Raw genomic sequence first — 71,746 nt, 5'->3', positions numbered from 1 at the left:
GACACTGAGACTCAGAGCAGTTGAGGGACTCACTCAGGTCACCCAGCCAGGGAGGGAGCTCGGGTCAGTGTGTGCTCTGGGGACAGCCAGCTTCAGAGCCACTCTGCCCACCCATGCCCCGTCAGAAGGAGGCCAGGTCTGCTGGGAGGACCAAAGGCAGGGGTGGTCACCGGATCCAGGCGGGCAGAGTCTGGAGGGGGTGCTAGATCGCAGGTGCACTGTCTCCTGATTGAGGCGGTTCCTCAAGGTCACCCCACATTAGCCCAGTTGAGTTGGGGTGTCTCAGGCCAGTGGCCATGGAAAAGACAAGAATCAAATTTACTTTGCATCGTTGTCCTTCCCACACCCTCAACACCATCTTTCCCCAGTACTAGGTGGTTTGGCTGGAGCTGAGCCCGAACCTGGTTTCAAGGGTGAGCACGTGACTCCTCATATGGTTAGCCAATCAGTAATTTCCTCCCCTTGGCTATTGTGATTGGCTAAGAATGGGCACATGATCCAAGTGGGTCCAATCAGAATTAGACCTTGGATTTTTTTTTTTTTTCTGAAAAATTTGGGAGTGCCTATGTTGGTCAGTATGAACCAGAGTTGCTGGAGAAGAGCCTCCCTAAGAATGAAGACAAATGCAGCTCTGAAAGATGGAGAGAGAGAAAAAAGACCTGGCTGGCGTGAGTGTGTGTGTGTGCACGTGTATATGCGTGTGCACCCAGATCACACTGACCATAAGCCCAAGGCAGGCGGACTATCTTCTGCTCTGCCCCCTGCCGTACTCCCAGCTCTGGAAGGCTGCGCAGCACAGAGAGGTTGCAATTATCTGAGGCCCGGGGTCAAGACAGGCCTGAAGCCAGAAGTCCCCCTGCCCCAGCCTTCCCTGAGCAAATACATTTTTTTTCTATTTAAGCCAGTTTGAGTTGAGTTGGATCATAGCTCTGTGAGTCCTAATCCTGCACTGTAGGTCTCCATTCCTGCACACCTGGAGAACACAGCGTCTGGCCCATGGTCCGAATGTGTATAGTGAACAAAGAAGTGAATGAACTGGGCCATTTCCCATTCCTTGCCCACCGCCCCCCACTCTCTACTTCCCTGAGAGCTACCCCCACCCTCTCAGGCAACAGAGGGCCTCACTGGGAGGCCATCACGGGTGTATAAAGGAGGCTTGATGAGCAAGCAGCTGCTTGCCCCCAGGGCAGCAGGAGGGGCTGCTCATCACGCCCTTGGAGGAGGGCGGCTGGCCTCAGGGAAGTGGTCAGTGTCACGGGCGGGAGCAGCACTCCCAGGACATACTGGAAATGGGCTCAGAGGTACCAGACTGGGGACGGGGACCCTGCCCTCCCGGCCAGTGGACACCAGAGTAGAAGGATGATGAAAGTAACTCCGCACATCCCTGGACAAGTCCACCTGGAGTAAATGAGCCTGTCGGAGGAGACTGAAATCCTGGCTCTGCACCAGCCATGTGACCTTGGGCAAACCCCAACTCTTCCCTGGGTCTGGGGTTTCTCACCTGCTAATGGCCTAGCTCACGGGGCTGTTGCCAGCAGGAAACGGGATGAGGTTTCAGTGAGTGGTGCTTAGTAAGTGCACAGTAATAGTCGCTGACTCATGGTCAGCCCCACTCTGCTCTGCCACCTGCATCCCGAGCTCCCAGGAGAAGGTAGACAGGAGGCTGCCTGAAGGAGTGTCAGGAGCAGCAGGGACCCAGAGTCTCCCAGGGCCACTCGGGAGCGGCTGCCTGAACATGTGTCCCTCGTGGGGCCCCTAGGAGGCCCAGAGGCACTGAGCATTCTGCAGAGCACACTGAGGGGGGACCTTCATTCATTCATGAAGGACGGCAGGAGAGATGGGCCCTGGCTCTGAGCTTTCGGAGGCGCTGACTCACCTCCTCTCCCAGGCTCCTCGCTCCTCACCTGGGCACTGAGGATTGATGCTACTCCCCCACACACAGGGGGAAACAGGCTCAGAGAGGTCAAGTGCATTGCCCAAGGGCACACAGCTAGCCCAGGAGAGACCATGGTCTTCCTATGACCGCAGGTTGCATTTCTGGCCCCAAAGGCACCTTCTTCAGCTCTTGGGGTCCTATCCCTGAGGGTCAAAAGGGCCTCCTTGGCCATTCCCCAGGAGCTGAGCTGCCAAGCTCATCTTCCTTTGGGCCCTGACCTAGCCCTGCTCCAGGATCCCCACCCTTCCCTCCACCTGTCTAGGGCCTCGGTCCCCTCCCCTGTAAAAGGGGACAATAACAGCCCCCTAGGTTTTTGGTGAGGATGGAGGGAAGTCATTCGCATAACGGTGGCCAGCATGGTGGGGGAGGGGCCGCACCTGCCTTAGTCTCTGCAGCAAGCTTCTCCAGGCCTGCTGCTCCCTCCTCAGCCACTGCCCGACCTCTCTCCCCAGGCTGCCCCCATGGCCTCTCAAGCCAGCATCTGTTTCTCATCATCCTATCTTCCTTCATTTTTTCCTAGCATTTTTCATACCATGTAAATTTTTCTTGGTTCATTTACAAGTTTTGCTTGGCTGTCTCCCCAGTGGCACCCAGGAGCTCCCTGAGGGCAGGGGCCTAGGGGCCTCATTCGCAGCTGTGTCCCAGTGCTCAGCACCCTGAGGGGGCACCCAGAGGAGCCTGACCAGTGCCCGCTGGATGAAGGGCCAGATGAGGAGTAGGCCTGGGTCGTATCGGTCAGGACAGGTGAGGTACTGTGACAAATAGGCCCACGTCCCAGTGGCTTCACCCAGGAAGAGATGGTTTCTCTCCATGTGCAGTCCGAGTGGATGTGGCGGGTCCAGGGAGCTCCTCCAGGCAGGCGCTTCCTCTGAGCAAGGATGCGGGGACCCAGGCTTCTTCATCTGTGATGACGTCATCTAGACACGGGGCTTCCGGGGCTCCCAGGGAAGAGCAGTGAGTGAGGGGCAGGTCACCACGTGATTCACCAGCTCAGCCCAGAGGGGACCACATCATCTCCAGCCACGTTCCATTGGCCACAGGTGCCAACTGGCCCCATCTGGATGCATGGGGGGAGGGGGCTGGGCAGCCACCGCCCAGCACCAGCCTTGCCCTATGAAAGGGGGTGTGAACTGGTGGGCAGCAGCTGTCTCTGCCCCTCTGGTGGCGATGGATGACTCCTGTCACTTTGATTCCCTTCCCAAGACCCCTGGGTTCCAAGCCCTCTGGGCCTCTGGCCAACGTGATGCTGGGTCAGAAGGGCAGGAAGAAAGGGGCAGTGAAGGGCTGCCCACGCTGCTCCCCACACTCGGCTGGGGAGGGAAGTCATTCTGGGCTGTTCCGAGCTGACTATGTTGGAACCTTCTGTGTCTGCTGAGCTGCTAATTCCGGAGCCATCTGCCTCTGTTCCCAGCCCCAAAGCCCCGGGATAAATACATTTTCTTCTGTAGTTCTTAAAGAAAGTTTCAGCGGAGGTGGGGAGAGAGAGGAGGGAGGTCTTGGAATCATCTGGTCTCTGAGGAGGACGCCCTGGCAAGGGATGGGACGGAAGTGTGCTTGGCACAGAGCCCTGAGCCTCATAAGAACCACCTGAGGTTGCTGCGATTAGCCCCATTTTACGGATGAGGAACCTGAGCCCCAAAGAAATTAAAGAGTTTCCTGAAGGTCAGACCTCGACAGAACTAAGTGCCATGTCTCTTCATGTGTCTGTCCTTTCGGCTGGAAGCACCTTGCCCCTCGCCTTTCTGATGGAAGGTCTCCCCTCACTTCAGAATTCTGGGCCAGAAAAGCTCAGAATTGAAAAGGAGGCTTGGAGGGGTAGTGCGCCTCGAGGGCAGGGTCACACAGCGAGGTGAAGCCGGGAGGGGTTACAGGGGTGCTGGAAGGGCAAAGGCCTTGGAGAGGTAGAACTGAGGATGAATCCAGCTCCACCAAGAGCTGGCTCCATGGCCCTGCCTGGCCTCAACGTCTCTGAAACCACAGTAGAACCTCTCCCTTCTCGTGGTGGAGAAGGAAGGTCTCGGTGACATATTTGTTCACCTTCCGTTCAGATGCACAAGGAGGGGCTTCGACCATGGCTTCTGGGAGCTCTGAGCCTCAACTCAGCCCCGCCAACAAAATTTTTCAGGACATCTCCTCACTTTCCAAGGTGCGGTGCAAACGTCACTGTGATTCGGGTGAATAATAGTCACCAGGATCCATATGGAGCCTGCAGCCCTGATCTCAGCTGCCTTGTTTCTGGAGAAAAACTGATGGGACAGGGGCCAGCTCTGTCCCTCCCACGGTGTGGCGTTACCTGTGCTTTAACTGGGCTTATTCATAAAATGGACTCCCATTTTACAATGGAATCTCCCTCATGTTTTATTTAGAAATAAAAAACAAAAAGTGTTAAAGTCCTTAGGACTCGGCCAGAGACAAAATATTACAATAGCTAAGATCTATTTTAACAAACTTATTGGGATGTGACTGGCATACAATAAACCGCACATATTTAAGTGTAGAATCGGATAAGTTTTGACATATGTGTACGTCGGTGAAACCATCGCCACAGTCAAAATGATAAAGGTATTCTTCACCCCCAGAAGCTTCCTCGTGCCCCTTTGTTAGCCTGACCTAACACATGCTCACCCCACTCAGTCCCCAGACGACCACCATCTGCTTTCTATCACTCCAGTTTGGTTTGCATTTTCTAGAAATTTATAGAAATGGAACCATGCCATATGTAATCTTTTCGTCTGGCTTCTTTCACTCAGCATAATTATTTTGAGATTTATTCCTATTGTCACATGTATCAATAATTTGTTCTTTTTTCTGTATGAGTAGTTGGATAGAATTTATTTATCCATTGATGACCTGGCTGATGAGCATTTAGCCTCCAGTTTGGAACTGTTGTAGACAAAACCACTCTAAACATTTGTGTACAATTTCCCTTTAATTTCTGTTTTAGCAGCCTCTCACGAATTTGTCTACGTTGTGTTTTCATTTTCATTCGCTTCAAGATACTTTATAATTTGCGTTTGGATTTCTTCTTTGTACTATGGACTATTTAGAAGTGTGTTACTTAGCTTCCAAATACTAGGGTATTTTCCAGACATCTGTCTCATATGGATTTCTAATTTCATTCCAATGTGGTCAGAGAACATAACATTGTATGACTTGTATCTTTTTAAAAAATTGTGAACTTGTTTTATACAACCCAGAATATCATCTGTCTTGGTGAATGTTCTGCGTGCCCTTGAAAAGAATGTGTATTGTACTGTTGCCCGGTAAAATGTTCTATAAATGCCAATTAGGTGAAGTTTGTTGCTGGCGTTGTGCAAGCCTTCTCTATCCTTGCTAATTTTCTGTCCATTTGTTCTCTCTGTCGCTGAGAGACGGGTATTGTGATCACCTTCCAGTGGTGATTTGTTTATTTATCTTTGCAGCTTCCTAACTTTTCCCTCATGCATTGTGCAGCTCTGTTATTATGTTCATAAATAGTCATGGTTGGTACAGCCTCTGGGTGAATTGACATCTGTATCATTATGAAATGCCCCTCTTTATCCCTGGTAACATTGCTTGCACCCAAGTCCCCTTCATCTGCTTTGTTCTCGCTCCAGCTTTCTTCTGATTTGTGTTACATGGTATATAATTTTCCACCCCTTACTTTTAACCTATTGCTGTCTTTCTACTTAAAATGGGTTTCCCAAAGGCTGCTTGTAGCTGGGTCTTGCTTTTGTATCCAATACGACAATCTCTGCCTTTTAATTGGATCTATGTAATGCCATTACTGATGTGGTGGGGTTTAAATTTGCCATCCTGCTTTTTATTTTGTTTCTTCCATCTGTTCTTTGGTCCTGTTTCCCTCCTTTTCTGCCTTCTTTGGGATTAAGGGGGTAATTTTTATGGTTCTAGTTTATCCCCTTTGCTGGCTTCTGAGTTATAACTCTTTGTTTTGTTGTTTTGTTAAACATCTTTTCTTTTTTAAATTTTTTTAAATTTATTTATTTGAGAGAGAGAGAGAAAGAGCGAGTATGAGCAGGGGGGAGGGACAGAGGGAGGGAGAGAGAGAAGCAGACTCCCCGCTGAGCAGGGAGCCCGATGCAGGACTCGATCCCAGAACCTTGGGATCATGACCTGAGCCGAAGGCAGACGCTTAACCAACTGAGCCACCCAGGCGCCCACATCTTCTCTTTTTTAAAGTAGGCTCCACGCCCAGCATGATGACCCTGAGACCAAGACCTGAGCTGAGATCAAGAGCACTACGCTTAACCGACTGAGCCACCCAGGTGCCCCAATGGATTGTATTTGTAATAAACAACTTCACATTCAGTGTAAGAATTGTACAACAGCCCCTCTCACTCTCTGTGCTAAAGTGGTCACACATTTACTTCTACATATAAATCATGAACAGCCAGTTATCTTTTAAAGAGATTTAAATAATGAGAAAAATGTCTTTTCTGTTTACCCCCATGGTCATCATTTTCAGAGCTTTCTCCCTAGATGTCCAGATTCCTGTTCCCATCTGTTGTCATCTTTCTTCTGCCTACCTTGAAGATCTCTTGTCATGCATACTGTTTCATGATGAATTCTTTCAGCCTCTATAGCTGATAACATCTTTTGCCTTTATTTGTGAAAAATATTTCCCCTAGCTATAGAATTCTAGGATGTTTCGGTTTTTTCCTTTTAGTGCTTTAAAGATATTGTTCTACTCTCCCTGGTCTACATCGTTTTTGATGAGAAGTCTGCTATCCTCCTTATTTTTGCTCCTTTATCAGTAACATGTCTTTTTCCTCTGGTTACTTTTAATATTTTCTCTTCATCACTGGTTTGGAGACATTTTATTATGATATGCCTTGGTAAAATTTTCTTCATGTTTCTTGTGCTTCAAGTTTGTTGCACTTCTTGGATCTAGAGATTCATAGTAGTCAACATATTGGGGAAAAAATTGACCATTATTTCTTCAAGTGTATTTCTCACCTGCTCAATTATGTGTATGATAGGCAGCTGGACGTCATCCCACAGTGCACTGATGATTTGTTCATTTCTTATATTATTCTTTTTCTGTGTGTTTCATTTTGGGTAATTTGCATTTCTATGTCAAGTTAGCCAATCTCTTTTTCTGCAATGTCTCATCTGCCATTACAACAATCTAGTGTAGTTTTCATCTCACACGTTGTGATTTTCAACTCCAGAAGTTCAGTTTAGGTCTTTTGTATATCTAGCATGGCTCTAATTACCATTTCTTATCTTTCTCCTGTATTTCTAAATGTATTCAATAATGTGTTAACAACTGGTTTTACTGTCCTCGTTGGCTAATTATATCATTTGTGTCAGTTTTAAGTCCATTTTGATCGATTGGTTTTTACATTCACTATACATCATATTTTCCTGCTTCTTTGCTTGCCTGGAAATTTTTTATCAAATGCTAGTCATTATGAATTTGTCTTTTGGGGTACTCGATATTTTATTCTTGTAAATAGTCTTATAGATTATATAAGAATAAATATCCTATTCTTATAAATACTCTTAAAGATTGTTCTGGGACACAGTTAAGTAACAGGGACACATGGCTTTTAAGTCTTGCTGGTAAACTTTGCTACACATGCACAAAGCAACATTCAGTCTGGGGCCATTCCCCACTTCTGACGCAAGACCCTTCTGAATACTTTAAGCAGTGCCCATGCCTGGCCTGGCTTTCCAGTCAGGTGGGAGGGGAACTCTTGAGTCTCAGGATTGTGCCTTAATTCCTGTTGGCTATTTTTCCTCAGGCCCAGGCAGTTTCCTCACATCCCAGCTTTAAGCAGGCACTCTGCAAATCAGCGATGTCTCTCCGTGCTCTCATCTCATCTCCAAATTCTCTCATCTCTGGTACTCTGCCTGTGACCCCAAGCTGCCCCCATTTTCCCCCACGTTCTACCTCGGTCTCCTTAGACAAGCCAGTTCTGCCTGACCACTGGCCTCTGATCTCTCTCTGCAGGCTGTAAACAGGGGAAACAAAGGAAATTATTCCCTTTCTCTTGGGGCTCACTCTCCTTTGTCGTTTGGTGGCTAATGTGACTTAGAGAGTGTTCTTTCATCTATTTTGTCTTGTTTTCAGTTGTTGCAGGCAGGGAGGTTAGTACGGCCCCTGCTGTTCCATCTTGGCTGGAAGCAGAACACTTAGTGACATTTACTGAGCACTCACATATGCCAGGCTCTTTCCATAGCACTTGTATGAACGCATTTTATCCTCACAGCAACCTATCATACAGGACCATTATGGGCCATTCTACAAATGAGGAAACTGAGGGGCAAGTGTTGGAATTACTTGCCCAAGGCCACACACCTGGTGAGTGGTCCAGCCAGGATTCCTACCTGGCGAGGCTGCCCCATAGCCTGCCCTCTCCACCCTCCCCAGCACTTCCTGCCCCTGGTGCCCCACATGCGTTCTGCAGGGGCTCCACGTACCCAGGGGTCAGACTCCTGGGGGGTGTCAGCATGCTGGGGAAATGATGCCATTTCTCCAGGTGGAAAGTACAGCTGTGCTCTGCAAGGTTCATCCTCTGCAAGCAAGCACTCAACACAGTAGCTGTCCCTGTTGCTGTTGCTGTTGTTATTGATATTATTTTTATCAGCAGAGCCAATTCAGCACGGCGCCTTGGGCTGTCTCCACACCCCAGCAATTCAGGAAAATGCCCATCATTTAAGAGCCCCCAGGTGGCAGCTGTAAATTCCCATGGGGGCTCCTGCTCTGGGGAACTGGACCAGGACGCTTCCGACTCTCCCAGGTTCCGTGTACCCATTAGCCCCAATTAGGAGTGGGTCCTTCCAGGCGGCTCCGGGCCTCCAAGGAATAAGGCCATAATCTTGTCACCGGAACAGGTTTGCTACTCTTGCCAGGAGTTTAAGGAAGAACATTCATTACATGGACTTTGGGGTCAGAGACCCATAAGCTCAAAGCCTGAGTCCTCCTGAGCTCTGTGACCTTGAGCCTCATTTTCTTCATTTATAAACAAGGAGTTCTAACAGGTGCCTTATCTGATACAGTGAGGGTTACACCAGATCCGCGGGGAAGGGCGTAGCACAGGCCTGGACCGGTTTGTCCTGGGCAGATCTGCTGTAGTGATCACCTACCAGCCTGGTGACCCCAGATAAGTTGTCTCACTTTTCTGAGCCTTGGTTTTCTGATCTGTAAAATGGAGGGAAATAACAGTTTCCCTTGTCATTGAATTGTAAGGATGAAATGAAATAATCATATCCCCCTGATTCCTACATCACTCACCCCCACCCCTTTTGTTTCACTGACCGCTCCCTCCCCCCAAGCCTCCTTTCTTAGTGCCACCATCCTGGGGATCACCATGCTCTGAGGCTTGGGAGAACAGAGGCAAAGAGTGTCCATGCGTCTGTCTCAGAGCAAACTAGGCGGCCCCCGGAACTGGAGCTGGTTCAATGCTTTACTAACTTCTCATTAAGCCAAACAGCCTGAAACACTGATGTCATCTCTAATTTTTCTGCTGCCCCATTTAAACACAGCATTACCCAAAGGCTTCCAGGTATTTAGAGAAACAACCTAACAATATGGCTACTGCCTCATGTGCATGTGGAATTATGCTTTCCCTGGAGCCCTGTGCGTGCTACACATGTTTATTTGAAAACCAGGTGAGTCTCAACTATAAAAGACAGAGAAGTCTCTGCCCCAGCAGAACATCTGGATGGGTGTGAGTTGGCTGGAGGCTCAGGAGCAGAAATTGCATGAAACTCACAGAATGGCCTGGCAACAACATCCATCAAATGGTTAGGGATCACATCTAGCATTTTGTCCAGCCAGGAGGTCAGGTGACACGGGCCAGAGCCCCAGAGTCTGCAGATATAACCATCAGCAACCACAATGTGAGGTCAAAACCAGCCAATAATTCCTGAGTACTTACCATGTTCCAGTCACTGTTCATCCCGCTTAACAGGTGAGAAAACCGAGGCACAGAGAGGTGAAATGACCTGCCCAAAGACCCACAGCTGATAAATAGCAGCTCTGGGATTTGAATACAAACCACCAGGTTCCAGAGCCTTCAGTAGGATCATGATAATGAAGTTCGGATCCCCCAACCTAGCCCAGAAGTCACCTCCCCCACAGTTTGTCTCCCTTTCATGTGTACCAGTTAGCTTTTGCTGTGTAGCAAACCACCCTGAAACTTAGAGCTTAAAACACAAACATGTCTATTTCCAGTGGATCTGTTGTCAGCAGATCTTCCAGTCCAGGCTGGCCCAGTAGGGGCTGGATGGTTTCAGGTGGCCTCAGTCACCTGCATGGGCCTCAATTGGAACTGCTGAGATGCACAGGGCATCTGTCCACAGAGTCTTGCATCTTCTAGAAAGCCAGCCTGAGCTTGTCTAGTTGGGTTGGTCACAGGTCTCCCAGCAGCAGGAAAGGGCTGGTCCCGTGCACAGCACTTTTCAAGTCCCTGCCTATGTCATGCTATTACTGTCACCTTAGCCAAAGCATGTCACCAGGCCAGGCCCAGACTCAAGATGGACAAGCAGATCCGACCTCCTGACAAGAGGAGCAACAACACTCCATAGCTAGGGGCACGCGTGGGGCAGGGAGAAGTGTGTGGGCATGCCACCACCCCTCCCTGTCTCCAGCTCCACCTACTGCCCCCCTCCCTCCGCCCATCTGCTGCTACAGCTGCGAGAATGCTCTGGACGCCCACACAGGTTGCCCTGGGCCTGGAGTGCTGTTTCCTCAACTTCTCCTGGCAAGATCTTCCGTATCTTTCAAAATGCAGCTCGGGGACAAAAGCCTTCCCTGACCACCCACCCCAGACACCCAGCAGGCTGCTCTTCTCACCTCAGGCACTCATCACCCCAAGGTGAGTGTTCTTCCCAGGAGGCTGGGAGCCCTGAGGTCAGGAGCAGCATCCGAGAGCCTCAGTGCCGTAGAATAAAGGATTAGCTCGGCAACTACTTTGGGGCTGGGAGGAAGGGAGGGAGAAAGAGAGAGAATGAGGAAGGAAGGAAGGAAGGAAGGAAGGAAGGAAGGAAGGAAGGAAGGAAGCGAGGGAAGGAGGGAGGGAGGAAGGAAGGAAGGAAGGAAGGCAGGCAGGCAGGCAAAAAAATGAGCCTTGGGTGAAAGGGTCCAGGGTCAGATGTCAGGCCAATGACCGGGCAGGGCCAGGTGCAGGTCAAGTAGCAGCTGACCCACCAGACCTAGCACAGGAGAGCCTGAGCTCAGAGTATGTGCCCTGGCAGGTAAGTAAAACATTTACTAGCTAATCACAAAGTTAATTTCCATGGGCAGGAGTGCCGCCAAGGAGAAGGACCGGCGCCCAAGACGGGTCACAAGGCTTGATCTGGTCCTGGGTGAGGTCCAGGGAGGCTTTGTTAAGGAGGTGACATGATAACATTTGATCAGAGACTGGGGTACAACAGGTTAAGTAGAGGGGGGTGGGGTGCAGGCAGGAGGAACAGCAGGGTTGTCCTCTCTAGAGGGGAGAGAAGCAGGGCTCCCAGCGACAGACATGCGGTGTCCTCTGAGGTTGCGTGTGGGCAGGAGGGAGGCAGGCGGGAACCGTGAGGCCGGACACTGGACACGCAGGCCCCCGGGAGCGAGACGCTTACCTGGGAGGCCCCGGGGACAGACGGCGCGGGCGCACGGGAGCTCCTAGCGGGAGGCAGCGCTGGGCCTCAGCCTGTCTGCACCGGCAAGAATTAGAATCCAAAAAAGACTGTTATTTCTCCCAGGGCCCGGGCGCCCTTTGGAAAAAGGGATGTGTCCTGCCAGATCACCCCCTGAAGATGCGTTTGTCACAGGCTGTTGTGTAAATCCACGTTTGGCCCATTTACAAGATGTGACTTCTCCACTTGACTGGCCTTCACGCTCCTTCTCCAAACTCTCAAAATGTGGCTGCTATTAGGGGCCCAGAGAGGAGCTATAAAACACGGCGGGGGAGCCCCCCGCTGCGGGCCTGTGGGCTCCGGGCCGCCTCCTGCTGCAGAGGAGAGCCGAGGGGGAGCCGGGGGGCACGCCGCTAGGGACGGGGTCGGTCCCCGGGGAGAATCGGTGTGACCCGGAGAAGGGCCAGCTCGGGTTCGTGCTGGCTCCTGCCACGAGGTTCACTGAGGCTCACTGAGGCCCTACTGTGCGCGGGCCTGCGTGGGGTCTGGGGTGCACGGTGAACAGAGAGGAGCCTGTGTCTGGAGCGCGGAAGCGGGAAGGACAGGTGAGCAATGCAGGACGGGGTGCGCCAGGTGGGAGGGGCGCTGGGGAGAAAGTACCGCAGGGTGACGTGTGGAGCCCGGCTCTGGGCGGGGTCGGCAGTGTGCCTGGGGGCTGGCAGGGGGGCACGTCAGTGAAGGTCTTTCCCAGAAGCGAACCTTCAAGCTGAGGTCTCAGTAAGGAGATGGAAGACCAAGCAGTGAGTTCTGCCTGGAGATAGGGGGGAATGGTTCCAGGGAGGAGGAGACACCGGTGTCTATGCTTGGCAGATGCTTAGATTCGCAGCATGTGGGAGAGAGGAAGAGAACTACAGGGCAGGTGCAAAGGACCAGAGCAGTGCAGGTTTACAACGTGCTGGGGAAATGTTTATTGCAGCCAGAAGTGGGGCTGGAAGTGACAGACCTCAAATCTGTGCTAAAGAGCTGGGCTGCTGCATCCTAAGGTGAGGGACTCCAGAAATGTCAAAGCTGCAAGCAAGCCACACCTCTGAAGCCGATCACTCATGACTTCTAACGCCCCTTCCAGCTGGAAAGCTCCACGAGCCAGACCTGCAAAGGCTATTGACTTTAGTTGAGTGGAAACTAATAGGTACTCAAATAGATTTGAGTGTCAGGAAATCCTGGGGTTCATCGAAACCGGGGCTGGTCGGGGAGAGTCGGACCTCAGGAACCAAGCCCCTCTTGCAGGGTCTTCACCCTGATGGACACAGCCAAGGGCGGAAATTTCCACCCTCCTCCAAACAGGGTCTCACTCAGCTCTTCCCACCGACTGGAAGTGAGAGCACCTCCCGGGCCTCCCACTGGTCCTGCCCCGATGCCTCACCCAGCAAGCCCGCACCAAATAACCAGCCCTGAACCAGGTCAGCTTTCCTCTCCTATTTTAGAGCAACCCAGCCAGGCTTGATCCCTTTGGGAGCAGCAGATGCTCATGTCTCTCCTGGGCTCACTAGATTGATAAGACCCTGCGACTCTCCCAGCAGGCGACCGAGGGAAAAGTTTTCAGAATTTCAGGCCCTTCGATGGAGAAAGTCTGCCTGATAAATAACTGAGAGAGCCTCCACCTCCTGAGAACTGCGAGGAGCAGTGAGGGTGTCCCAGTCCCCCCAGCAAAGCAGAGCTTCGGAGCACTCCTGCGGAGGGGCGGGAAGCCTCTCCTTCAAGATGAGTCAGGAAAGGCAAGAGGGCTGGCGTGGGAAAAGCCTGGCCATGCCAGGGGAGGGCCGGTGTCGGGGGGGCACCTGCTTCAGGTAAGGATGTAACCAGGCAGTTAGTGGTTACAAGCATGGGCTCCACACTCAGAAAAACCTGGGTAGGAGACCCATTTCCATGGACATAATACAAGGTCAGAAGCCCAGCTCATCCTTTCTTCCAGATGACCAGACAGATGAAAGGTCATAGCCAAAGGTAGCACCACGTTTTCAGCAGCCCGGAGGAATCAGAGCCTTTCCCCTCCCCGTCATCCATTCATAAAACCCCCAGAGAAGGGCTCTCACTGGCCTGGCTTGTGTCATGTGCCTACCCCTGCCCCAGTCACAGTAGCCACCTGGGTGGGGTACTGTGAATGGTCACTTCTGGGTCACATGCTCACGCCTAAGTGGGAGGGTGGACGTTGATTGGCAACCAGACCAGACCCGAAACACAGAGAGTGGGGTAGGGGCAAACCAGAAAGGAAGGAAGGGCTGGTCGCAGAAGGATGGTGTGAGCTGGGAGTGTTGCTGAGCATTTGGCCAGGTGTTAAATGCCTTCCTGATCTGGCCCCAGGCTACCTGCTGGGCCCCTTCCAGCCACGGCCCTCCTGCCCTCGGTACTGTGGACATCAGATTATCTGCAGGGCCCTGGCGCTGCACTTTCTCTCCTTACCTTCCTGCCTTGCATGTGTTCCGTCTGCCCTGGATGACTTCCCCACCACCACGCACAACAAATACAGTCACTTCTTTAAGTCTCAGGTGTCACCTGAGCTGCTAACCCTTCAATCCTGCCCCCTGACATACTGTGTTCGATCCCCGCAGCACCGTGTAAAACAGTGATGGTCATAATGTGGCTTTTCCCCATTGGTTTGCCTCTGATCACACTCCCAGCCCTCCTTGAGAACAGAGATTTAATCTTAGGCTCCCCTATTTCCCGAGTGCCTCTAAGGTCACCTGGCACATGGTAGCCATCCATGATTGTCTTTTGAATGAATCAGTTGATGAATTAATTACAGCTATTGGCAGAACTGGTCTGGGAAGGACAGCTGCTCTCCGTGTGTTGTGTGGTTTCAGGGGCCTGGGGAGACAGCCTCGTCCCAGATGATATTCCTAAGCGCCATCTCGGAGAAGTCCCTTCCCCTCTCTGATCTCAGCTTCTTCATTTGTGAAATGCGGGGCTGGGCTCCCTGACCTGTAACTCTGTAAGTGTGGAGAGGACTGGCCTTGGGAGACACCAGGACAACCTAGGGGTCCCTGGGCAGCCAGGAGGGCCCTGGGAAACCAGGCAGCACAGAGCAGGGGGCCAGGATGACAGAAGTCACCAAGTGTGTAAAACAGAAATCCTGCTGAATTTACAATTTTGCCAATATCAGAATGCTGTCAGATACTCCCCAAATTCAAGAAAGAAGTTCTGAGCCTGGAATTCACCTTTGCATTTTTATGGAGAAATTTAGACCTATCTCTGGAAGTATAGCAACCTCTGGTTGTTATTCTGGGCACATTTGCATTAGCTAGGGGAAAATGTTTTGCTAAATCCATTAATAATAAAAGCAGGACTTGAGGTGAGAGTGTTTCCCCTACAAAAATTAGCAAATCATTTTCAAGCCTCTTATTCACAAATCTGTGAGTCTGGAAAGGACCTCAAGATCGTCTGGCAGCACGTGTCTCTCATCCGGCTCACACTCCCTGTAGCCAGGTGAGGGCTCAGAAACAGGGAACAGTTGCGAAGGACCTCCTGCATGTTAGCAACAGGGCACGGCCACTTGAATCCTCACTGTTCTCCCTCTCTGACCTCATCCCCTATGGCTCTTGGCTCCCTTGCTCGGCTCTAGCCACAATGGCCTATTCTCAGTTCTTAACACAGGTCCAGCTGGCGACCACCTGCCACCCTCGGCCTGGAGCTCTTTGCCCCCCAGTCTCTTCTCACTGTTCAGGCCTGCATTCAAATATCATCTCCTCCAGGAAGCCCTCCCTCCCGGTGCTAGTACGCATTTTCCTCCTCCTGTGCCTGGTCCAGTACAGTTCTTCCTTCCATAGCCCTCATCATGGTCTGAAATCAATCTACTTGTTGACCTGCCTCCCACTCCAGAATGTCAACTCCTGCAGGGTGGAGCCCCTGTCTGTCTTTCTCAAAGTCGCATTCCCAGTGCCCAGAACAGTGATTGGTGCACAGCTGGGACTCCAAACCATGTGTTCTACAAGCCGATGAATGAATGCTTACATGATTTCCATTTCCCCAAGCCCTAACCTTGCCCATGGCACTTTCCAATCAATGTTTATAATGCGTAGGAAACGAGGTAAGCCAACGGGCTCGGAGCATATCGTGAGCCAGGAGTGAGGTTTATCTTTACTTCATCGACATGTTTTCCTGAGTCATTTGAGGGATCACAAAAGGCATGTCTGTCCTATTGGAAGGAGTGCCCTGTTTTCTGGCCATTTCGAAATGGCCCTAAATTCATCACTTGAAAAGGATTTTGGTGATCCCATAAAGACCACAGGCTAATTTAACAGATGAAAAACTGACCCTCAGAAAGAGGGACAAGGACACAGCAAAATCACGTGTTTGTCGGAACAAGACCCAGGACAGGAAGCCAACTCTCTCCATCCTGTGGCTAGCACACGCACCTAAAACCCTCAGGAGATGCTACCACTCACAAAAATTGGCACCGCTTTTTTGGAGGTGCTCCGAGAATAATAATAACACAATAACGGTAGTGGCTAAAGTTTCTGGAGCATTCTCTGTGTGTTGCACAGTGTAGTGAAAACTTGAATTCTTCACAACAACCTTAGAGGAGGTGGGTGCTGTTATTATCCCCATCTTCCAGAAAAAGAAACTGGGAGCCACAGAGAGGGAAGTATTTTGCCTACCGTCACAAGGAGAGTAGATGGTGGAGCCAAAGGCTTGAGCAGAGGCAGGCTGGCAATGTCATCAAAAGCATTTGGTTTGACACATCTACTCCTGGATACTTCTCTTAAGGAAATGGCCATGGTCCAGGGAACAATGCATATTTAAAATGAGTAGCAGTCTCTGGGGGCACCTGGGGTGGGGGGGGCTCAATTTCGACTCAGGTCATGATCTCAGGGTCGTGAGATGGAGCCCCCATCGGGCTCTGCACTCAGCACGGAGCCTGCTTGAGATTCTCTTTCCCTCTCCCTCTGCCCCTCCCCCACCCCCACTTGGACACTCTCGCTTTCTAAAAAATAAAATAGAATAATAAAATAAAACAAAATGAGTGGCCCTCTCTGGACTGCTCCCTTGCATGAACTTTGAAGCTGCCCATGAGGAGCTGCGAGGTGCCAGCCTTGCTGGGGAAAGTAGGGGGTGGAGGCATGTGCTAGGAGGCCAGAGCCCTCCCCCAAACAGGGTCCTACAGGGAGACCCTGACACACTTGCTGCCTGAGGGCTGGCATGGGGCCTCCCTTCCCGCCTCACCTGATCTTTACAGAGACGTTAAGAAGCACCAAATGGCGGCATTCACTGAGAGTTCTCCTGCAGTTTCTACTGAAAATTATGCCTCTTGCTTATTTTTTTTGCCTCCTCCTAAAGTGTCAAGTAAGCCTTTTCTAGAAGCAGTGAATGGAAATAAAGGGGATTAGCAGATCATTTTATTCCATTTAAAGGTAACCTGGGGCGAATGGAAGTAAACAGACCCATTAGGCAGCCTCCCCCCACCCCCCTTTGCCCTCCAGGCCCCCGCCCTCCTGCTTCTCTTCCACTCCGCAGAGCCCCTGGGGCTCCCCACACTGAGAGGAGTCATGCGTGTGCCCCCCCCCCCAGGCCCTTGCCAAGGCCCGCCTTCCAGAAGTCTGCTTCCTACACTCATCTGGCGGGAGGCAGGTTGCCTGTGAAAGGCTCTGCTCTTCTGGAAAGGAAAAGGGAGGAGTGCCCTGGAAAGAAAGCAGAAGCCCCTCAAGCCCTGGCCCCGGGGCTGACTTTGCCAACACTTCTGTCCACGAATGCACACTTCACAAGGAACCTACACCGGGAGGCCCGCATCTGCTGTTCCCCAGGTTCAGCTTACCTGCACTGGGCGACTTCGCCACCAGACACCTTGTGAGAAGTGCTTCCGCCGCCCTGGCCAAGAGGCCAAGCTGAGAGTGGGGGACAGGGTGACAGAGGCCATTGGGGAGTGGTGGCTAGTGAAGGCAGGGGCACGGAGTTATGCAGGGACACCAGAAGGAGGTCCATAGAGCTGGAGGCTGAAGGATGGAAGGGCATGGACAGGTTGGGCCGGGCGATGAGGCTGCAGACTTTGGCCAAGGACAGATTTGAAATGCCAGGCTAAGGAATTTGAAATCTTTTCGGGAGACCAAAGATTTTTTTCTGAGGTGCTCCCTCCGAAGTGGCTCAAGGGTTGGGTTGCCAGATTTAGCAAATAGAAGTATAAGACTGACTCTCAGTTATGCCGAATGTCAGACAATGAGTCATTTTTTAGTATAAGTATGACTCACTCAAATTTGGGATATACTTATTCTGTGTGTGGTTTTTGGTTTTGTTTTTTTTTTTAAGTCGTTGTTTATGTGGAATTCAAATGTAACTGGATGTCCTGTATTTTCCCTGGCAGCCCTTCTTGGGGGCAGAGCAGGGGGAGGGGACACCGGGGGGGGCAGGCTCTTCCTCTCCCCACCACGACTGCCAAGGCTTTGCTACTGTCAGAGTTAGATTTAGAGGAATCCGTGTCAGTTTCCATTTGAAACAAGCGTCGGACTTTTAATAATAATATTAAAATGCACACCCCTCACAACCCTGGTGCAGAGCTCTTTCTGCCCACGGGTCCTGTCCCCATGTTTAATAAACCACCATTTTGCACCCCCTCCAATAATAATAATAATAATATTAAAATGGAGATAAAACCTCTGCATAATTTATGTGTCGGATACTCTCCAGCAAGTGTCTACACAACGGATCCACGATTTTTTTGTCTATCAAGGGCCACATAGTACATATTTTAGGCTTCATGGATCATACACTCTCTCTTCAGTGACTCCTCAGCTATGCAGAGGTAATGTGAAAGCAGCCTAAGGCAGCCCAGAAACAAATGAGTGCAGCTGTGTTCTAATAAAACTTTATTTACAAAAACAGACCATAGGGCCAGATGTGGCCCACGGGCTATAGTTTGCTGACTCCTGATCTATACTTCCAGGCACCCTCGGGGTGGCTGAAGGAAACCATAATCTTTCCCCAACTCTGTGCACAGCGACGTCTCCCCTTCAGGAGCTGAGAATCTAATTGGGGACATCAGCATCTCTCTTTCTGCCGCCAACTTGTGGGGTGACCACGGAAGAGGCTGCCTTTCTCCTCCCTAGGTTTCCAAGGCCCCATCTCCCAGGCGAGGCAGTTGGACCCTCAGGATCTTCCCCAGATCAGACCTGATGACCCAGTCCTGCCCGAGAAGTGGCAGGTGTCTTTCTTCCTGCCTCCTTTCCTGGAACTCCCCACTGCCTGGGCACCAGGTTGCAAAGACACCCTTTACTTATTCTGCTCTTAAGGACAATGTTGTTGGGTTTTCTTTTTTTTTTTTTTTTTTTTCCAGGCCTGCAGACCTTTGGGAACCCTCCACCTCTGCCACCTCCTTAACCACTTAGCTGGGGCAGGGAGCCCCAGAACAGCACCAAAGCAGCCTCCCACCAACTCCTCTCATGCAAGTAAATAGGTGCTAACTCTGCCCGTGGCCAAGGGCCCTCATACCAGAGAACTTGCACACAGCTGGAGATACCTTTAACACGCTATGGATGGCTTTCCCCCTATTGCTCTGTGACACAGGCCAGACAGTGTAAGGCTTAGAGTTACCAGGTTTGAGCTGTGAGGCCAAGATTAAAGCAGGGAAGCGGGCCACAGGGCAAGGGGGCAGGTCCTGCGACGCACCTGCACTTCCTGTTCTCCTGGGCACATTTCTTCAGTGCCCCCATGGCAGATGGCTGTCCGAGTAACAGCAGATTTGTATCTCATGAGGATGCTTTAGTCAAGAAATCAATGACGCTCTCGGAACCGCTCTGCCAGTCCACAGGGGCGGAGGAGCCTGGTGAGAAGCCCGCAAAAATCCAGCTACAATTAGGCAGCTGCCCACAGAGGCTGGGTCCGCAATCACAGCACATTGATTTCCAAAGTGATGCTCAAACTGAGAGAGTTTCATGGGCCTCCATGTCCTGCCTTTGTGGAGAAGGGCCTTCTATAACGAAGTGGTTCCCCTTCTGGGGAAACGGAGCTTTTTTTTTTTTTTTTTAAGATTTTATTTATTTATTTGACAGAGACAGAGATAGCAAGAGCAGGAACACAAGCAGGGGGAGTGGGAGAGGGAGAAGCAGGCTTCCTGCCAAGCAGGGGGCCCGATGTGGGACTTGATCCCAGGACCCTGGGATCATGACCTGAGCTGAAGGCAGACGCTTAACGACTGAGCCACCCAGGCGCCCGAAACGGAGCTTTTTAAAGGCAGGCTGGGGATATGGCAGATCAAAGGGGCAGGGGGAGGTGGTGAGAGTGTCAGGGTCTGTTTATGCTCCTTTAACCCAGAGCTCGGAGGCTCATAAACAAATGCAAAGGGTCACATGCGGTAAGAAAGAACTGAGCTACCGACCAGGTGAGTAACCGTGGGCAGCAACGTCCCAGGCCTCCACGCTCCTCCTCTGTAAAATGGGTACTTCATCCCTTGCTACCATCCAGCGGTACCTCACCAGTTGTTCTGAGGATTCAGTGACTGAATTTGTGCCAAGTGGCTGGCAGGGGGCCTATGCAAAGGAACCACCAGCTATCTGAGGCCTTTGCTGATGTCCTGACTACATACCCTCAATATCACACACTGCACCTTGCATTTCCTTACCTAACCCCATAGCCACCTTAGGAGCTGTGGTTTTCTTTAAGCACATGAGGAAAGGTTAACCAAATTCAAGATCTGCTGTGAAATGGCAGGTCTGGGTTGTAAGCCCAAGTCTCTCTGATGCCAAAATCCACATGTCTGGACCCACCCCGCCCACCCGAGCTTCTCCTCCTTGTCCTTCTGCTGCTCTTCCACACCTGCACCGCCAGGCCAACTTCCCACAGCTTCGCCATCCCCTGGGCCTTCTCAGCTCCATGGGACACCTGCTGGCCTTTCCCTCTCTCCAGACTCTGGGAGTCCATCCACTGTCGGGTCAGGATGGGCCCCTCCTGAAACCAGCCCCCATTCTGGGGTTCACACTGGCCTACAGTGCTGACTGTCCCCGCCTTGGTCTCCCTCCTGCTTGGCCATATAGCTGATGCTTTTGAGGGGCACCATGGTTCTGGAAGAAGAAGACTGGGCTTTGAGCCAGACAAACCTGGATTCCTGTCCCAACCCAGTGACTTCCAAGCTCTGTGATCACTATCAGTTCATTTAGTTGCTGACTCTCAGTCTCTTGGGATAGTTATACTCTCAAGCCCACCAGGATCGAGTGGGAAGAAAATCAACACGGTCACCTTGCTGAAACCGTAAGCCCCCTGGGTGCAGGCAGAGTGGGAGGGGGTGTGAAGGAGATGAGAGCAGTGTCATTACCATGCACACCCCCTCGATGCCTGGTAATTTTGCCAAACACATCTCCCCCTTACAGGCCCACAGTGGGACTGAACTTTTTGTCCCCTGTGGCTCAGTGGGACCATGTGACAAGTTCTGGCCAATAAGGTGTGTGAGCAGAAGTTCTGGCCAATGAGTTGTGTGAGCAGAAGTAATGTGTGTCACTTCCTTGTTGAGCATTTAGCAGCTAGTACAAACCCCACCAGAGCTATCTTCACTTCTGGCATCCTAGCTACTTGGTCACCCTGGGTCTGGGCGGGGGGGGGGGGGGGGGTCTGATGAGCTGAGCCACCCCCACCCAACCCACAACAGCCTTGTAGGATTAATAAGCAATAAAGTTGGGGGGTGTTTAAGGCACTGTGACTTGGGGTTGTTTGTTACACAGCAGAGCCTTGCCTAGGCTGACTGATACAGCGTTCAGCATGGACAAGGCCTCGAACCAGGTGTCCTCCTTGATTGGCATTGAAGTAACCACAGTGCACGAGCTGGCCCTCTGATGCTCGGCCACTAGGGCTGGGGTGGGGCAGCAGTGACTGGAGGCCTTGGTCTAGCCCTTGAGAGGAAGGGGCAGGAGCATGCAAGTCCCCTGCTCCACTCCACAGACCATCAACGTCCTGGTGAAGGCAGCTCTAAGTGATACAAGGCACGTGGGCTTGGCAAGTCAAACCCCAGAGGCCATAATCCCAGCAAGAACGGTCACACAGGCCACACCCAGCTCGGGGCTCAGACCATCTGCCCGCAAAACAGCCTGAAGGTGATGTGGCACTTTGGGCCCCTGGTTTCTGGCCACCAAAGCCCCACACAAGTGTGTTCTCCCCGCACCACCTCCCCTTCATGAAAGCCAGGCTCAGGGGACTCTGCCTGCCCAGCAGTTCAGAACAAGAGCTCTGGAATTGGTCATCTTGGCCTGGCACAGCTTTGCTGTGTGACTTTAGATGAGTCCCTTTGCCTCTCTGAGCTACATCGTCCTCAGCTGGAAGATGGAGATAACTAAACCCATCCTGGGGGCTTCTAGGAGGATTATGGGAGGTGGTGGTAGAGGGCTTTGTGGAACAAGACAAAAGAGAGGCACCTGTTCGAGCACAGAGCTGGGAGCACGGCCCAGGCCAGGGCTCAAGGCCCAGCTCCGCCACTGCCTTCCCTCATTTCTTGGGGCAGATCCTCTGCACCTCACTCTCCTGTGAAATGGGGATGCCATCAGGTCATCACTGATGGTGGGCATGTCTGAAGGTGAAACAAGGTGAAGGCAAGGCGCTAGAAGTGGGTCTGGCTCTCGGCAGGAGTGCACACACACCAGCTTTGAAAAACTGCCTACAGTCAGCTGAACCTATTCTGACTGATGAGCTGGAGGCTGCCTATCAGGGCATGATGTGGGTGTGGGAGGGAGGCTGTCCCATGTCCTATTGGGAATTTTACACCAAGATTCAGTGGATGGGAGCCAAGGTCATCAACAGCCAGTTGTCTCTCTGGAGGTCACCAGGGTGACACCCGAATATGTTCCCTGGGCTCCAGGGGAAGAGCTAGACCAAAAGGGGCTGATGGGGCCAGGGGTCAGCCTATCGCGTGGAAGAACTTCCTGAAGTCCTCCATAGCTTCTCTGACCGCCAAGTTCCCTGGCCTGGTGGGATCAGGCCCCACTTCCTCTCTGAAACAGCCCTTCACCCTCCAGCCCCCGGGAGCCCCCTTGCTTCCCGCCCTGGCCTCACCCCTGCTGTTCACCCACGGAGCCCCTGTCTTCTTGCCCCACGGTCAGCTCTCACCTGTTCTGTGGGAGCCCGCTCAGAGGCCCTCCTCTCTAAGCCCACCGCGCAGTCACTAGAAGAGCTGCATAAATGTTTGTTGTTGTTGTTGTTTTAGTGAATTTTTTTATTTGAGTGTAGTTGACACACAAAGTTACGTTAGTTTCAGGTGTACAACATAGTGATTGGACATGAAACGTTATGCTGGGCTTGTCACAAGTGTAGCTAGCCGTCTGTCCCCATTCATCACTCTTATGTCACTACTGTATTCCTCACGCTGTCTTTTATCCCTGTGACTTACTCCTTCCAGAACCGGAAGTCTGTAAGTCTCTCTCCTCTTCACCCATTTTGTCCATCCCCCGACTCCCTGCCTCTCCGCAACCATCGGTCTGTTCTCTGTGTTTCCAGGTACTGCTGTCACTTTTTAATTGGTTAGTCCTGGGCTCACACCGAGGCTCTGCCACTTCCTGGCTGTGCATTCTTGGATAAGTAACTCAAGCCCCTGAAACCCCATCTCCCTCCGGGGGGGCTGCGAGGGAGGAGCGGCAGTGGGAAGCATCTCACTCAGGACCGGTGGACCAGCCAGCCCCCCGCCCCCGGGGGCCTGAGGGGCCAGGATGGGGTGAGGCATTCATTTGCAAGAGAGATGGTTGGTTATTCCAGAAAGGATGCAGGAGAAGGCAAAATAAATCACAGCCTTCCCACCTAACTGTGTAAGCATTATTGATTCGAGGCGGGAGGGCACAGTGTTGCGGGTATATTGATGGATTGGGCCAGGCCGAGGCTTTCGGTGCCCTGTGAGCTGCATACACAACCAGCTCTGTCCCTGCCCTTCCCACACATTGGTTATGAGATTAAAGACCCCCACAGAGGGGTGCCTGGGTGGCTCAGTCCGTTAAGCATCTGCCTCAGGCTCAGGTTATGATCCCAAGGTCCTGGGATCAAGCCCCATTGTGGGGCTCCCTGCTCAGGGGGGGAGCCTGCTTCTCCCTCTGTCCCTCCCCCACCTCGTGCTCTCTCTCTCTCTCTCAAATAAATAAAATTTTTTAAAAAGGTACTCACAAGTCTTCAACAGGCACAGGCTCAGCTGCCGGTTGGGGTGGGAGCAAAACAGGGAATGTGCAGGAGTGACAGTGGCACCTGAAGGAAAGACAGCGCTCAGCCTGATGTGTCCCCATTCCCAAAGGGATGCTGATGCTGAGATCAGCATTGCAGGCAGAGGAGAAAGTGAAGAAAATGAACAGAACTCCCTGCCCGTGCGGAGCTTCCGTTCTGTGTTAGTCTATATAAATGTGACTCTGCACATTTCTCAAGGGAATTTCCTCACTCCAGAAGATGTATTCTTTGAGGTCAAGGTACAGATCTGCTTCCCTGGGATATAGCTCTATGCTTGGCACATAGCAGATGCCTACTAGTTTCATAAAGTGTTTTAGCTCACGTTTGCCTGGAACCTCACATTCCTGGAACATTCAGACTATAAATGTCAGGGATGATGTAGGAGTTTCTGAGGATCAGGGAGGGGAAGTGACTTTCCTCAAGCTGCACAGCAAGGTATAGGCCCATTCAGGACAGAAAGAGGGGAATGTTGGCTCTCCGCGCGGGGTGGGTGATGCTCTTCCTGCGCTGCTCACATCCACCGGGCACATCCAAGGCTGCGGAACAGCAATTTTATTAGAGCATAAAAACAATTTATTTCCCCCTAAAAATAACTGAAAAATAAATGACCGAAGAAGATATCCAAATGTTTATAAATGTGCTAAAACCGTGTTATCAGCACATCAAGTGCAGAGGCGTAAGCGTAGGAAGAAGCCTCCAGCCCACCAGGCAGCAACGGGCCCCTTCTGCATGCGAAACGGAGCCGGCTCCTCAGGCGCCCACGAAACCCAGTGGGAAATCAGGAGCTGAACCCCCAGAAAGTGAGTTTCAGATGCCATCACTATTCCAGCTATATACCAACAAGAGTAGAAGAATTTACATTGTCTTGTAAAGGTACCAAACTTGCATCTTTCACAGAAAATCACAAACAACTTTTACTCTACGGGGAAAAAAACTGGCCGCTTCTCTTGTAGCCTTGGACAGGTTCTGACCTGACCTAGAAAAGAGAGTGTGGTTTAGAACAAGGAGAAAAAGCATATAATTTATTTCGATTCTACTGGGTCTGATACAAGATTGGCACTTTTAATTCATTGTCTAAATCCACCCACAAACAAAGTGGAGCGGATGTTATTCTTCCCAAAGCCCCGCTCTGCACCTGCCCCACTAATCTCTACTGATATCAAAGCCCCTCTGTTTGGGGGCGCCTGGGTGGCTCAGTCGTTAAGGGTCTGCCCTCGGCTCAAGTCATGATCCCAGGGTCCTGGGATTGAGCCTCCCATCGGGCTCCCTGCTCAGTGGAGAGCCTGCTTCTCCCTCTCCCACTCCCCCTGCTTGTGTTCCCTCTCTCGCTGTCTCTCTCTCTGTCAAATAAATACATAAATCTTTTAAAAAAACAAAGCCCCTCTGTTTAGCTGGACCTGTTCATTTCACTGGATGGCAGAACAGAGCTGCTCTCTCCGGTGGCATCTGTCAGCCAGGTGTGACAGCGTCTGTGTCCACAGCTCTCTGTTTGCTCAGCTCCGCATCCCAGCCTTTCCAGCATCCACTGGAAGGAGGGAGCCGCCCACCAGCCTTCTCCGGCAGGGGGCAGGTGTGGCCCGGGCTCCCCGGGCATCAGGAGAGAGAGAGGGCACTGCGCCTCTCACAGCTGGCCTGGCCCGTCTTCCCCACCTTGGACGAGATGGTGCCAAGGTTCCACGGACAGGGTGCGGGCTTGAGTCTGCAGAGGTGGGTTCACATCCCGCCTCTACTCACCGCACAAGCCTTCCCGGGGCTGTCTGACCCTGTTTCCTTGTCTGTAGAATGGGAATAATACTACCTAATTTGCAGGATAGGTGTGAGGACAAAGTAAGATGACAGATGCTAAACAACTTGCTTGGTCCTTGGCGCTTAGCAGCTGCATATAACTGTTGCTTTCTTTTCCTCCCCTGTCCGTGGCAGGTGGAATTGTGCCCCAGCCCCAAAGATGTCTGTGTGCTAATCCCTGGCACCAAGGACACGTCATTGTGTGGAAAAGGGGACTTTGCTGATGTGATTAAGGTTATGGACCTTGAGATGGGAGATAATTTCAGTATAATTAGAGTGGGTGGGCCCAATCGAATCCCATAAACTTGAAAGTAGAAGGAAGAAGCAGAGAGACGAGATGGAAGAGGAAGGAGAGGTTCAAAGCGCGAGCGAGAACTGATACAGCATGGACGGATTTGCAGATGGAAGAAGGGGCACAGGCGTCAAGGACGTAGGTGGCTGCAGAAGCTGGGGACACCCTCAGCTGGCAGCCAGCAAGAAAATGGGGACCTCGGTCCAATAGTCACAAAAAGCTGAGTTCTGCCAATCGCCCAAATGAGCAGGAAACAGACCCTCCCCTGGAGTCTCCAGAAAGGGATGCCGCTCTGCCATTTCTGTATGATAGTGCTGGAAGGACTGTACCCGACCCACCACCTGCGGGCCTCTGTGGTAGTCAAGGGTGTGGCTTTGAGCTGCTAAGTTTGTGGTGATTTGTTAAAGCATCAACAGAAAACTAATACACTTCCCCCCACCCCATGCCCAAACTCTGAATGCCAACTATACCCCAGGCCCAGGAGGTGTGCACCAGTCCCCAGACCTGCCCTGTCCCCAGTGCCTCTGCCCAGGCCTCGGTGCTTCTCCTCTACCTGGAGAACTCCTATTCACCCTTCAAAACCCATCATGCCATTCACCCATTCTCCACAGTACTCCAGTAGGGTGTATGGGTGTTGGGCCAGAGTCAGGCCCAAGTGACCAATGCCTGTCAGTACTGACACTTACCTTTCAGTGTTCTTAAGGCCAAAACTTCTCAAACAGCCCAGTCCTGCTTGGCCTGCTCCCATGCTTGGCCGGCCTGCAGGGTCTAGGCCTGCTTCGCCCAAGTAGGTGAATTTATTCAGGGTTTGGGCAGCAACAGGCCACTGGTCAGCAAACCTCAACCACATTCGCCAACAGAAGCTTCAGCAGAAATAAAGGAGATACTTGGCTCTCCATCCACCTGACTCCTGGGTCTTTCCTTCAGTTGGTTCCTAACTCAGGTAGGGAGGAAGAGGAAGGCAGGTAATGTTTATTAGCCCCCTCGAACCCCCACGGTGGCACCCGATTAGATGCCCAGAGAGAACACTATATCCACCCACTTCCTGCTGTCTCCACCATGGCCACCCTGCCCTCCAATGCACTTGAACCCTTGAGGAGGCCTCTTCACTGTTCTCTTTGCTGTCAGAGTCTCCCTCCCTATGTCACCTGCACTCAAGCCCCCTCCCCGGGGCACCTGCTGAAACAAGAAATTACCGAGCTCCTGTGGCCAGCAGGTTGAAACGCAAACTCTGAGCTCGGCCTTCCAGGCCCCTCCTGCTCGGGGTCCTGGAGCGCCCGGCCTGTGCCACCTCATCTTCCCGGGCACCATCACTGCAGTGTCCCTAACGCTGTGGGTCCCTGACCACACGGCCTCCCCCTGCACCTGGGCCTCTGCAGGCTGGCCCCTAGCCCTCAGTGTCCCCTCTTCTCTGGTGAATCTGCTCATCTTCTAGGACTTAGCCCAGAGGTGTCCCCTGCAGGGCCTACCCGACCTCTCCCCAGCACCCTCATCAGGGTAAGGGTGTCCACTTTGCCCCAACAACACACTCCACCTGTCACAGTCTCGTGTGTGAACACAGAGGGCAGGACCAGCCTTTCTCCTCTGGACCCCTCTGGATTTCTCAGCCCAGAGTCAGCAGGGCCAGACCCAGTCACCAGCTCTGCTCCGCAGGGTATCTCCAAAGCACCACAAACTCCTGAGCTCCCCCTACAAACCTTCCCCCTTCTGGGTGAGCTGGGGCCTGAGGGCCGTCTATGCAGCAAGGCCTCCCAGCCACCAGTTCTCAGACACCGATGCTCCGTGGCACCTATATGCCAGCACGTAGGCGCCTCTAAAGACCCTGCTAATGTCAGAGGAGACACATAACCTGAGGCCTCTCAACTGATCTCTTGGTGCCCGAGTCTAGATGCTTCTAAAGACCCTACTGTGGGCAAGAGACACATCAGCTGTACTGTCCTCGGCTGCTCCAAACCTGGGCCTATTAGCTCCTCAGTGAGGAGCCCCGGGAGCGTCCACACGGGCCTGGGGCTGGGCCCACACCACCCTGGTTCTGAATCCCTCAGCTCTCCTGCCCTCGGCAAACACCGCAGCCATAGATCAGAGCCTCTCTAGCCTCCCGTGGGCTCCTTTCTATCGTGGTGGAGGTGGAGAAGGTGGGGGTAAGCAAACCAGGGTGAGCCAGAGCCTGGGGGGAGGGCCCAGGGTGGAGGCCGACAGAGCAGGGCCGAGGCCCGGGCCATGGGTCCACGGGCGCCCTGGGCAGGGCAGGATCTTACCGCTGTGAGCAGCGTGGGACCACGAGACATGGATGTGGGTAGACACAGCCTTTGTCTGCTGGGACAGGGCCCCCTGGGGGCACACACCACCTGGAGGCGACGTTCCTGGATGGCCTGTGGGGGTGCTGGGCACAGGGACCCAGCCCGACGGGCCTGGGTTTGAATTCGGCTGGGCCATCTCCCCACGGGCGGCCTGGGCGAGTCTCATCGCCTCCCTGAGCCTCAGTTTCCCACCTGGGTGGGTGTGGGAGGGGCTGCAGGGGGCGGGGCGGGAGTCGGACTCCCAGGATCCTGAACAGGCTCAAGGTCAGGTCACTGCCATAGGAGCAGTGGGGCCTCTGAGGGGCTCTGAGCATCTGGAGGACAGGACGCTCCTGCATTTCAAACCACTCAGCCCCTGTGGGTTATGGGGACAAAAGGGTGACCGGCTGTGGAAAAGCTTAGACCCTCACAGCTCAGCAGCCACCCAGGAAATGGCAGCAAAGGTGGGGGCCGGGGGGGCGGAGACAGTGGAACCAGATGGACCAGCGGCTCCCAGGTCGCCCGCCCGCCACCCAGCACCCCGCACCCTCTCCCCCCTGTGTCCCCCACAGCCCCCGAGAGGTGGGTGTCGTCACCACCCCCTTTCACAGAAGGAGAGACTGAAGCTCAGAGGAACCGCAGAATGGGAAGGACCCGGGAGAACGGTCCTCCAGGCCCGCACCCACTTCACAGAGGGGGAAACGGAGGCCCAGAGATGGGCAAGGGCTTGCAGAAGAGAACTGTCCTAATGCAACGCTAAATGGCATACCTCAGGCAAAGCCCCTGGTGTGGGCCGGGTGTGCACCTGAGGATCAGTAAACAGGGGTTTCCCCTTTGCTTTCCTGGCCCCTCCAAGGCCACTGTGTCGGAGCTCCGGCTGGGGAGCGCCAACGGGACGTAACTGAAACGTGGATGGATGATGCCAGCCGCCAGTCCTCCCGGTTGTGTGTGGCCCCCAGCCCCCTGGAGCCCGCGGTCTTGCCCGGGAGTGACCGGAGCTCTGGCTGACTCACAGCCCGGCCATCCTCCGCTGGCTCCTGACGCCCAGCTGTCTTCCCAGGCCTCTGAGAACAGAAGCCAGGCTGGGTCCCCACCCCTCCCAGGACCCAGATCCCAGGGACAGGGCAGGTGTTGGTCTCGGCTGGGGGGCGTCGGGGCCTGCTGGGAGCTCATACACCACATCCCTTTCTCCCAGTGCCTGCAGGAAGGACCCGCGGACACTCTCTGCTGCTTCTCCGGTGCGGGGCTGGGTGACAGACGACCTCCGTGGGAGCGGCAGGCCTGTGAGAAGGGAGCACAGGCCGTCCCCTCCCATGCAGCAGGAGGGCCCCGCCCCTGGCCCATCACTAGAACCACTCGAGGCTCCTTTGTGCCCGTCCTCCTTAGAAGCTGTCCCATGTGCCCTGGGTCCTATTCCACCCATGTCAGGGCAGACCCGAAAGGTGGCCTCTTCTAGTAGGGTCCTAACTCCATCCCCATGATGGGAAGCCTGGAAGCTGCCCCTCCAAGAGGCAGACCGGACTGGACCTAAGGGGAGCAACACTTAGAGCCATCTGGTCCACTCATCTTCCCCCCATTTTTCAGAGGGAGAAGCGGTTTCTCAGGGACCCACGACAATCTGGGGACAAGATGTCTCTTTTTCTCTCCTCCTCTCACTGCTCCACCTCTTTCCTCCCCGCCCCCTCCTCACGTTTTTTCTTGCTCTTTTGTGTCTGGGCCTTGCCTCGCATTACACAGGGAACTGTATTGTGTTGTGATCACGAGGCCTCAGGAGTCCGGCAGACCTGGTTCCAATCCCAGCCCCGGCACCTCCTGGCCGCACCAACTGACAGGGTCTCTGAGCTTCTTGGAGCCTCGGTCCCTCCCTGGGAAGCGGGGCGAACAAAGAGACGGAAAGAGAGAAGTGCCACTTGGGATAAAGTCAGAACCGGGGCTCCTGACCCGTCTTCCTCAGCTGCTACGGTGCTGAAGGACTTACCGTGCACCGGGCCTGCCCTAGGTTGTGTTTCAAAGGCACATGAAAGAGACTGGGGGCATTTTGCCCATTTTAATACTTAAAGAGGGCTCAGTGACTGCATGACAGTGACAGAGTTCTGTTTCAACTCCAGCTTGGGGGGTAACCGCCCCCTCCCCTCGCCATCTGCCTCCCCGAGCTTCTGCTCATTCTGGAGCAGCAAGACCTCTACCCAGATGCCCCCTGACAGCTGCCCTGGGCCACAGGGAATGGGGAGGAGAGAAGAGGGAGATCCGGAGTTGTAGCTGCCAGTCTTCCTGTCTCTCCCTGTCGGGAGGGTCTGTCTGGACCAGCAGCTTGTGAAGAGGCAGGAAGCAGCATCCCGTGTTCCATGCAGTGTGGCTGGCCTTTTGCTGGGAATGAATCCCTCTCCAGTGCCAGGCAGCTTGGAGTCCAGGGACGGCCAGCCCATGCACTGTTGCCATTTCCTGGTAGAGCAATAGGATGAAGCATGAAGGGGGTGAATGGTCTCAGGTGGTTAAGGAAGGCCTCTTGGAAGAGGTGACATTTGAGCTGAGACGGTCCTAGAATCTCAAGGCTGATTCTCCGGCCCAGGGTCACCACCTGGAATCCTCCCAAGGTCAGTGGTGGACAGGTTCAGCTGACAGGAATACAGCAGGGCAGACAGCCTTGGCCTCAGAGCTGAGGGACCGTCAGGAGCAGTGAAGACTGTGTGTAAGCAGTGAGTCCCATCTCGGGGCAGGAGCTACCCAGCTCCAGCCAAATGCCCAGGCCACACCCGGGGTGGTTAGACCTCTTGATTTTTTAGGAGAAAAGGAAATCAAACGTTTATGTGTGATATTCCAGTTTTTAGACTTTGCCAACTCATTCTATTTTTTCAAAAGACACTTTGAGGGGGAAACAAAGCCCATCCACCACTGGATACATCCTACAGGCCACACTTCTACAACTCCTCACCTAGTCCAAACTCTCCATTTTACATGGGGGAGTGGGAGTCTCCGTCTCTGTCTGTCTCTGTCTCTCCCAACCTTGGCACCTCATCTCCACGCCCCGCCTGGCTCTCCCCCTCCTCCCCCCATGTATGCCAGGTTTATTTTAAGAACCTCCGAATCCTTCCCAAGCCTCTGACATTTACTCTTTGGAATTAGAAAATGTTCTATTTCTCTTTCCCAGAGCGAGGCTGGCGGAAAAGGTTTCCCCGGGGATCTACCTGCCCTCATGGAGGTGAAGTGCCGGGGGCAGAGCTGGCTTATGTCAGCCCGGCACTGATTGTGCCAACCAGCAATTATTAGGCACCCTCGGTGCACAAGGCCGTTCTAGGAACCACCACAGTCAGTGCATCTAAGGCCCCTGAGGGGTTGGCCTTACCATCTGTACCCGGCAGGTGTACCGGGCAGGGAAATCGCAGGCTTGGAGCAGATAAATAACAAGTCTAGGATCACCTGGCAAGTGAGAGGTGGAGCACGGATGAAACCACACCTCTCAGGCTCCGAAGTCCATTTCCTTCCTCTGTGCTCTCCCTTCAAGGTCCATGGGTGCTGGGGCCCTAAAGGACAGACAGCATTTGGGCAGAAGAATTTGGAAGGGGCACTCCAAAGAGGTAACTTCCAAAACAAAGGCACAAAGGTAGAAACAGCACGTCTGAGGGGCCAGTGGGAGAGGCTAGAGTAGGGGGTTCAAGTTCAGATGCAGGAAGGGACCAGCTCAGCTGCAGAAGTGGACTTGGCCTGTGTGGGTCAGGGCTCCTTGATCGCAGGTGGCAGAAAAGCTAGCTCATCCCGGCTGAGTTTGAAAAGAAACACATTAGCTCATCTGAGCGGGCAGTCCAACGGTGAATCGAGCAGGGGTGGGAAGAGAAAGGGCTGCTTCCAGAAGGGAAACATCCTGGTCAGACAAAAAGAAGGAAGGGGAGGGTGGAGAAGGAGAAAGGGTGGAGAGGGACAGACAGAGGAGGAATCGAGGGGACAGATCACAAGAACACGCTCGAACTGAGGGCTTCTACGGACAGGGGCCTGCTGTAAGCATTTTGCACGCACTAACTCATCTTTCCTCAGAACAACTGCACAATGTAAGTATTGTCATTACACCCACTTTATAGATGAAGAAACCGAGGCTCGGAGAGGTTAAGCAGCTCCTTCGGAGTCACGACCGATCCAAGATTTTGTAGCCTGGCTTCAAAGTCAAGGTCTTAACCACTGCAGGGCGCAGCCCACCTGCAGGACCAACAGGGGGCAGCGGCGCCCAGTCCCTTCCGCCAGCCCTGCGCGGTCATGGCCACCGCGTCGTCATCACTGTATTAGTTTGCTGGGGCTGCTGTAACAAGATGCAGCAAACTGGGTGACTTAGAACAACAGAAACTTATTTGTCTCCTCGTTCTGGCCAGATCAAGTCCCATATCAGGGTGTCCAAGAGACCCCGCTCTCTCTGAGGGTGCTGGGGGAGTATCTGCCCCAGGTCTCTGAAGCTTCTGGGAGCTCCAGGCATTCCTTGCCTGACGGACGGCTGCCTTCTCCCTGTGTCTTCACCTTGTCTTCCCTCTGTGTCCATCTCCGTGTCCAAAATTCCCCTTTATAGAAGGACGCCAGCCATATTCGATTAGGGCCCACCCTAACCATCTCATTTTAACTTGGTTACCTTGGGGAAGACCCTATTTCCAAGTAAGGTGACGATCTGAGAGAGTGTGGGTGAGGATGGGAGCACATCACTTTTGAGGGACACCATTCAGCTCATGACAATCACCAGCCCCACTTGGTAGCAACACGTCGGCCATTCTCACCGTCCTAACTGACGACATCTGGGCCTGGAGGCAAGGCGGACCAGCGGGTTAAGAGGCTAGGCGCTGAGCCCGAGAAGTGCATTCAAGCCCTTCTTCCGAGGGGGCAGCCACCCTGAGGAGGAGACCTGCATGGGGCCCGGGGGGGGAGGGGGCAGGAGGCGCGGAGGAAGGGCATCCGCTCAGAACTCGGCATTTCCAGCTGGTCTTGAATGTTGCAGATTTTGAAATGTGATGCACAAAAAGAGAAGACACTCAATTGAAATGGAAGGGTGGCCACAGGCGGTGCAGAGAAGGGGCACCGGGATTTAACGACGTGGCAAGCACCTGGAGGTGGCTGACTGCTTCACCTCCACAGGCGTTGGCTACAAGTGCACTGCGCCCCCCACCCCACGGGAGGCCCCAGGCCCCAGGGCTCACCTCTGACATTGCCCCCCAGCAGGCAGCCTCCCGCCAGGTGGTGACCCAGGGCCCAGGGCGGCCCCTTCTCGCCTCTCAGGAGCTGATGATCCCTACACAGGACAAAGGCGAGTCTGTGGGGTTGTTCGGTGGTACAGTGGGGGACGATGTGGGGCAGCAGACTCACGGTTCTGCAGGGATCACCTGTCATTTCTCCACGTGGGTCGCTCTTCTATCCCTCCCAGCAAACCCACACTGTCTGCATTTTGCAGATAAGAAAACTGAGGCTGGGGAGGGCAAGAGTTGTGCCCAAGTCGCACGGCAGGAGCATGAGGATGCAGGGCTCCAACTCCCACCTCCTGGCTCCAAGGCTGGCATCTGGTTCAGCCCAGCCTTGGAGCTCCTTAGGAGCAGGCATCTCCCCTCCAGCCTTCATGCCCCTTGAGGGCAGCAGCTCTGCCTCATTCACCTCCGCGTGCCTGTTGTGCTGGTTCCCAAGCTCCAGACCCAGGAGCCCCTGCACGAGCTTCCTCTGGGAAGCTCATTAAAGATGCAGATTCTTGGGGCACCTGGTGGCTCAGTTGGTTAAGTGCTCAACTCTTGATTTCAGTTCAGGTCATGATCTCAGGGTGGTAAGATCAAGCCAAGCGTCAGGCTCTGCACTCAGCGTGGATCCTGCTTAAGATTCTCTCTCCCTCTGCCCCTCCCCCTGTCTCTCAAAGGAAAAAAAAAAAAAGATGCAGGTTCTTGGCCCTTCCCACAGTGGCTGTATCAGCATCTCTGGGGTGGGGAACCCACATGCAGTTTTTAAAAATGCCCAGGGGAGTTATGTCCAAGCACCTGTGCCTTAAAACTTTAAATGCCACTCTCTCTGACCATGTCTTTGGGCTTGAGGAGCAAGCTTTGGTGCTGAGTGCTTTATATACAGTGATTCAGTCAAACCTCACCAGTGAGGTCTATCCTTATGTCTCCATTTTACAGACAAGGAAGCTGAGGCATGGGCTGATTGAGTAATTTTCCCAGCGTCACCCAGTTGGTGGGCCGGCATTGAGCCTCATGACAACCTCAGACACATAGCAATGGCCAACACTTACTCAGCACTTCACATACACAAGCACAGCAGCCTCGCCCCGCGGCAAAGTCTTACCGAATCTCTCGCCTCTCGGAGTGAGGTATCATTATTAACCCCATTTACATTCAGAAGGGCTAAGTTCCCTACCCAAGCTCACACAGCTGGTGCTTTTCAGAGCCAGGATCTGCACCCAGGTCTTCCCATCAAATCACAGCCCCACTATTCTCTGCTCCTCTCCAGCCATGGACCCCACTAACTCTTCGTAGATAAAGAGAAGTAACACGTACTGAGCATTTACTATGTGCTAGGCACATAGAAATTAATTCAGTGCCTGGCATATAATCAGCATTCAAAACACATCTGTTGATGGACTCGCTTTACATATGCGAACTTATTTAAGGCTCAGATCTCCTCATTGAGCCTCATGACCACCTGGGAGGTAGGGGCTGTTATTACTCAATTGTGCATATAGGGAAAGTGAGGCTCCTGGAGTCAGAGGGTTTGCCCAAGATCATGCAACACAAGTGCTCAAAAAACACTGGTGGTGTCCTCTTCTTCCTTCCCCTCTCTTGGATCCAAGCTGACACCTTGCTGGGGTCCATTCCTTAATCCTCCCCAAATCCTGGAATGGCTCTTGGGCTGCAGAATCAACCAAACCCAATCTTCATCCCTGCCTGGATTCTCATCACGTTCAGTGATGAATGTCATTATCATGCAAGCCATTTTGAGTGTGGTTTCATTGACTTGGAGTCTGAGCATCATTATAGATAAACAAGGATCATGATAATGGGCAGGAAATGTAACGTGATCTTTGAAAGAGATTATCAGTGGAGGAGGCTGGGGCGCAGGAGAAAACAGAATCGCCAGTGTGATTGGGAACACTCACACCTGTGCCGCCCCACCCCCAAGTCCTTGTCCCCTCTTGCAGCGCTCCAGCCCTCAGAGCACGCTGTGCTCTGGATACCCACCGCCCCCCCCCCGCACAGATGAGGAAACAGATGTTTATGGAGGTAAAGTCATGGACTAAGATGGCCCAGCGGGTGGGGGACTGAGCCCAGAAGTGACCCCAATGGGTCTGGTGCCAAACTCAGCGGGCGTTGCCCTGCACCATGAATATAACAGAAAATCAAACCTCATTCAATCATGTGGATTACAGAAGGACAATGTCAATCGAATTCACTCATCAGACACGACCCCCTTCCTCCCTCAAAAGAAAGCAAAGAAGTGGAAGCTAAGGCGGGGGCTCTGGACAGTAGTGCCAAGAGGGTGGAGGCTGGACCACAGGCCGTGGCTCAGGTGAGTGGGCTGCATTTGTACCTGAGTCCACAGCCAGCGGCAGGCCCCCTTCTGCCCCAGTTGGGAGAGCACACGGGAACACAGAGAAGAGGCCAAGGAGACAGAGTGGATGCCCACTCCTGGGAGAGCCCGCCCCGGCCTTCCTAGAATGGAGATGAGTGGTTTCGCAAAAAGGGAAAGTGATTTGGCTTTTTGTGCCCTGAAAGAATTGATCTTTCTCTTTTCATGTTGAGGCTCAAAGGGCCAAGTTTAATCCAGAGAAGCCTTTATACTCAGTTATCAACAAGAGTGAGGTCAGTAAGAGCTAATGGGGACTATTTCTACCTGTGCGCATGGTCATAGCAGCGGCCAAGAGAAGGATGCTAGCAGCCAGAGCCCGTTTGGTGCTTGACCAAGGATGGGGGACATAACTGCCCCTAATGATTTGTTCTGGATTCTTTCTTCCCCCAGGAGCTACAGTGAATCTGGCTCTAACATGCCCAAACCCAGATGCGTGGGACCCCAGGGAACAAAGTCAGTTGAGGACAGCCAAAGAATCACAAAGCCTTCAGCTCTCTCGAGAAGTGGAGGAGGGTCTGGGAGAATGTCGAGCTGTGAGACCCAAATTTCCCTGTTCAAATGCCTTCAAAGGCCTGACTAGAGAGACAGAACTTCTCACATGGCCAACAAGGCTCTCCCTGGCCTGGACCCAAACTTGCTCCAGCCGTACCTCCCCACATTCCCCTCCCTTTATCTGCTCCAATCACACTTGCCTCCCGGTCCTCCTGACCTGCTCACCCCAGGGCCTTTGCACATGCTGCTCTTTTTGACCAGAATGCTGTTCTCTCCCCTCTTACTTGACAAACTCCCATTTATCACTTCCTCCAGAAAGTCTTCCCTGACCACTCACTGAAGCTATAATTGGGCATGCACTGGATGATCGATTTTTTTTTTTTATATCATCTGCTCCCACTGTAGTCTGAGCTCCAGGGTGCAGGAACCATACCTGATTCTTCTTCTCTCTGTTGTATTCCCAACACCTAGCAGAGTGTCTGTCACAGAGTGAGTACCCAATAAATATTGAGTGACTGAATGAATAAGGAGTGTCAACAGCGGTTGCCACAGATGGATAAGGCTCTGTCCATGTAAACATTAATTATCTAAAGGTTCAGGTGGTCTCACTAATTTGAGGGATCCCAGAGCTAACTGGTGATCCAGGGAGCACTTCGGGAGATCCAGATGAAGGCAATAAGAGAACCACATATCAATGTCAAGGTTGAGAAAGATGGCAGGGAAGGAGGGAAGCTGGAGAGAACAGAGTGGCCCATCTCCTCCGTCTGCACTCCCCCACCCGCCCACCACTGCCAGCCCCACCCATATTCCCAGAAACACTCCCCTCTCTACATCCCGGAGTGCGGTGAGTCTGCCAGGGCCCCGCCAATAGAGTCTCCCCAACTGCCTTTAATAATTGAACCTCAGATTTCAGCTTTGTACCTGGTGGCTCTGACTACATTTCCCAAGGCTGAGAAAACCTTCACCTTAGCCCACTCCTGCCACCGCAAGTTGGACCCAGCCATCCACAGAGCAGGGGGAGGGGGAGGAAAGTTTCTGGCACCACTGATGGGATGACGGTTATGAACGGCTGGTTGTCCCACTGCCGCCTGTCACACCCCAGGGAGAACCCTGGGGCGGGCGGCTCAGGGACTGAGTCCTCATTACTGCAGGGCACACTCGGCCCCTCGGCACCAGCCTAGTGGAGTCATCAAATAAATCCAACATTTAGAAAAGGAGGGTGGGATGGGGGACTTCAGCGGACACTTTCCTGAAATGTAACGGCAATAAAAGAGAAAAATGGACCAGCTTGCTCCAGATAACCAGCGCCAGGGAAGTAATTATCCCACTCTGGTCCTCAGTCGGGATGCCGGTGGCAGAGGCACCTGCCCAGGTAATTCATCAGCCACAGATTTATGGACTCCTTGGGAGCCCCTGTATAAAATCTTCCCTCCAGTTAACTCAAGACAATGCTATTTAGATTTTGTCAAGATTATTGCTCTTCTCTGCCATCCCTGAGTGGGGAGGCGGGGGCCATCGCGTGTGGTCCAACTGAATATGGGTTTGCTGGTGCCAGCCTGAGGAAAATATCCACAAGTGAGCCCGTTGTTTCCAGCTGCCCGAAACCTGCCCGGGGCCTTGCTTTCCCCCAGGATTCACTGAGCTGCTGGTGTCACATCAGGCAAACAGAGAGCCCAGCTGCACGATCATAGGGGAAAAGGCTGTGGTGTGTAGAAGTACCACGAGCCTCAGTCTCCTCATCTGTAAAATGGGAATCAGCATGGATGATGGGGGCTCTCATTGTCTCTGTTGTTTGAAATTTTAAAATGAATATATGTTGCTTTTGAAAGGAGAAAATGAAGCACAACGAAATGGAAATAAAATGAAGTTAGGAGTCCACACCTCATCAGTCTACAGTGAGCGTTGAACTAGATGGGACTCGGGACGCCCACAGCCCACCGATGGGCACATGCTGGGCACACGAGGCGTGTCGCTGCCAGGCTGCTCCTGTTACTGTGGCTGGTGGTGGCTGTTGTGCTGGAAATCGGGGTTCTTGGCAGGTGTTGACCGTGTGACTTTGAACAGAGAGGATGACCTCTCTGATTCATCTATAAAATAAGAAAGACTCTTTTCCTGCCTAGAGGCAGGGGGATGGACCGGAAGACATCTTCCTGCTATTTCCAGTCCCAAAAACCCCGTTTGTGGCACAGCAGGGTTGGGGGCCATGGTGTTAACATTTCAAGAGGACGGGGAGACGCTGAAGCAGCCCCTCCGCTTCCCCCGGCCCCCCACCTGCACTTACACACTCACTCATTCAGGCACCGGGAGCATTTATTTAGCACTCAGGAAGCTGTGGCCCAGTCCCCCCGGAGCGCTGAGACTGGCAGGCGAGGGACATGAGGGGCACGCAGAGACATGCAGGCACGGGCGAGTCTGGCACAGTGGGGAGCAGCGGCTGGGACCCGGGGACGTGCAGGGCTTGTCTGCATTGCCTGCAGAGGGCAGGCAAGCTTCCCAGAAGAGCTGACATTGACCTGAGAGGGGGGAGGAGGCGTTTGTCAGGAGGTCATGGTGGGAAGGGCACTTCAGGCAGGGGGAACAGCATGTGCAAAGGCCCAGCGGCTCGGAAGCACTTGGGCTGTTCGAGGAAGAGCACCCAGCTCAGGATGGCTGGAGGACGAGAGGTGTGTTTAAGGGGTGGAGCCAGAGGTGAGAGATGAGGCTGGGGAGCCCAGTGCCAGGGTCCTTCTCCCTGTCCCCACCACCGACACCCACAGCACTGCTTCCTGCATGTGGGTTTAAGTCCCAGCTCTGCTTTTGATCCACTATGTGACTCTAAGCAAGTGGCTTCACCTCTCTGAGCATCAGCTTCCTCAGCGATAAAATGAGGATAAGATGCCTCATAAATGTTTAAAGAAATAAAGTGCTCATTCATTCATTCATTCATTCAGCAGCTAGGAAAGCATCTGTGCCCTTGACCTGGCACTGAAGCATTCTCAAGCCCTTGATAGTCCATGGCTGATGAGGCCTCACTATTGCTATGGTGACTCGAACGTGACCCGTGGACACAGCCACCCGGCCTGGCCGCTGGGCGAGGAGGCAGCTGCCCAGGGAAGGAGGCAGGATTCCTGCCATGGGAAGGTGTGGGCTCCCGCTGAAGGCCCTCCCTCCGGTTTGTCCCTGTCCTTCACTGCCCCTCAGGGCCCCTCTTCGCCCTTGTCCAGGGGCCCTACTCAACAAAGAAGCACAGGGTCATGGCTGAAAACTCTAACCCTGGAGCCAGACCAACCGTGAACGTTAATGCTGCTTCCTCTGAGCTGGGAGACTTCAGGTAGTTCCCTCAGCTCTTGGAGCCTGTTTCTTCATCCGTAAAATAAAGGTGATAACAGTTCCTTCCTTATGGAGTGAAGTGAGATAAAGCATACCACTGTGCAGAGTATCCAGTAGACACTCAATAGTTGCTTACTATCATCGGTTGTTCTGACAGGTTTGGAGCTCCACCTGAGCTCCTCTCAGGTCATCCCTCTGACTGCCTCATCCCCTTGCCCTGAGACCACTGCCCCCCAGCCTGGGCTGCGGGCTCATGACTTTGCCCCAGAGAAGCTGAGCATCTCAGGCCTGGCCCCAGGCTTGGCAGGAAGCTCAGCACCTGCCCCGTGGTGGGCACTCGATGCACGTGGGTGAATGGTGGTTTGGGAACGACGTCCTCCTCCCACTGCCCGGAGCTGCCTGTGCCTCAGCGGCTGCCCTGTTGGGCAACCAACCCCACCCTGCCCGGGACACCCGTCCCCAGCCTGCAGCTCTGCTCACAGTTCCATCCCTGAGCCTCTGGCCTGCGTCTGGGGCCTGCTGCATCCTAAGGACCTCTGTGATGTCACTGCCCATCTGGATACCCAGGCATCACTTCCCATGGATCCCAGCATTCTGTGTCCTCTTGTCTGACCAGACAGCCCTGTCATTTATCTGGCGCTGACTGTACGTGCAGCAGGGTTAACTGTACTCTGAGCGGCAACCAGCTGGTGTCTAGGTCTTAGGAAAACTCGGTCTTCCTAAGGCCAGCTCAGGACAAAACATGCCACAGTGAGGTCCTCCTGATTTCCTGGCTCTGCACGGCCTCAGAATGAAGCCATTTCCAGGAAAAAGACACCGAGAGAAGGAGGTAACAGCCATGATGGGGACAATAAACTATAAACAAATGGCCATTGACAATAGCATCTTTAATAAGAAAATACTCAGGAATAAATTTAACACGTGAAGGGTAAGATTTGTACACTGAAAACATTGCTGAAGATCTAAATAAACAGTGAGACATTTCATGTTCAAGGGCCAGAAGACTCCATGTTGTCGACTTGGCAATTCTCCCCAGACTGATCCACAGATTAAATGCAATCCCTATCAAAACCTCAACAAGGTTTTTTTTACAGAAATTGACAAACTGACCCCAAAATTCATATGGAAATTCAAAGGGCCAAGAATACACCAATTTTGAAAAAGAACAAAGTTGGAGGACTTACCCTACCCAATTTTAAAACATACTGTGAAGCCATGGTAACCAAGGTAGTGTGGCATTGAGGTGAAGACGGGCATCTAGGTCAATGGAAGGAAACTCAGAGTCCTAAAATAAGCCATTAAATTTAGGGGGAATTGATTTTCAACAAAGGTGCCAAGGCAATTCGATGAGGAAAGGACAATCTTGTCAACAAACGATGCTAGCCATGTGAACTCAAATGTGCACCTCAATACCATACACAAAAATTAACTCAAAATGAATCAAAGTTTTAAAAGTAAAAACTAACACTACAAAACTTCCAGAAGAAAATAAAGGAATAAATCTTCATGACCTTATATTAGGCAAAGAGTTCTTAGAAATGCCACCAAAAGGGGCCGCCTGGGTGGCTCAGTAGGTTAAGTGTCCAACTCTTAGTTTCAACTTAGGTCATGATCTCAGGGTTGTGAGATTGAGCCTTGAATCAGGCTCCACACTCAGTGCGGAGTCTGCTTGAGATTCCTTCCCCATCCTTCTCCCTCCTCCTCTGCTTCTCCCCTTGCTCATGCTCTCTCTCTCGCTCTAAAATTAAAAAAAAAAAAAGCCTGCAAAACCATGATCCATAAAAATAAATTTTTTTTAAAAAATCAGCAATTTTACCTTATCAAAATTCAAAACTTTTGTTTCAAAGGACACCATTAAGAAAATGTAAAAACAATCCATAGACTGGGAGGAAACATTTGTAAACTGCATGCTGTGAAGGTCATATACTCAGAGTATGTCAACAACACTTATAATTTAATAAGAAGACAAACATCCCAATTAAAAAAAATGGGCCAAGACTTGGGTAGACATTTCACTAAAGAAAATAAATGAATGTCTAATTAGGTAATAATAACATGCTCAAATGTTCAACTAATGACATTAGTCATTAGGTTAAATGCAAACTAAAACCAACAATGAGATCCCAATACACACCCACTTGAATGTCTACAATCTTTTAAAAACACACAATCATAAGAATGCAGAGAAACAGGGAATCTCATAAATAGACAAATATATATATATATATATATATATATATATATCTTATGTTGCTGATAGGAATGTAAGATGGTGGGTACAATCACTTTGTCAGAACAGCCCAGCAGTTTCTTGAAAAGTTAAACATAAACTTACCGTAAGAACCAGCAAGTCCATATTCCCAGGAATCCCCCCAAGAGAAATAAAAAACATACATCCACCAAATGATTCATGCACAAACATTCATAGCAGCATTATTTACAATAGCCAAAATGTGGAAACAACCCAAACATCCATCCACTGGTGAATGGATACACGGATGTGGTTATCCATCCAACGGAATACTACTCAGCCATGAAAAGGAAGACCCACTGATACACACCACACTTGGATGAACCTCAAATCTGTTATGCTAAGAAGCCAGATGCAGAAGACTACATGCTGTAGGGCTCTCTTTATTTGAAATAGCCACAAAAGGCAAATCGATAGAAACAGAAATCAGACCAGTGAATGCCTAGGACACTGTATGAGTGTGTTGCAGGAAGAGGGGAGGGTAGAGGCGGGGCTTAACTGCAAAGCAAACACAAGGGAGCTTTAGGGTGAGAGAAATGTTCTAAAACGGGATTGTAGTGATAACTGCTCAACTCTGTAAATTTACCAAAAATCAGTGAATTGTACTGTTAAAATGGCTGAATTTTATTGTGAATTATACCTCAGTAAAACTATTTACTTAAGAAATAACTTACTCAGGGTCCCCGGGGTGGCTCAGTCGATTAAGCATCTGACTCTTGGTTTCAGCTCAGGTCATGATCTCAAGGTTGTGAGATGGAGCCTGGCCTAGGGCTCCACGCTCAGCAGGGCGTCTGCTTGGAATTCTCTTTCCCTCTCACTCTGCCCCTTCCCCTCATGCTCCCTCTCTCTCTAATAAATAAATAAATATTTAAAAAGTAACTTACTCATAACTCTACACCCCATAGAAATGGCTAAATGAGGAAGACGATAAGTAACAAACACAGTTCTCTCCCTTCTCTTTCTCTGCCAGCTCTCATTTCCTTCTGAGAAAAGAGATGGAATGGAGAGCAGCCTAGTGATTTGCACCAGTCTTAGCATGGAGGCAGAACTCCAGCATGGCCAGGCCCTGGTCCTCTCTTCCTTCAACCCCCTCTGCTCTCCCATGCCTTATTTCCACCCTAAACACACTGGCCTTCTTTTGGGACTTCAAAGCAGCAAGGTTCTTCCCACCTAAAGGCCTCTGTCTGTGCTAGCACCCCTACCAGGAATACATTCCCCTCCCTGCCTAGTTCTGCTCAATCTTTAGACCTCAGCTCAATTGCCTCTTCCATAGGAAAGCCTTCCCTGAGCCAGGCCAGATCCCTCTATGAATTAATATCATAGACCGTATTATATCTTTCTTTTTGATGTAACTTACCACAGTAGCAACTTTGCATTTATTTAAGACATCATTTGATTCATGTTAGTCCAGTCCCCATGAAGACAGGGACCATATCCACTTTGTTCACTATTATACCTGAGGGCTCACTACAGTACTTGGCACATAGTAGATGTTCAGTTAATTGCTGAAAGTTAAAATTCTAAACTTCTTAAGATCAAGAGATTACAGCGTTCAAAACTGTTATTTTGAAATATGATAATCCATCACATTATGCAATTATTATGTTCCCGAAATATTTCATGTGTCAAAGAACAAAAAAAACCTACAAAACACTAGTAAAAGCTGACCTTGCAGTTCACCATTTTATCATTTAAGGAGCTTTTTTTCTCCTCTCTAGTCAGGCTAAACAAGGAAAAAAATGCAAGAAAATACAAATTGCTAATATCAGAATGATCATCACTATTGGGCCCACTGACATCAAAAAGATACTAAGGGAATAACTCTGTGTGCACAAATTTGATGATTTATATGATATGGGTAGATTTCTTGAAAGATGCAAACTACCAAAACTCACAGAAAGACAAATAATCTGAATAGCCATATATCCATTAAAGAAATTTAATAAATAATTATTTTTAAATCTCCCCCCTCAAAAAGAAAACACCAAGCCCAGATGGTTTTACCGGTGAATTCTACCAAATGTTTAAGGAAAAAATAGTACCAGTTCTTCACAATCTCTTCCAAAAAATAGAAGCGGAGGGAATATGTCTTAACTCATCCTATGAGGCCAATATTATCCTAATACCTAAAGCAGATAAAGACACTATAACAAAAGAAAACTACAGACCAATATCTCTTTTAATATAGATGCAAAAATTACCAAGAAAATATTATCAAATCAAATCTAACAATGTATAGTAAGAATTATAAAGGACAATCATGTGGGCTTTATTCCAGGTATGCTGGGATAGTTCAACATTTGAAAATCAGTCAGTGTAGGGGTGCCTGGGTGGCTCAGTCATTAAGCATCTGCCTTCGGCTCAGGTCACAATCCCAGGGTCCTGGGATCGAGCCCCGCATCGGGCTCCCTGCTCCACAGGAAGCCTGCTTCTCCCTCTCCCACTCCCCCTGCTTGTGTTCCCTCTCTTGCTGTGTCTCTCTCTGTCAAATAAATAAATAAAATCTTAAAAAAAAAACTCAGTCAGTGTAATCCACTATATCAAAAAACTAAAGAAGAAAAAGCATATGATCATATCAATTGATACAGAAAAAGCAATTGACAATATCTAACACCAATTCATCATCATGAGAGAAAGAAAGAAAGAAGAAAGAAAGAGAGAGAGAGAGAAAGAGAGAGAGAGAGAGAAAGAAAGGAAAGAAAGAAAGAAAGAAAGAAAGAAAGAAAGAAAGAAAGAAAGAAAGAAAGAAAGAAAGAAAGAAAGAAAGAAAGAAAGAAAGAGGGGGGAGGGAGGGAGGGAGGGAGGAAAGGAGGAAGGAAAAGGAAAAACTCTTAACAAACTTGTATTAGAGGAAACTTCCTCAACTCAATAAAGAACATCTACCAAAAACCCTACAGCTAACATCATACTTACTGGTGAGACTAAGATCAAGAATAAGGTAAAAAATCCCTTCTTACTACTCCTATTCAACATCATACTGGAAGTTGTAGCTAGTGCAATGAGACAAGAAAGAGAACTAAAAAGTATATTATTCACTGATGACACGATTTTCTATAGAAACCCCTCCCCAAAATTCTGCAAAACGCTATTAGAACTAATTAGTATAGCAGGACCATAGGATAAAGGTCAATATACAAAAGTTTTTTGCTTTCCCATATACCATCAAAGAATGAATAATCAGAATTTGAAAAAAGTGTGCCTGGGTGGCTCAGTTGGTTGAGCGATTGCCTTCGGCTCAGGTCATGATCCTGGAGTCCCGGGATCGAGTCCTGCATCGGGCTCCCTGCTCGGCAGGGAGTCTGCTTCTCCCTCTGACCCTCTTCCCTCTCGTGCTCTCTATCTCTCATTCTCTCTCTCTCAAATAAATAAATAAAAATCTTTAAAAAAAAAAGAATTTGAAAAAAATTATTCTATACCATTCACAACAGCACCAAAAAAAAAAAAAAAATGAAGTACTTTAGGTATAAATCTAACAAAATAGGTATAAATCTAACAAAATCTAACAAAATAGGATCTGTGTACAGAAAAGTTTAAAATATGAAAAAAGAATTTTTTAAATCTAAGCAAAGGAGATAGTCCATGTTCATGGATTAAAAGGCCCAATACTGCTAAGATGTCGATTTTTCCCGACTTGATATACAGACTCAGTGCAATACCAATGAAAATCCCAGTAAGTTAGTTCACAGGTATTGGCAAACTGATTCTGAAATTCACATGGAAGGGCAAAGGATCTAGAATAGCCAATACAATAGTGAAAAAGAAGAATAGATTTTTCTGGCTGTGGCTCAGCCTGGTGAGGAGCTCTGGAGTACCAACAGTCCGTGCAGGTCCTCAGATTCAAGAAGATGGCCATAGCAGTGGAGCACTGCAAACCAGACAAGGGCCTCATCGAGATCAGTGGGCGGCCCCTGGAGATGATCGAGCCATGCTACAATACAGGCTACAGGATCTTGTTCCGTTTCTAGGCAAGGAGCGATTTGCTGAGGTGGATATCCGAGTCCGAGTGAAAGGTGGTGGTCACGAGGCTCAGATTTACACAATCCACCAGTCCATCACCAAAGCCCTGGTGGCTATTATCAGAAATACGTGGATGAGTCTTCCAAGAAGATCAAAGACATCCTCATCCACAACAACCAGACCTTACTGGTAGCTGTTCCACAGCACTGCGAATCCAAAAAGTTTGGTGGTCCTGGTGCCCGGGCACACTACCAGAAATCCTACCAATAAGCCTATCGTGAGGGTCAGGGTTCACCTTTATAATAAACAACTGTCACAGTACTTAAGGTTATAATAATAAAAAAAAAGAACAAATTTGGAGGACTCATGCTATCTTATTTCAGGACTAACAATAAAGCTACAGTAAATAAGACAGCAAAAGTTAGACACATAGATCGGTGGAATAGAACAGAGCGGCCAGAAATAGACCCATATAAATACAGCTGACTGATTTTTTACAAAGGAGCAAAACAAATCAATGGATAAAGTGTAGTCTTTTCAACAAATGGTGCTGGAACAATTAGACATCCATATGCAAAAAAATAAAACTAAACTAAAAAACAGACACAGACTTTTTATCTTTCACAAAATTGTCTCAAACTTGGTCATAAACCTACCTGTAAAATGCAAAACTATAAAATTTCTAGAAGAAAACACAGGAGAAAAATTAGGTAACCTTAGGTTCGGCTACAAGTTTATAGATACAACACCAAAATCACCTTACATGGAAAACAATTGACAAGTTGAAATGTACTAAAACTGAAAGATTTTGCTGCGAGGAAGACACTGTTTTAAAAAAAATGAGGGGCACCTGGGTGGCTCAGTCAGTTAAGCATCTGCCTTCGGCTCAGGTCACGATTCCTGGGTCCTGGGATCGAGCCCCATGTCGAGCTCCCTGCTCAGAGGGGAGTCTGCTTCTCCCTCTCCTCCCCGCTTGTACTCTCTCCCTGTCTCTCCTTCTCTCTCTATGTCTTAAATGAATAAATAATTTTTTAAAAAAATATAAATAAACAAATAAATAAATAAATAGTGAAAATATGAGGCAGACATTGGGAGAAAATATTTGCAAAACTCATAGCTGGTAAAGGATTTGTAACCAAAATACACAAGGAACTCTGAAAACTCAACAATAAAAAAACAAACAGCCCAGTTAAAAAAATGAGCCAAAGATCTGAACAGATACTCCACCAAAGAAGATATACAGGTGTCAAGTGGGCATAGGAAAAGATGTTCGACATCATTTGTCATCGGGGAATTGCAAATTAAAACAACAAGGAGATAATACTGCATACCTATTAGAAAAGCTAAAAATTTTTTTAAAAATTAATAATGCCAATTGCTGGCAAGGATATAGAGTAATAGGAACTCTCTCTCATTGCTGGTGGGAATGCAAAATGGTACCACCTCTTTAGAAAGCAGCTTGGCAGTTTTTCACAAAACTAAACATAGTCTTACCGTGTGATCCAATAGGCACACCCCTAGCTATTTATACTATACTATATATTATACTACATTATACTATAACCACACACACACAAAAATTCATACAAATATTTATAGCAACTTTATTCACAATTGCCCCAAACTGTAAGCAACCAAATGCCCTTCAATAGATGAGCAGAGAAACAGACTGGGATACATCCCAGATAATGAGACATTATGCAGTGTTAAAAACAAATGGGTCATCAGGCCACAAAAAAATATGAGTGGATTTTAAATATGTATTGTTAATGAAAGAAGTTTGAAAAGGCTATGTACTCTGCGTTGATATGACATTCCGGAAAAGGCAAAACTATGGGATGGTAAATGGATGGGTTTCCTCATCATACACAATTACACATCTCAAAAGCTCCTCAAATGTAATTTCTCAAAGTTCGGGCTCCCAGTCTTCCCTCCTTAGCTGGAGCTCTGTTGTCATCACCTCCATTCACTCATCCAGTTCCTAGAGTAAGAAACCTAGGGGCCACCTTGACACCTCCCTCCCCCTCACCTCCAACACCCCACCCCAACACATTCCCCATCCGCCAGCCATTGTGATGTTGGGAAGGGAGTTGTTATCATGGCGTCCCTCCAGTCAAGGATTCTTCCATGGCATCATGTTTCCCCTGAGTCGAAATACATCTCTTTGGTCTCTAAAGCCTTATAAGGTCCATCTCCCTTAGTCAACTCACAGCACAATCCTCTCTCTCCCTCTGTCTCCCTCTCTTTCTCCACTGGGCTCTGGCCTCACTGGTAGGATGTGTGTGATTTGAGTGATGTTATCAATCAATGCTTCTTGATGATGTTGAGCTCATCCCACGACAGGGCCTTTGTACATGCAGTCCCCTCCTCCATGGCAGACCATTCTTGATGGCCTCACCACCATCCGTCTCAGCTGCACTTGGTGCTCAGGAAAATAAATAAAGGAAAAGAAAGCTCTCATTGCAACACTGCTCCAGGAATTCACAACCCCCAAACAGCAGAGGTATAAGCAGGTTCTAAAATAAGGAGGACAACTTAAGGGTGGAATAAAGGCAGGGAGCATGTCTGGTAGGCTCCTGAGAGCTCTAGAAAGGCATTGCTCGCTCCTCACCAGCCTCCTCTGGTTGTACCTGGGACTTGTTTTCATTAACGCCTTTTTAGAGCAGCTTCACAGATCATCATGTCAAGGTGTTATCCAGTGTTTTTCAAGAAGCTCCACTCTTGTGGAAAATGCCCAGTGATGGTGGAAGGGGGCAGAGCAGCTGTCCCCCCTCCCAGCCCTCAGCCACCATTCCGCCTCTTGTCAAGTCCCTTCTGGCTGCCTCACCAACCTGAGCGATGTCCGAGAGAAACGCAGCTGGATATTCGTTACGTCAGAGAAACCAGAATTTACTCAGTGACTACCGTCAGTGGGGAAAGCCGAGCACCCCTCAGATCTGGGCAGAGGTGACAGGGTGTGTCAAAGGGAGAATGGGGGTGTGGGAGGTGGCCAGGGCTACAGCAGAGTCGGGGAAGTGAAAAATGGGAAGCGTTGGGCTCTTAGAAGATATGTTAGCATTTGTTCAAGTCTTTATAGGCCGAGGGTGAGGCCTAATCGAGAAGAGGGCTCAGAGGAACTTGGCTAGAGTGGGCAAGGACCGAGTCTTTGTCGGAGACCAGGGGCACTCCATCATTCTGGGCCGCTGCTTCAATGCGCTTATGATGCTCAGGATCTGGCTAACGCTCCCCAGGTGAAGTTCTAAAAAGCCTCCTCTGTGAGTCGACAGTGCATTTCCCTCACAACATGGATCTGACTCAGTTTCATTCCCCAACAGTGCTGAGCGCAGTGTCCAGCTCTTTGGAGGACCTTGGGAAGATCCTGGTGGAGTTGGACAAAACTGGAGGCAGAAATTGAGCTTGTTTTTAAGGGTTGCATTGGAGCATGGAAGTAATGGGTTTATAAATAAAAATCATTTTCTGTAGGTCCCTGGAGAGTGCAGCATTTCAAGAAAGGCTTTGGGCAAGTCATTCTGTAATGTGTAGAATTGCTTTCTATTGTACATAGTCTTTGCTTGTAAGGCTGGTTCACACCCATGTGTAAATTATAGATGTAATAGATGATTTTTGTAGAAAGAAAGGGAGGGGAGAGAGGAACAGGTGGTTGGATGTACAAGCCTGGGGCTCAGAGAGATGTCCAGGCTGAGGTCTACATTTGGGAACATCAGCCTATGAATGGCACTTCAAGGCCACGCACAAGTCCGGTGAGGTCCCCAAGGGGTGGAGGGAGGGTAAGGAGGAGAGAACCAAGGGCAGAGCCCAGGGACAGTACAAGGTTTGTGAGTTGAGGAGCCAGAAAAGAACCAGCAAAGGAGACAGACAAGGAGCAGCTAAGGAGGTAGGGGGAGAACCAGGGAAGGGGGCATCCCAGGAGCAGAGAGAAGGGAGGGTTTCTGAGGGGAGTGAGCAGCTGTGCTGAATACTATTCGGTCAATGCCACCAAAAGTTGACTGTTGGGTTTATCAATGCATCGGTGACTGGTGACCTTGACAAGAACAGGTGCGGTGGAGAGCAAGGGACTGAAATCCAGTTCAAGTGGAGTGAAGAGTAAAGGGAAGGAGGGGACTTGGTGGTTCTTGCTGTACTGTGCAGGGAAGCAAGGGGAGCGGAGAGCTGTGAGGTTGACTCGTTTTTATTTGGGGGGATTGCCGAGTTAATGCTGTGTTTGCACACCAACGGGAATGACCCAGAGGAGGCGGGAACACTGATGATGTAGGCGACAGGGCAGGGATCTCGGCAAAACGGCTGTGGGCAGGGATGGAGAGCCCAGGTGCTCAGAGGGTCTCAACACGGGAGAAACTTCCCTGAGGGTTTCCCAATACAGGCACACATCCCTCCAGATAGTTATCTGTGTACAAACCAAGATTCTTAAAATCATTAGCATTCCGTTCGTATTTTTCAGCAACCTACTTTCTTTATCCAAAAACATACCACAGTCTCCAAAATCAGAGCATGGAGGCCAAATGCAATCATTTTAATGGCTGTTTCATTTTCAGTAGTATGGATGTGCCATAGTTTAGGTAACCCACCTCCTCCTGCTGGACAGTTCCATTTCTCCAATCTTTGTTATTACAAATAACATTGTAGTGAAGATCCTTACATAGTTTGTACTCGAGTATTTCAGAATGACCGACTCCCAGAAGTGAACTTGCTGGGACAAAGGGTATGTGCATTTTGAATTTTGACAGCTGCTGCTTCAACCTCATCCGCTAAGGTGACCCCGGGGAACATCCCACCGGCAGGACCAGGACGAGGCGGGGTCCCCGCCACGAGGCCCACAGCTCAGGGCTGGTGCAGGCAGCGAGGCCAGGGGTGTGGTGGGAGAGCATTCCACTGGGAGCCGGGAGCCCTTCCACTGCATCGCTCCGCCTGCCTTGGAATGCTCCTCCTCTCCTGGGCCTCAGTGTCCTCCCCTGTAACATGCAGGGTTTGGGCTGGATGTTCACGAATGGCCTCATCATCTCTCATACTCTTGGATTAACTTTGCTGCTTTCAGACCAGCCACGAGGCAGGGCCAGGTGGCAGAGGTGGGGGTCAGCTATCAGTCGGGAGTGTGAAGAACCCCAGTATCCCCAGGGAGAGGTCTCCAGCAGGGCCCAGTGGGATGCATCTACTGAGATCTGCCCATGTAGGGGAGGGGGTGGAAGGGGCAAGAAGTGATGAGGGACCCCTCCTCCTACTCACCCAAGGCAGAGGCGGCTCTGACCCATGCAGGCTGCCCTGCCCAATTTGAGTGAGAGCGAGCCTTGCCTTGCAGAGAGTTCTCTGTGATGCAGCAGGGCTCTGAGCAGACAGACAGACACCAGACGAGCTCTCTCTGGGAAGACCTAGGTCTTCTACTAATGAGCTGTGTGATCTTGAGACAGTCCCTTAACCTCTCTGGGTCTCTGTTGCCTTATCTATGAACATGACGATGTCTGACCAGGTACTTTTTGAAGATCCTTCCAACATTAAAATATAGGATTCTAGATCCAGGTCAATAACAGCTGTACTTTCATCAGATTATGGGGATGATGAAATAAGACCAGCTCTGCACTGTGGATATTAGGCTTTTCTCCCCCATTCCTCTTGATTTCTTTCCATACATTTGCTTTTCTTGTCCTCTACCCTAAGCCCAGTGGAGGGTATCTGTGAGCAACACCATCCAGTACCCTGGCACTCTTTCACCAGGAAAACTGTGCCCACAATTCCACCCTCCCCTACTTTCAGCCCATCCCAGGCTCAGGCTGGGTCAACCTTGCCCCCGATTGGATTAAGCCAATCACCCCATTCCCACTTGCTGACCTTCCAGGCTGGTTCAGGGGTCAGGGCGTGGCCCCTGGAGCCAATGGGAGTCAGTTCAAGACTTTGGATCAGGTGTTGGGGAAACTTTCCCTTCTCTGTTGGACTCCAGTCTGAATGGAAAACCATCTGGTCCCCAAGAAGGGTGCCTCAGCGCAGCCTGGCAATAGGAGAGATGCTACAAAACCACGCAGAAGGTTCTGGAGGCATCACCTGAGCCACCGCAGCAAGGTCTCACTAAAGGCCCCTCCACCCATCCCTGCACTTTTCAGTGACATAAAGCCAGCAAGTCCCTTCTGAGCTCCAGTCAGGTGGCACTGAGGTTCCCGTCGCAGGACATGAAAGAGCCTAATGGTTGCCTCCCCTCCAGCAGACTCCTAAGTCTCCACGCTGAGACCAGCACAAAACTTTGCTGCCTCAGCTTCTCCCCCTGGGTGTGAGTCAGATTCATCTCCCGCTGTCCTTTCTCTCCATTCTCCTCCTTCCCACAGAGGAAGCTGCCGAAACCACCCCGTAATGGCATCTCCAAGGGCGAGGGCGCGTGACCCCCCCCCCCAGACTCTAATGAACCGAGCAGCCCTGTCCCCGCCTGGCCTGGCCTCACGCGGTGACCGTGAAGGCCGCTGTGTCAGCCCTGTGGCTCCCTGGGGGTTCTCTTGCCTTCCCCTGGCAGAGGCAGGTGTGAGCCAGGAGGCCACCGGTCAGATTTAAAGCTGGGGGCAGAGAGGGCAACCGCACAGAACCCCAAAAGTCTCCCACTCAATGTGGGAGCCGTCTTAGAAATGACCTTGTTCTGCGAATGTGCAGACTAAGCCCAGAGAGGCTGAGGGACTTGCCCCGGGTCACACAGTGGTCTGGAGACTGAGCTGGGTCCAGAACCAGATATCCCCATTCTGATCCAGTTGCTCCTTCTACCCCATCAAGGTATCCCCCAGGATTAGACCAGTTTCCTCCCCGGTACCCCCAGCACTTTCTCCTTCCCTTTGGGATTCTGGAGAGAGTCAAGTCTAAGCAGCCCTCCCAGAGAATCCTCGCTGTCTCCCTGAGTCTGCATTACACTGGGCACCCCCGTTGTGCTCCAGATTCTCTCAGCTCTTCCATCCGCGGGCCCTGCCGCTGTGGACGCAGAGGGGAAACGGAGGCACACTGCAGTGGCAGCTGGGCTGGTCCCCACGCGGGAGCAGAGGTGTGAGCTCGGGAGCTGCTCCTTTTCTCAGATCTCGTGGATGCCCTTCCTGGCCCCGAGTCAGGATCTCCCCCCTCCCAGCCCCCGCGGTGGGACACCCCTGCTCTGTCCGTCTTGCTGCTGGAAGGCCTGGACGAGCCTTCTGGCCCGCTGTCACCTGCCCTGCCCCCATCTCTCTAAATGCCAAGTCTTGTTACCGATCCCATGGGGCTGGGCCCTCCTCCCTACCTGGGGGGAGAGCCTCGTCCAGATCCCGCTGCTCCACGCCAGGTGCACCCCCGTGTGGACCCACCCTCCTGCAGCCCCGTGGTGCCCAGAGCCCCCTCACACAGTGGCGATGGGACAGTGAGGGCTGGAAGCCGGACCCCACATCACCCCCCACGCAGCTCAGCATGTCATCTGCGCCCCCAGCTCAAGGCGCAGCCGCTTCCTCCCTGAGCACCTACTGTGTGCCTGCCCTGCAGAGAGCTTCCCCTCCCCTGGGACCCTGGCGGCCCCTGTGATGGGGGGGCGGGGGGGCTCACCAGCTCTGCCTTCCAGGCAGAGAAACTGGGGATCTGAGAGGTGAAGTCACCGCCCCAAGGTCACCCACCTGACTCTAGGGAACCCTGAAGGGGACCCACACCCATCCCCACTCCCCACTGCCCTATCTTCGGGGATGTGTTTTCGGTAACCTCCAGGCACCACTCCCTGCAGCTGTCCCCTCCCTAAACTCTTCCTGCCTGTTGTTCACCTGGAATCGCCCCGTTGATCCGGTCAGTGAATGTCAGAGATCATCTCTGGCACCAGAGGTCGGGACTGCGTAGTCAAGTGTGAGAGGCCAGCCCCGATCCCGAGAAGCCTCATGTGACTACCGGTCACCGCGCTGTGTCTGCAGGAGGCCACCCTGCCCTGGACTTTGTGTCCACCACGGATTTCACTGTGATCCACACTGGTTTGTGGAGGTTGGGGGGCTTCAGACGAAGATCTCAGCGGTGGGTGCTGGACTCGGGCAAAAATGCAAGGCCATCATTTAGCTATTTGGGTAAAACACAACGACCATGATGAAATTTTAATTAAACTTCCTTGCATGAACAACTGAGCAGGAGATCCAAGTGCTCTGACTTCCCCGGGCCTGCTCTGGAAGGGAAGCTGGGGCAGGCCTGGCTTCAGGTGCAGGAATTGTGGAATCTGCAAACACCCCAGGTACTGTGGGGCCAAGACGAGTCTCCCCCTTGCCAGCCCCAGGAGCTGCCCTGTTATCTCTTCCCTCAGGGAAGTTATTCTCTCCCCATTCCCTGCTCCATTTGGCCCGACAGGAAGTGGCAGGTGAGAGGCACAGATGGGAGCAAGAGACAGGAAAGCAAGAGGGGTCCAGGGTTGGAGTTTGGAATCCAGCTGAACCCATGGGATAGATCGTGATTCTGCAGCTTACTGGCTGCATGATCTTTAGCAACTCACTGCACATTTTGAAGCTTCAATTTCCTTATTGGAAAAATAAGGACTCTAACTCCCATCTTTTTAGAAATGTAGACTATTTTCTCTGGGTCCTTCCCTCCCTGCTCAGCTCTACCTCCTGATAAGTTCCTCCCCGACCCACCGCCCCACCTCCGCCACCATCCCGCAGTCTATTAACAGTATTGAGGTGGACCCCCTGGTCCACACGGGACGTTTTCTCATGTTTTCTCTCCTTGGAATCTGTTTGGAACGGAGAGACGGGCTATAAGCTGTGGGATCTAGCTGGCAGAGCACGTAGCTCGGGGCTAGAGGTCACCATTTTGGCACAGCCGTGGTGGGGTACAAGTGAGCAGAGGAGCCAGCCATCACAGGGAGGAGGAAGAAGATGGACAGAGGGAACTAGAGACAAGTCATAGTGTAGATCCGGTCAGAGACACAGACAGAGACAGGAAGACCCCAGGTCCCAGAACACCAGCTCTTCTGTCTTCAGTTGGGGTCTGAGGGGGCCCCTGCATCCTTCCACTAAGCCATCTTTCCATGCGAGTTCCTTTGTGTGGGTCTGTGAACCAGTTAGGGGTCTTCTCTGTTGAACGTGTCAGAAAACTCAACCCAAACTGGCTTAACCAAAGGAGAATCATTGATCCACGTCATGGAAACTTTCAGGGCTGGGGCTGATTTCAGAAACAGCTTGAAGGGGCCTCCAGCAATGCCACCAAGACCTGCCTCCTCTCCGTCCCTCCTTCACACATTGTCTTCCTTCTCAAGCTACACCTAAAATGGCGGCAAGAGCTACAGACTCTGAACTTCCAAGGTCAAATCCAGTGGCAAAGAGCAAGAGTCTCTTTCTCAGACACCCCAATAAAAGCCCCATTGCGTCTCACTGGCTCCACTGGGTCCTATGTTCTCCCTGTGCTAACCAGTATGGCTACAGAACTCCATTTTACAGACTGGTTAAGGCTTGGTCCCATGGCCCTGAGCTAGGGTGCAACCTCGCCCCCCCCACACACGCCCGGAGTGGGAAAGGGAGGAGCCACAGACAAAGTCAGCACAACTGCTCTAGGAGGAAGACAACGCTCAAGCAAAGACAGGACTTCAAAGGGGGGGGGGGAGGTGAAATGAGGTCCCCAATGAAACACATCTGTATGATTTTTCCTCCTTTTTGCCCCCAAGTTGGTAGCTCTTCTATACAGCAGGGATGAGTACAAGTAAATACTGAGGAAATCTGAATCATATGATTGGCTTGTAGCAACGTCCATACCCTGGTTGTGATATTGTCCTACAGTTTTATAAAATAATACCATGGTGGGGTAGACTGGGTAAAGGGTACAAGGGATCTGTCTGTATTCTTTTTTTTTATTAAAATGTTAAAGTTAAATGTTAATAAATTCCCCCACAAGGATACAAACACTTCCTGAGCTGGTGTTGGTGGTAGGATCCCCCTTTTCCCGTGTCACCTAGTGGTGTGGGTGGGGCTCCTGATAGATCCCGGGGAGGCCGGGTTGCCTTCTTTTGCTGGGTTGGGGGTAATAGAGAAACTGGGTCTGGGTCTCCTTATTCGATGGGCAGGAGGTCTGAGATACCCTGCCACTGTGTTGTTCTTCCAGTTCTGGGACCCCTAGCCCATTTGCCTCCCTCTGTCCACTCTTCAGCATGCTCATCTGATTGTTTCTCACATCATTCCCGGAGCTGATAGTCCTACCGAGTGGGGAGGAGCAAGGAAAGACCTCAGTATTATTTCTTATAACTTCATATGGCTCTACAATGACCCCCAAATAAAAAAGGTGAATTTAAAAACTAAAATAAACATATGCAAGAAAAAAAGCAATAAAATTAAATAAGACTGACACCACCAGCCTCATTGGATCACCGCAGAAAGTAAATTAACACATGCAAAGAACATACCCTGTGCCTAGCGCTCAGGGGGATGCATGATGGATAATCATTTCTTCTCCACTAATTTAGGAATGCTGTGTTTCTAAAGTTTGGGGGAACTAAAAACATAATTGTTAAAGACAACTATAAATTGTCTTGTATAGACAGGAGTGAGTCAATCCAAAAGTCCTAATGGCTGTTACTACTACCCGTAATAACAGTGCTTCTGTGGGTAAATGTAGTCCAAACTCCAAGCACCAACCACACATCTTCCCATCCCTTGGCCATGCCCCAGAACGGGCATCACATTGTTTGGGGAACCAAAGCAGAGCCAGACCAGACCCTACAGACAGAGGGGATGGAGTGAGGGTCGACAGGAGCCCAGGATCATGAACGTGCCTTAGGTTCACGGGCAGAGAGCACCAGCGACACCACCCACTGTGGGCTGGGGGTTCCTGTGTGCCAGGCTCCATGTGTGTACCATCTCACTAATCCTCACCGCCAGTCTCTAAGGAACGGACTAGTATGAACCCATTCTACAGCTGAGGGGATTGACACTTTGGGAGGTTAAGGAGGTTAAGGAGTTTGTCCAGGGTCACAGTGGAGATCTAAACCCCAGTCCTGGAGCCGATTCCAGCCCCCTGCCCCTGACCACTGCACTCACTTCCCCTCCGCTCCTGGGTGTCCTTTGGTGCAGCTTCAAGGGCTCATCTCCTCAACCACCTTGGGAGGTAGAATCTGATCAGATCACTGACCCCCATCTGCAGATGAGGGAACTGAGGCCCAGAGCAGGGAAGCAACTTGCCTGAAGTCACACAGCAGGGAAGTAGGAAGCCTTGTGTGCCTGATTCCTCCTTGGTTCCTTCCTCTGCTCCCCGCTTCCCTCCCCACAACACCTCTCAGAGGAAAGCACAGACTGGGGCCCCCTTCTCTCTGCGGCAGGGGCGAGGGCCTCTTGAGCCCACAGAGAAGCCTCTATTTGTAGTGCCTCCCGTCCTGGTGGCCCAGCCCCACCCCCCCCTCCCGCATCCCTGCTCCCAGGTCTACACCACATCCTCTCTCCTCCTCCTCCCCTGAGCCCTGGGGCTGTTCCTTCTTTGATGTGTCTGCTTTAATTATTACCTTCAAGGAGAGAATCCAGGAGGTGAACACAAAAGACCTACCTCTGATAATTGAAGGCTGCAGATGGGGCCAGGGCGGGCCCCGCACTGAAGTGCCATTAGCCTCTGCCAGGGCGGAACAGCCACCCACATGTGCTGCCCTCTGTGCCCGCGGACCTGGGGCTATGTGGGGAGCGGAAGCAGCGTGGCATCAGAGCGGAGGGGTAAATCCAGGGTTCTGGGGCCGGACGGCGGGGAATGGAGTAGGTTGGCACCACATGAGTCAGCACTCAGCCAGTAGCAGCTCCAGGTTGTCAGAGAGATGTGGGCAGTGTGGCCACCACCCCAGCCTGGCCCCGGCACCACCAGACCCAGCAAGGGGCGCTGCTGGGCCTCTTTCCAGACGCCCTGCTCCTGACTCGGCACTGGTCTCTGCTGATGCCCTCTGCCCTGGCTGTGAGACTCAGCTCTCCTAGGCCCGGCCCTCCACACCCCCTGGGACTGCACTGTGGAATCTCCCTCCTGCCCAGTCTGTGCCCTGTCCTGGGCGGGAACTGCCCGGGCCTGGCCCTGAGGGACACACCCTGAAGACGGGCTGCAGACAGGTCCCAGGTGGCCTAGTCCCCATCCCCCACCCCTACCCCACACACCTTGAGAAGAAGAGTTCAGACAGTGAGGTGAGAGTCTGGGCCCCCTCAGGCTCCTTGCAGGCAGTTCCCCGGGGGGACAGTGGGATGCGTGTGCAACCTGCTTGGACACTTACTGTCTGTGTCACTCAGGCAATTTGCTAACCTCTCTGAATCCCAGCTTCCTCACCTCAAAGTGAGAAAAAACACCTCCTTTTCCCTCTGTAGGCCTCAGTTTCCACCCCCCCAACTGCAAAATAAAACCCATGTCCATTGGCCCGCCCCTGTCTGTTTCCAGCCAGCATGTGAGCAGGGCCGAGCCCATCTTGCTCTCCGCCATGTCCCTGTGCCCAGCACGCCGCAGGCCCTCAGTAAACACTTGTAACATGAACGCATGAGCAAGATGAGCTCTGATCACCCTGGGTCCTCAGCGAGCACTCCGTGGACCAGCAGCAGCCGCATCACCCAGGGGCTTGCTAGAAACCCACCCTCCAGGATTACAGCTGCACCCACATGGCCTCAGGACAGGTGCATCCAAGTCCCAGGAGCCCTGGAGCATCAGCCCCCCTCTTTTGCCGCCCTCCATGATGCTCGTTCATCCGGTCACCTCCCTGAGTCTCTGCCTTCCCCTCTGAAAACCAGCAGTTGCACCGCTTTCCCTGGGGACTGTCAGGAAGATTAAGGGATCATGGACCCAACATACCAGCTCCCAGGAGACGCTCCGTAAGTGGGGCTCTGTCTCCTTCCCTCTCTGGTCCCGGCTCAGGCCACCGCAGGAAGTACCGGAGGGGCTCGTGCCCTGCCACTGGCCGGCTCTGGAATCCACTCTGCAGCCCAGGCTGGGAGCGAACCTGTCAGCGGGAGCCCGGGGCTCTGGTCACCAGCTGAAACCAATTGCCCTTCTCTGGCAGGAGGCGGGGGACCCAGTCCTCACCACACAACGGCTGCCCACCCGCCTTGCCTGCCTGGCCCTGTGGCCCCTGCCGGAGCCCCAGCCTGGTGCCTCCCTGTGTGCCTCCCTCTGGCTGTCCCTTTCCATGGGGAAGGTGTCCCCTTCCTTGCTGCTGGGCTGGCCCACCCGACTCTATGTCAGAGCGGCCGCCTGCACTCTTGCTACCCAGCCCCCACCCCCCGCCTCCCTGCCTGGGCCGATGCCCAACAAGGCTGGGGCCTCAAGACCCAGTGAGCTGTGTCAGGAAGGCCCATCCAGTTCTGATGCTCCAAGATCGAGGACGTTGGTTCTCTGTGGCTGTCCTCCAGCCTCAGCCACATGAGCCTCAGTCCACCCCCTGCCTCTCGCCTGGGTCCCAAGTCTCATCTGCCCACTTGATTGTCTACTTGGATGATGTTCAGTAAACCCACGCTGTGCAGAGAGCAGAGGGCCAATGACCACAATGCAGCAGAGAAGCCCCAGCCAGTCCACTCTCCACCTGCGGTGGGGGGGCTGGGGCTGAGGCTGGTGGGGACCATGCAGATCCCTGGGGCTGGCCGCAGTGCAAGGGCACATCTGTCTTTGGGGGGCGCTGCGCTGACATCGCTCCTGGGAGGGTAGAGTTGGCTGGTTCTGAGCCCTGGGTGCTCCATGCCCCGGATGCTCTTAGTGATTGTTGCAGAGCCGTGGGTGCCCCGCCCATGTCCCCAGAGTGGGGTGGTGGACAGCAAAGTATCCCCCAAACCGAGAAGGCACTTTGAGACCAGAAAATGAAGCCAACGACTCTATACAGTTGACACAGAGTTTTATTCGGGATAATTTACTGACAGGGAGGATCTGGCGGAGGACATTCCGTGACGCAGCCGTAATTCTCCGCAAAATCCAGACCTTACCAGCAGATTTTATAGAGCGAGGGGACATGCAGAAGGGCACTGTAGTGAGATCAAAGGGCTTGCACGCACCTTGTTGACAGCTAACCTTTAATTAGATCTTGCAACACCACCTGTGCTTCCGGAAGGGGAAAGACGGTGTTCTAACAGATTCACGGGAAGCCAAAGCAAGCCTCCCCCCACCCCCAGCCTCGGGGGCATTTCTAAGGTGTATATACTAACCTCTAAGGGGCCGGGAACACGTAAGGTGTATATACTAACCTCTAAGGGGCCGGGAACACGTAAGGTGTATATACTAATCTCTAAGGGGCCGGGAACATGTAGCCCCAAGAGAGGTCCTCAAGGGAACATGAACAAGAGGGACAGACAAAGATGGAGTCAGTATTGTCAACACTCCTACCCCCACCAAGGGAGGCTGCCCACGGAGGACCCCTGTGGCTCTCCATGCCTCCTGTTCCCTCCATTAGAGCGCACCCAACAGCATTCACAAAACAGGGCACCCACCACGTGCCAGGGGCTGTTCCAGGCACGGGGACACAGCTCTGACAGGGACAGAGAAAGCCCCATCCTCGTGGAGCTGACGTTTAGTGGGGTGACAGACATTAACAGACTCAGCTGTATCTAAAGTCAGGTGGTGACACGCGCTAAGGGGACACAAAGCAGGGTGAGGGGACGGAGGTGCCCGTGTGCCGGTTGGAGGCTGCCGTGACCCCACCGCGTGCCGACTGGGGGTGGGCACCGGGGCTCGTCGGGCCCGCATCTCCAGCCCAGACACAGAGTCGGGCCCAGGCTGGGCCTCGGCAGACACCTGCCACCCGAGCACCTACGGGAACAGAGCCCCCCCGCCTCGGGCCTTTGTTGGGGAGGGGGTGGCAGGGGGGCTGATCTCAATGCTCCCCTCTCTGGTGAGATGTCTCCGCAGGCCCCCATTCCTGGAGGATTGGGGTCCCTGCACCCCGTTTGCCCAGTGTCTCCAGAGGTCATTCCCCAGCAGATGAGGGAGGGGACTGAGGAAAGAGCAGGACCCCTCCCCACCTCCCCTCCCCAGGCAGAGCCGGCACCCCCGGGGGGGGGGGGGGCGGGGAGGGGGAGTGACTCCGACACCGCTCTCCCTGTGGGAGCAGAGCCGGCACCCCCGGGGGGTGGGGGGAGTGACTCCGACACCCCGCTCTCCCTGTGGGAGCAGAGCCGCTGGGGACCGGAGCCGGAGATGCCGCCTTACGCAGCAGAGAAAACGACCCAGGACATACACTCCCCTCTTGAATGCAAATGCAAACATTTGTGGCAGGCTGTGAGTTCAGCCACACACAGGCTCCTGGGCCCTCTCCTCCCCCTCCCCCTTCTTGATGCGTGGCAGTTCTTTGTTTTCCTTGTAGTGCGTGTTTCAAGTGCATTGTTTTTCTCCCCTTGATAAAGTGTAATTCATTTAAGGCTCTCATGGTTATTTCATGTCTCCAAAGCATACTTTTCACAGGCAGATCAATTCCAAGAAAACACTTAAAGCCGGTGGAAGTTAGATCCATTAACAAGTGCTAAGTGGCCAATCGCTCACGGAGGGGGGCCTTTGACAAAGACCAAGAAATGATAACTCTGCTGGGAGCCCAGGAACAAGGTTTTAGGAGTCTTTTCTTTTTTCCTGTCTGAAATCAAAGCTCCTTTTGGAGACCAAGGAAGATGATCAAGAGAGCAGCCAGCCAGCCAGCCGGCCTTGTGCGGGAGACGGAGAGGGATCTCAGCTCTGCAAAGGCTGTAAACACGTCAGCGAATCTGTGGCTCCAGGATCCCCGCGGAATGTTTTCCATCATGCCCACACGTGTGTGGACAGCGGGAAGAGAGAAATGTCACCTCCATGCCCAAGTTCAGGGGGAAGAAGAAGGCCAGGTGGGGGACTGTGAATCAGCAGAGACCACTTCTGGAAGAAGAGAAAGGGCTCAGGGGAGAGCAAGAAGGAGGGGCAGGCCTCTAGGGATCAGAGATAAATGATGGCGTTGGCTCCAAAGACTCAGAGCATCGGAAGGAGGTTAACACCCGACACCTCATCTGAAGACAGATCCCCTTGGTAAAAAATGAAACATAATGATGTTAGCTTCCAACTGCTGGGACCTGACTCTATGTTAGTGCTTTACATGTGTTGCTTCAGTTAAGTCTAATAACTCAATGGATTGGATGGTGTTATGACTCCATTCTACAGAGGAGGAAATTGAGGCTCATAGAAGGAAGTCCTTCACCCTGAAACACTCAAGGTGCAACTCAAATCCAGGTCTGTCTGATGCCAAACCCTGAGCACTTGGCTACGATACCTCCCTCTAACTCATGTTTGCACACCTCCAAGGATGGGGAGCTCTACCACTTTTCCAAGTAGCCCGTTCTGTCTCTGGATGGCTTTGAATGTTGGAGAGTCCTTCCTTCAGGCCACACGGGATGCAACAACTACACTCAATTTTTTTAATTATTTAAAAAAAAAGAAAAGACAATGAATGTATCCATCACTCCCAAAAGTGTCCACGTGCTGCTTTATAATCCCCTTCTCCAGCCCTTCCTGGCTCTCCCCCATCTCCATTCCCAGACAGCCATGGATCTGCTTTCTGTCAGTATCGATTAGTTTGCATTTTCTAGAATTGTATGTAAATGGCATCACACAGCAATGTGGTCCTTTATGTCTGGCATCAGTATAATTATTGTGAGGTTCATCCATGTGGTTGCATGTAGCAATAGTTCTCTTATTGCTGAGTAGTATCTCATTATATGAATATGCCAAATTTGTTCATCCCTTTACCTGCTGATGGACATTGGGTTATTTCCAGGTTGAGGCTATGATCGTTAAAGCTGCTATAAGCGTTCATGTTCCCCTTGGGTAAATAATTAGGAGTGGAAGGGCTAGATCAGATGGCAGGTGTTTCACTTTCTATGTGAAATCATCCAACTGTCCTCCAAATTGGTTGTGCCATTTTACATTCCTACCAGCCATGTGTGAGCATTCCAAATCTTCCACAGCCTGGACAAAACTTGATATGGTCCCTCTTTTAAACCTTAGCCACTCTAATACCCCAGGTCTGTAGGGACCTTCCATTGTGGTTCTAAATCTGTTCTCTCCTAATCACTAATGACTTTCAGCATCTTTCCATGTGCTTATGTGTTTGCCATTCATGTATCTTCTTTTAAAAAAATTATTTATTTATTTGACAGAGAGAGACACAGCGAGAGAGGGAACACAAGCAGGGGGAGTGGAAGAGGGAGAAGCAGGGTTCCCGCTGAGCAGGGAGCCCGATATGGGGCTTGATCCCAGAACCCTGGGATCATGACCTGAGCCGAAGGCAGATGCTTAACGTCTGAGCCACCCAGGCACCCCTCCATTCATGTATCTTCTTGTTGAAGTGTTCAAATCTTTCCCCTGCCTTTTATTGGTTAGTTGTTTGGAGAGTTCTTTGCATACTCTAGATATAGCTCTTTCATCAGGTCTATGCTTTGTAAATATTTTCTCTCGTCTCTGGTTTGTATTTTATTCTCTTAATATCTTCCAAAGAGCATCAACTTCTAATTTTAATTAACTCCAATCTACCAATGTTTGCTTTTATGGACCACATTTTTGGTGTCATATCTAAGCAAGCTGTGTTTCACCCAAGGTCACAAAGATTTTTTCCACTGTTTTCTTCTAGAAATTTTGTAATTTTAGGATTTACATTTGATTTATGACCCATTCTGACTTAAGTTTTTATGTGGTACAAGGTGTGAGTTGAAGCTCGCTTTTTTGCATATGGACCTCCAATTATGCCAGCATCGTTTGTTGAAATAACTATTTCTCTACTGTCTATCCTACGGACCTCTGTCAAAAATCAGTTGTCCACACATCTGCAGGTCTATTTCTGAATGCTTTTTTTTCCATTGATCTTTTTGCCAATATTTATGCCAATACCATACTGTTTTGATTACTTTCACTTCATTAGTCTTGAAATTAGTGCTAATCCTCCAAATATAGTCTTCTTTTTCACAGTTGTTTTGGCTATTCTAGGTCTTTTGCATTTCCATATGAAATTTAAAATCAACTTGTAAAAGTCTACCAAAAAAATAGCGCCTATTGAGATTGAGTTGATCTAGACATCAATTCGGGGAGAACTGACACCAATATTAGGTCCTCTGACCCATGAACAACATGTATCTATCCATATATTTATTCCAATTTCTCTCAGGAATGTTTTTGTTTTGTTCACAATGTACAGGTCATGCTCATCTTTTGCCAGATTTATCCCTAAGTATTTAAAAATTTTTTATAGTGTTGTAATGATAGTTTTTATTTCAATCTCTGATTGTTCATTACTAGTAAATATAAATACAATTGATTTTCTATATTGATCTTGTATCCTGCAACCTTACTGAGCTCACTTGTTTGTTCTAATAACTTCTAGATTCCTTTGGGTTTTCTTTTTTTTTTTTCTAACTGCTACAATGTACTTTATTTTATTTTATTTTATTGTTTTTACTTAGTTAACATAGAGTGTAATATTGCTTTTGGAGTAGAATTCCATGATTTGCCACCTACATATAACAGCCAGTGCTCATCACAAAAAGTGTCCTCCTTAATGCCCATCAACCCATCTAACCCATCCCCCCACCCACGCCCCTCCATCAACCCTCAGTTTGTTCTCTATCATTAAGAGTCTCTTATGGTTTATTTCCCTCTTTCCCTCCCCCCACCCCTTCCCATATGTTCATCTGTTTTCTTTCTTAAATTCCACATATGAGTGAGATCATACGGTATTTGTCTTTCTCTGACTGACTTATTTCACTTAGCATAATACACTCTAGCTCGATCCACGTTGTTGCAACCTTTGGGTTTTCTATGTAGATAATCTTGTTGTCTGCAACTAAAATTATTACTTGTTCCTCTCCAGTATAGATGCATTTAACTTCTTTTTCATGCCTTATTGCACTGGCTAGACCCTTAAGTACATGTTGAATAGAGAAGACATTGGGGAGAGCAGGGGTTCTTCTCCTCTTCCTGATCTTGGGGTGGAACATTCAGTTTTTCACCATTAAGTATGATGTTAGCTGTTGGTTTTTCATAGGTACTCTTTATCAGTTGGCAAAAATTCCCTTCTATTCCTAGTTTGCTGAGAATTTTTGTAAGGACTATAGATGGTGAATAATGAAATATTAAAACATATATGAAAAATTGACTGGAAAATGGCCACAATACTTCCTGTCTGTCTATATCTCTTTCCTGCCCTATGAAATGTGACTTTGCTTCTCCTGCCATCAAGAGATGAGGTCTCTTTCCCCAACTCATGAATCTGGGCTGGCTCTGTGATTTGCTTTGGCCCATAAAATGTGGTAGAAGTGATATGCCAGTTCACAGTTACTTTAAAATATACCCAGTGTTTTGGGTTTTGTTATTGTTATTGTTATTGTTTTGTTTTGTTTTTGTGATCAGATATAAGACACACAGACACAGAAACAATTGTCATTAAGAAAGAAATTTATATTCATGGATCCCTAGACACAAGAGGCACAGTATGCCACACAGGGCCACCTGCAGAACCACCAGTATGAATCAGAGGGCAGAAGGAAAAGAAGGGAGAGCATGGCCCAGAGCCTTTATTGTTTTTTCTGTAGAGGGAAAGAACAAGGCAAGATAGATATGCTGAGTGAGTTTAGGATTGGATAATTTGAGTAATTTTGGCAGCTCTAGACTATAGGGGTGGTCTGTGGGTATCTAGTAGTACACTCTAGGGTGATGTAGGGCAGGAGGAACATTCACTTGGTATATGAGAGTTAGATGTGATGGGGGGTGTGAGCTCTGGAGTGGTTGGTTTGTATATGAATGGCACACTCACAGTAAAATCATTTGCTATCTCCAGGTATTAACGCCAGGAGGAACAGTCTCTCCAGAATCAAGACCCCAATACCAGAGCATCAAGAACACAGAAAATAAGAATACATGGTCAAATACCAGCCCAAGGATATATGGTCAAAACACCTTGTGTGCTTTTATTCCCTCTTTTGAACTTTTATCTTCATCATGAAGATAAGTCTGGGCTGGCCTTCTGTCAGATGAGACCACATGAAACAGAAAGGAGTCATCCCAGCTGAGAGCATGCTAAACCAGGGAGCCCCCAACCAATCCACAAGCTGACTTGCAGGTGCATGAGTGGGCTCCGCCAAGATCAGTCAGACCAACTCCAGATCAGCAGAAGTACCCAGCTTCCCTGCACACTTCTGAGCCAAATAAATGCTTGTTATTTTAAGCCAGTAAGTTTTGGGGTGGTTTGTTATGCAACATTAGCTAACTGATACATCAGATCACACTCACTGCACAGCTGTTGGACTCAATAGCCTTGCAATATTTCATCTAGTGCTTGACTCTATTTAATCATCTCTACACGACCATCTTTGTTCCTAAAATTCCACAAGCGTTTTGCCCTGCATAAAAGCACTGTAACTGAGTTGCTAGAACTCATCTCCCCCTTTCAGTGCATCCTTTATTCAACCAGTCAACAAATGCTTAAAATGTGCCCACTATATGTGCCAGGCATGGAAGAATAGACAGTGAATAAAATAGACATAGACCCTGCCACCAAAGAACTTATAGGAGATATAAAAATTAACCATATAATTGCAGAAATAATTACAGTGGCATTAAACATAGCTTTCACCCAGAATTTGTGCCATTTAGTATGTAAAGTAACCCAACCTGCAATTCAATTGCACCCACAATGCTCAGAATGCCCATAGCTCACCTTATGAAAGAGCAGTTGCTCACAGTGAGGGGAATTCACAGCCATCAGTGAACAGCTGGTCTCCCTTTGCAAGGTGGGAATACCAGCTCTGAATCAGAGGAGTCCCCACACAGCTGTAATTAAGGAATTACAGAGTCCTAGAGAATAGAGTCAGGGGGGCTTTGAAGACAGACCACCAGGAGGGAGAGGCCATGGGGCTGGGAGAGGAAACCTCCACAGGGGTCAGGCAGCCTGGGTCACAGCCTCAGCTCTCTCGCCCACATGCTGGTGACCTTGGGCAAGCCCCTTAACTGCTCTGAGCCTCAATTTCCCCATCTGTAATCCTAGGCCAAAACCACTTGTCTCCCTGGGAGTCTGTGAGGGTTGCCAGAGTGTAATGCATGTGGAAATACCTAACACCTCTCTCCACTTAGTAAAGATGGGCTGGAACTGAACCTTGTCCACTGGGATGTGGAGGAGACCCGGGACTAGACCCCGGTGTTCTGATGCCCGAACTCCAACCCTCCTGCCCTCCGGCCTGTTGGAGAGGCTAAACCCCGTGTCCCTCCCCTCAGACCCAGCAACGAGTCATGTCACACGTGGCACCTCCCTTGGCCACGTACCCTTCACCACCTGCAAAGATGCCGGAATTCATGGGGGCGCCCCTCCAGGGGCACGCCTCCCCGCCGCTCCCGGCCAGGTCCTTCCCTGTTTCCCTTCCTCCCTCCCTCCCTCTGTGACTCCACATCACCATCCACCATCCAACAGACAACAGCTGAGCACATCTGCACGCAGCTCTTGTGGCGGGTCGGTCCCTCTGCGGACCACGCCGCAGTCCCTGTAATGACGTTCATTAGTCTGGCTGACATCAACACTGTTCTCAGGTTAATATGTTTAACTTAAGGAGGCATTATTTTCAGTTAGAAAATTCCTGAAGAAGCATGTTTTCTCCTGATGAGCTAAGCTGATGAGTAGATTAATACCAGGCTTGAAAAGCCGACCAAGAAATTGAGTCTAACCAGCTCCTTTTTCTTCTTCAGGTATGAACTGAGGTTGAATTAATTTAAGTTAAACTTGTCATTTCCTAGAGGAAGGAACAGGGAGAAGATCCCCACTTGGCTCTGTGACTTGTCCTCCACGGGCTGTTTGTTTCCCTCTCCCACCCCAGCTCCAGCCCCAGGGACAGGAAAAGACAGAGGACAATATATGATGGGTGTGGGGGTGGATGGTGCCTGACACTGAGCAGCAGGAGGGGCCAGCGCTTGAAAGGGGAGCTTTCACGTGGTGACCGAGACGCCAAGCACAGTGGACAGAGCTGAGTGTCCGTCTGGCTTGTCTCTGTCACTGCCTGCTTCGCGGGGCTCACTGTGCCCAGCACTTAGTAGGCACTCGATAGATATTTGCCAAATGAGACAGTAGATGCTCAACAGATGGCTCCTAGGTGTTCAAGGAATCACATGATCTCAAGAGAGAGAAGGTGCTTGACGTTCCAGATACATCTGATGGGGGAGCCAGTGTTCCTGACTCCTGGTCCTGAGGCCAAGGACCACCCAAAGGCCCATTTCCTTTGATGACTTGACCAGTGGACATTCCCACATCCCTGTCCCCAGGGGCACTGGGAGCCATTGCCAGCCATGAGATGCCCTCCAGTGAGCACTGCCCTTTTTCCCCAGGAATGGGCTTCCAAGCCACCCCAATTCACTGCTGTGTCTGCCCAAAGGTCAGACACAGAAGGAAACTCAGCTACCTTTCTGTACTCTCCCTGCTTACTCACCCTGCATAAGTAAGCCCTGTTTCCATTGCATTCAGAGTTAAGGGTAGGGGTGTTTGCTGTGGAATGAGTGGGAGTTTTATAAGCAGAAATGTTATTTCAAATCTCATTTCTGCCACTCCCCAACTGAGAGAGCTTGAAAAAGTCCCTCCTACCATCTGAGGCTACATTTACTTAGTTGTAAAATGACCTTTATCAGGTCACCGAAATGAATTAAATGAAACCACATGTATGAACAGATTAACACATGAGTGCTCAGTGACCACGTGTAAAGTTGAATTGGAAGGAGCTGATATCATCAGGCACATCCCAGGATTTTACCTTCAGCCTCCTCAAATCTGTCTTCCCTGCTGCTGATTTGTTCTCCAGCTCAAGGGATTCAAGCTGTGAGTCTGAACCTTGGGGTTCTACTGCCCTTCCTGACCCATATCTTCCATATTCCTGCTCTCCCATCCCATCCAGGTTGTAGCTGCTCATTCAGGGTCCTGACAGCCAGCCCATCTAAGATCTTGACTAATAATCTGACCACAGCTAGTGAATGCTCCAAGAGTTGTCCTCCCCCAAACATATGGTGTTATCAAGGCTGATGGAGAAAGCTTGACTTTGGTATCCTTGCTGCTGGACCAACCAAGCCTTGGACAGACACAGCCTCAGTGAGAAAACAAAGCTACCCCACCCTCTACCATTGTTATCCTGTCTCCAAAGGCCCCTGCCATATGTGGTTTCCAGGGCTATGGTAGGGAGGGCACCAGAACCCAGCACATGGGGATGGTAGAAATGATGATTCTGGGTGCATGAGGTGAGACTCTGAAGCCGTTTGAGCCCTCCTCCCTTTTGCTGGGGAGGCCTGGTGGTAGGGACTGGCCCTCACTCTCCTTCTGGACCTTGGACAGCACTCATGCTGTCCTAGGTTCTAACCCCAGCTTCTACACGGCCTTTAGACTCAAGGAATTGTACATTAATACAGTGGAAAGGAATCTTGGAGACCATCTTAATTTAACAGTCTCTCTCCTTATTTTACAGGTGAAGAAATGCCAGGAGTGTTGAATTGAGTAGTGATATAATTTGATAAAATGGTCACTGGACTGAAAGATCCAAGTCTTAGATCAGCTTCATGTCCCCCTGGGCAAAATAAATTCCCCCATGAGCCAGAACACCCCTAAATCTTATGATTCTAGGATGCCTAGTTGGAGGTAAAATGCAGGCAATACCTGTCACAACCCAAATTCTGTCCCCATGTGGGAACAAGGGCCCAACGGGCTTTGACTCTGCTGACCGCCCATCATATTTTTGTACTCTGGTGATTTTATCCCTTCTCTTCTCATAAGCAGAAGACCCTTGATGAATGGCTACTAAATGTGGCCCTATGCATAACACTAAACTAATTAGAAGCTTTTTTAGAAGCCTCTCTCTTTGCCAGAGATCTCATGAGACATTGAACTGGTCTCCAGGTCAAGAAAGCTACTCCCATTCGAATAATGTTCCAACCAGAAGTGCTTTGGCAATGGTTCTAGCCAAACTTCTGCATTTTATAGATGAGGACATTGAGTCACAGCGGGAGAAAAAGACCCTTGCCCAAAGCCCATCTGTGAGTTAGTGACAGAGTTGGAACCAGAACCAAGATGGGTTCTTGGCCCCCCGCCAACGTCCACATCCACGGCCCTCTGCAGGTGCGAGGGAAATCAATCCAGAACATTCTGGTCACATCCCTGGGCTGAAAACCCTAAAATCAGCCCTGCTGTGGTGACAGCTAACAATAACAGTGATGCTGCCATCAACGGAACATCACTATGTGTTGCCTGCTCTGCACTCATCGATCCGTTGACCCCACAAAGCTTGGTGACATAATCCCCGATGTTGGCGCCACTCTACAGATGAAGAAATTGAGGATAAAAGACAAAAGTGGTTGGTGTGGAATACGAGATACATGACAGTGCCCTTAATTATGCTCTTCATCTCTCAAGCCCCTCCCATGCCAACCCTAGCTTCGCACTTATTCTCCCTACCCCAGAACCTCACCCTCACTTACCCCCAAAACCTCTCTTCTCCAGTTGGTGGGGTCCCAGCCATAGCACTTCTCTGAACCATCAGCCAACCTTCCCAGAGTATCGATATGACTCAAAGATTTTGTGGGAGATTAGTTTAATCCAAGCAAATGCACACATGGAATGGAATGGAGTGTGAATTACCGTGATCTTTTTAAAGATAAGTGATCAGTCCTTAAAATGTTCTGTTCTGTGGTGGGCTGTTTTGGTCGAGGCCCTCAGACTCCCAGAGAGCGTTCACCAACCCTGCCCTAAGGGGGCTTTGTGTGAAAACTTCCGGGGACATTGCCCTTAACACAAACCAGCATCCTAAAGATCATCCAAACCCTCGCGGACCTCACTGAACTAATCCCTCAAGGTCAAATGGACCATAAGAGGTGTGACCCATGAGTGTGCCTGGGGAGAGCACCCCAGGCCACAGGAACCACAAGTGCAGAGGGGGGAGGTGGGGTGAGCCCACTGCGTTCGAGAGTCAACAAGGAGTCCTGTGTGGCTGGGGCTAGTTGGTGGACAGGGTTGGCGGGGTGTTAAGGGAGGTGAGGTGACAGAGGTCACAGGGATCCTGGGGACCAATGAAGGACGCTGGCTTTGATCTGAGGAAGATGGGAGCCATAGAGGGTGTGAGCAGAGGAGCGATGTGTTGGCACTGGCACTTTTAGAGCTGATCTCCTCTATAGCAAAGAGACCAGAGGGGACGAAAGTGGAATCAGAGAGAAAGCTGGGCATCTCCCACAATAATCCAGGCAGATGGCGGCTGTGACCAGGGTGGGAGCTTAACTACACAAGGATTTTCCAAGGTTCCGGTAAAGATTATGAATGATGAATAATAACTGAACAAACAAACAAGCACCCAACCCAATGCACGGCACACAGTAGGCCCTCAGGAGACGGTAGCTATCAACAGAAAATAGAAAATGCTGGTAAATCTGGAATCAAATCTTGCAGCTGCCTGGCCTCATTTTTCTGAGTCCAGCAGCTCTGTCCAGTCTCTCGGTGGGGAGGGAGGACAGAAAAAGCAAACCGTGAGGCTGCAAAGAGAAGTCGCCGATGACACACTGTGGCAAGGGAGTCTCATGCCAAGGTCCTCCTGTCCCTGGAGAAAGGTTCAGACAAGTGATGAAGCCCTCACATATCGCACATTCAACATGTGCCTGAGTGACACGTATCTGGAGTATTTTTAAGGGTAAGGGAAACTTTAAAAATGATTTGCTTTTTGTTGGTTTAAAAATCAAATTAGAAGTGGAGAAGCAACTTGAATTCTCCCAAATCAAGTCCCTTTCTTTTGTCATAAACGTTTTTGATGGGATTTTTAAGCTGGATACAATGACATCAATAGCATGCTATGTTCACACGGGCAATCAACCGAGTGTGTTTGCTTTGGAGTGAAACCAACAGCCAGTTTGGGTCAGGAAATGTGGATTTTGATAGGGTCTAAAAAGAAAACATGGCCCCATGGCAAATTAGCTTCCAGCTTTTCAAAGGCAGCATTCATGCTTGTTGGTTTTTGCTCTTGTCCAGAATCAGTCACAAAATTCCCAGATGAGGTTGAACATCTCCCTGGAGCGTCAAGTAGGAGCCACGCTGAGCAAGGACAGGCATTGTCCTTGGGCCGGAACTGCTGAATGGAGCTAGCAGCTGAACCACAGCTGGCTGGGTGACCTAGATCCCATTGCTCTACTTCCCTGGGCCCTAGTCTCCCCCAAAGTGTAAAACAGGGGGCTTGGGCCACTTGGTCTCTAACAAT

The 71,746-nt window shown here is 50.9% G+C and overlaps 1 pseudogene; it reads left to right on the top strand.

Annotated features, from left to right (window-relative positions):
* The first annotated feature begins 37,442 nt into the window (after positions 1-37,442).
* On the top strand, positions 37,443-45,884 carry LOC113926937 (annotated as a pseudogene).
* The last annotated feature ends 25,862 nt before the right edge of the window (positions 45,885-71,746 follow it).

Source organism: Zalophus californianus, chromosome 4 (genome assembly GCF_009762305.2).
Source record: "Zalophus californianus isolate mZalCal1 chromosome 4, mZalCal1.pri.v2, whole genome shotgun sequence".
Lineage (NCBI taxonomy): Eukaryota > Metazoa > Chordata > Mammalia > Carnivora > Otariidae > Zalophus > Zalophus californianus.
This window is presented reverse-complemented; position numbering and strand designations above follow the sequence as displayed.